At 39.0% G+C, this 72,089-nt stretch overlaps 3 protein-coding genes and 1 non-coding gene across 6 annotated transcripts; 1 reads left to right on the top strand and 3 right to left on the bottom strand.

Moving 5' to 3' along the window:
* Positions 1–9,010: 9,010 nt before the first annotated feature.
* LOC133817240 (transcription factor PIF4) lies at positions 9,011–13,193 on the bottom strand. Of its 3 annotated transcripts, none has more exons than XM_062249697.1 (9): positions 13,058–13,193; positions 12,409–12,498; positions 11,306–12,218; positions 11,139–11,237; positions 10,982–11,047; positions 10,445–10,510; positions 10,048–10,347; positions 9,816–9,942; positions 9,011–9,322 (listed from the first exon to the last, which is right to left on the bottom strand). In XM_062249697.1, the coding sequence occupies exons 2-9, from the start codon at positions 12,474–12,476 to the stop codon at positions 9,318–9,320; spliced, it is 1,644 nt and encodes a 547-aa protein (XP_062105681.1). In that variant the 5' UTR covers positions 12,477–12,498; positions 13,058–13,193; the 3' UTR covers positions 9,011–9,317. The 3 variants fall into 3 exon arrangements, with proteins under 3 accessions (XP_062105681.1, XP_062105682.1, XP_062105683.1); XM_062249698.1 differs by having other exon boundaries at positions 13,022–13,158; XM_062249699.1 differs by lacking the exon at positions 13,058–13,193 and adding an exon at positions 12,834–12,973.
* An 11,099-nt stretch (positions 13,194–24,292) lies between these two features.
* Positions 24,293–32,984, bottom strand: LOC133817242 (uncharacterized oxidoreductase At1g06690, chloroplastic). The gene is made up of 10 exons (XM_062249700.1): positions 32,632–32,984; positions 27,067–27,158; positions 26,934–26,974; positions 26,649–26,813; positions 26,523–26,545; positions 26,357–26,428; positions 25,998–26,165; positions 25,247–25,329; positions 25,105–25,167; positions 24,293–24,626 (listed from the first exon to the last, which is right to left on the bottom strand). Exons 1-10 carry the CDS (start codon positions 32,840–32,842, stop codon positions 24,441–24,443), a joined length of 1,104 nt encoding a protein of 367 aa, XP_062105684.1. The 5' UTR covers positions 32,843–32,984; the 3' UTR covers positions 24,293–24,440.
* A 12,134-nt stretch (positions 32,985–45,118) lies between these two features.
* On the bottom strand, positions 45,119–45,784 carry LOC133813903 (uncharacterized). Its single transcript, XM_062246935.1, has one exon. The coding sequence runs from the start codon at positions 45,782–45,784 to the stop codon at positions 45,119–45,121; it is 666 nt and encodes a 221-aa protein (XP_062102919.1).
* Positions 45,785–46,454: 670 nt separating this feature from the next.
* Positions 46,455–46,561, top strand: LOC133820288 (small nucleolar RNA R71). Its single transcript, XR_009886708.1, has one exon. It is a non-coding gene; the product is annotated as a small nucleolar RNA R71 (small nucleolar RNA).
* The last annotated feature ends 25,528 nt before the right edge of the window (positions 46,562–72,089 follow it).

The raw sequence follows: 72,089 nt of genomic DNA on the forward strand, positions 1-72,089 counted from the left end.
TAGAAAATCCAGAATAAAATATTATTCTATATTATTATTACAGAAAATGTATGTAAAGAGGAAAGAGACAAATGCAACGAGGCCGGTAATACTTAACTTCTGCAATCTTTGTCCCTAACTTTAGGCACTGTTTTTGTCCAATTTAGGCTTGGTGCTCAACTGGTTTTTTTTAACAGTTATCTTAGCTTGTCAGACATAGCAAATAATGCAGTTGGTAATGTATGTATTCGACCTATTTGTAGGAAATAAGCACCACTCTGCTCACGTGCATAATTTAAGACACAAAAATACAGAGGAGGGGAGAGAGAGAACACAATAATGATTTTAGCAAAGGTGTACTATATATATCAATAATAGGTTCAAGAATAAAGTTCCAAGTCACAAATGGTCTTGACTATATGTAACCTCTCAATTTCACATCTACAACACTCAAATTACACATTATAACTGTTGTCACTCAGTACAATTTGTTCGTATTTGATGTGTCTTTTATATATATTGTAGAAAGTTAGGAGAAGAAATGTTGTGCGTAATTTTAGTATGCATACAATCAAGGGGTCAATCAGAGAAATCATGACCATGGTTGCTCGTGACTATCATAAAGATCTCGTACATTATGCATATCAAGTTTTGTGTACACTAGTAGTAAGGACTCAAGGCTTTAGCTTAGACAGCCCTCGGAAGTGTCCACATGGAGTAGTGGGGTAGGGATTGAATCCTTGACCAGGAGATTAAGGAGAAGAGAACCACTTAAGATATTTCTTTTAAGTAAAAATATACGAGTAATGATATATGCACCCAAAATATATACTCAAATATTACACATACTGATGTGATAGTTTAACCTAGCCAATCACATTTATTAAAACTATGACTTATTGTTTTAAAAAGCAGTGACACGTCATTGTGTGCAATGTTTTGATGCATATTTTTGATGTACATATCAATACTCAAAATTTATAGGCGAAAAATTTACAACTAGATTAGTCAAAGTATTATTTTTAGAAAACCAATTTCTTATGATTTTGTATTTACACCACTTTTGCTGATATATACACCGAAATTATACACAAAAACATCACACCAACTCACGAGTCCGTTTCATTAAATCAATCAAATTTATTTCAGGCGTGATCCACTGTTTTAAAAAGCAGTGTCACGCTAGTTAGTATAATATTTTGGTACACATATCATTATTTATTAGGGAAATAGTAATAATATGTAGTGCACCAAAATATTATACCAACTGACATGACAGTTTCATTTAACCAATTAAATTTATTTCAAGCGGAACCTACAATTTTAATAAACAGTGTTACGTCAGTTACTGTAATGTATTGTTACACTTTGAATTGTAAGCTCATACTTTGAAGGAAACTCAAAATACAAATTTTGTGATTCTTCAAAGTCCCCAAAAATAAGAAAGGCTTGTGAATGTAGACCAATTAATTTTTTCAACCACATTAAAACTTGTGCTCTTCATTATTGTCGTTTTAACACAAATATTGTGGTTTTCCTAGTTTCCTTTGAAAACTGCGGTGGTCATTTTCTTTCAATGTCATATTAATCTTTACAACAGATATAAAGTACAATATATGTAAAACAACATTATAATTTTAATTGAAAATCTTGATATTTCTTAATTAATCTGTTTGTGTAGCATTAGTTGATTAATGGTTGTGATATTAATGATTTTGTACGACCAAGAGGCTGGTGATCAAGTTGTCTAGGTTTTATTTTGTCCTAGCTAGTTGGAAAGATGACATTGAACATAATGGCCACTCAGAACAAGACCATTACATGTTGGAGACAGCAAAGATTCCCCCTTTTCTGATAAAGTCGATTAATAATGAAATCTATTGCCCAAAGATAATATTATTAATAAATATATATAACCACATGCACAAAGCAACTTAATATATATTTATAAATATACATGTGAGAAAAATATTGTATAATTAATAATATATGGTGTGGTTAATAATCTTACGGTTGAAATAAGATCTAACAAATGAGATTTAAATGCACAAATTAGACTGTCTCGCATTGAATAGAAAATGATACTAACCAACATATAAGATTATGAGTTACTTCACTCATCACCAATTAATTTTAAGTATGTCACATAACCCTCACTTTGTATTTATATAACATTTATTTATCCATACTCTCTGGACCGTTCTCTTATTACTATCTAACCTTCATCTCTCTATCAAATCTTAATAATCATAATTAATTATATCTTTTCTATATAAAAAATGTGTAGATCGGAAATTTTTGGTTTTAACATTTTTTTATTTTTTTGATTAACTTTAACGAAATATTTTTATATTTAACAGTAAATTATAAACATGACTTAAACTTAAATAATTAAATAAATTAAAATATAATAATTTTGAGATATTTTACAATGATAATTATTTAAAAATAATAAAACAATATATTTTATAACTTAAATAAAATTTAATTAACTTAATATCATATAATATATAATTTTTTTTGTCACTGTCAAATTCTAAAACTAGAATAATAAAAATAAATAAATAAGTTAATTAATTAAAATATAATATTTTATGATAATTTAAATAAATAAATCATATTTATTTAAAAATAATAACAGCATCTATATTATTTTTTTTATCTTATAAATTTGTGCAAGATATATTAGAAATTAAAAATAATTGATGCATATATACTACTGATATTATGACTTTTTCTATTCTTATTTTATTTCTATTATTATTTTTTAAATATTATTGTATTTTATATATATGTCATGGAACTATGTAAATATTTATTCATGTTAATATTATGTTTAGATGTCATATATATATATATATTATTGATATAAATATTTATATATCTTATACAACTATAATTTATTTGATTATATATTAAAAATAATATTTACAATTTTAAAACTTACACGTTTGTTTCTACAAATTAAAATATATATAAATATGTATTGTGTGGTATGTTGACCCCATCCATTGCCAATCTATGCTTTTGGGTTGATTAATATCATATCATGTAGATGTAGATGTACACAATGTGGGTCAGATCATTACTGCTACCTATAGCTACATATATAGGCCACATCCAGTGTGTGATATACAAAGTTTTATGTAAGAAAGAAGGAACCAAAAGTCAGATTATTTTGACCAATAAATATCTTCCCTCAGATAAATAAACCACATCCTTCTGATTCTGAACCAAGACTTTTCTACCAAAATTAATTTATATATAAAATCGTCTCCTCTATAATATGATATTATGATTGATATATGAACACTATATATATGTCAATTTCACTGCTCACTGATCATGGATATTTTCATCACTATCGATATGATTTTCCTTTCTAACATTATTTGACCTGCACACGAGGATCATAAATTTATCACAGTACTTTGTAAGCCGATTTATATATATACTTTATACATAAAAGTGATTGGTTTTAATCAATACCTATTTAGTATTTCCAGTATATAAACTAGCTGCAGTTCAATTTTCTTTAGAGGAAGGTGTATAATATATTGATAAAAGATTTTTCATAAATTTTTAAAAAATTCTGAATAATTTATAAGATATGGAAATCAAAATTCAAACAGTTTGTTTCACGCATATATTTATATATATATATATATATATTGAAACAAATACGTATGCAACATACTATTTAAATTTTGATTTTGACATCTTAAATTATTCGAAATTTCTTAAAAATTTGAGGGAGATTCTTTGTAACTATATTATAAATACACCTTCATGTAAACAAAATTAAACTTACAATTTATTCATGTACAAAAATACTAAAAATAATTATAAGTAGTGATTAAAAACTTGTATGGAAGACTTCTCAATTGTTATTATCCATAAATGACTACTAACAATTATGATGATGTGACAACATAGTGACTTGATATTGCAAATCACTAACAAGTAAAGATTTTTTTCTATATTAATTTCGAATTTTCATATATAATGCTTAAATAAGATTTTTTAATTATTTAATTTAATAAATATATAATCGCCATGTAATCAGGTAGCTTTTCAAAAAATTTAAAAAAATCAAAATTTATTTTTAGAAATATTAATTAACAACTATAAATATGAACTATTAATTTTAATTTAATGATTAATATTAAAATAACGTGTAGTAAACATTAAAAGTGCCCGTATATATATATATATAAATAAATAGAGAGAGACGGGGGGGTAGGAATAAAAATATAAATTGTTAATGCATGCATGTTAGGAGAAATAATCACAAAATACCTTATGGTCCTTTATTGCACTGCGTTGAAAGATTTATGGGTTGCCTATTTAATTTTACACCAAATTAATTGGCTCTTTTTCTAACGAATCTGACACCATATTTGCAAATTGCACACACATGGATATCAAATTGCACTAATGGTTATGTTTGGTAAAATAGAAATATTATTTTTATTTTTGTTTCTTTATTTTTAAAAAATAAAATATGTTTGGTAACTATTTTTGTTTTTTAATTTTAAGAACAAAAAATAATAAATGCGTTTATAACTTTTATTTATATTTTTTGTTTAACAATATAAAATGAGTTGTTGATTTGAAAAATTGAAGAAAAAAAAAGAAAAATCGAAAACAGTTTAAAAAAATTTTAAAAGTGAAAATTTTTTATTTTCAAAATTTAATGAATTTTAATTAAAATTTTTAAAAATAATAAATAAAAAAAGAGTTACTAAATACTATTTTATGTTTAATTTTCAAAATTTTAATTAATTAAATAAAAAATTATTTTTTAAGTGATACCAAACAGTATATATAGTATATATAGGTGTAATGAAGTATTATTAATACGAATCGAGAAACTCATTATTGGGATTTAAAATTGAAAATGTGAAAAAGAAAAAGAAAGATTGTAATCGTTTAGGTCGATAGTCAAGCCCATAGATAAAGTGAGTAGTCATGAATGCTATATATCTCTTTATATAAAGAAAATGTGTAGATAATTTTAATTAAATATTCAAAAAATTTAACCGAATATATCTTTAAATTTATTAAATATAGGTATTTATCAATTATATTGATATAAATTTAAATATTATAAAATATTATTATTATAATAATATTTAATATAAGACAACAGTAATTATATTAATATAAATTCAAACTCAAATATTATAAAATATCATTATTATAATAATATATAATACAAAATTATATATTTAATAATTATATTAATATAAATTCAAATATTATAAATATTATTATGATTATAATATATAATCATAATTTTTTATTAATTATATTAATATATGAATTCAAATATTATAAAATATTATTATTATAATAATATTTAATAAAATACTAGATATTTAATACTTATATTAATATAAATTTAAATATTATAAAGTATCATTATAACAATAATATATAATTTTAATTTTTATTAAAAAATTATTATATTGGATATATATTTTAAAAAACCATAAACAATGTTTAATTTTTCTTTTAATATATTTATATCATTCTTTTATATATAATATTATTTATTTGAAATTTATATGATAATAATATAAATTTAATAAATAAAGACATGCATTGTACGTGTGTGTGTGTGTGTGTGTGTGTAGGGGAATTCTCTTATAGGGGATTCACTTTAAGCCCTACCGGTGGGGCTCCCAGTATTCTCGACCCGTGAACAATTTTCGGCGTGATTTTTTTTATGACCGTATATGTTGTAGCTATTTAGAGCATCCTGCAAATTTTCAGAAAATTTCGAATAGTTTATGATATCGAAAACTAAGTTCAAACATGTTGTTGCACGCGTAACTAATTTTTTTTATGCGTGTGGAAAGCAATATGTTTGAACCTAGTTTTCGATACTGTAAACTATTCGGAATTTTTTGAAAATTTGCAGATGCTCTAAATAGCTACAATATACACGGTCATAAAAAAAAATCACGCTGAAAACTATTCACGAGTCGAGAACACTGAAAGCCCCATCGATAGGCTTAACAGTGAATCATCTGGACGAGAATTCTCATATATATATATATATATATATGTTGTTGTGAATTAATACTACTACCGGCATGGCACATGGTCGGCCAAGAGAGAAACTTCCATTGCATGCATGGTAGGACCAGCTGTATATTAGCTGCAAGCAATGGCCATATCAAGAGTTACACACATATATATATATATATTATATATACTACATGATGAATATATAAGATCTCATTTTAATATTTTGTATATTGTAAATCAATTTAAATATTTACTGATTTTAGTTAATATTTTTTATTGAGAAAAATTTACAAATATGTTGTAAATCTAAAAAGAAATTTAACTGAAAGAATTGAAAACATATTTATAAACTTTTTGTCAATTTTTTTTTACTATAAATTTTTTAAGAATGTACAATTTTGAACTTATTTTATGATATACAATATATTAGAATAGTATTAAGTAAACAACATCACATTAAGCTGATTTTAAGATAAATAAAAAAGTAGTAAAGTAGAATAATCCTTAAAAAGAATATAACTCATTATATATATATAAAGTAATAAAACTCAAAGTTATTATAAAAGGTATTGCTTCAACCTTTTTCTTTTCTCTTTGAGGATTAAAAGTTTACTCATAATGAATCTAACATGCACTACAGAAGATCCTGCCTAGCTTTCTTAACATACATAAAAATTAATATATACAAATTTATATATATATTTATATGTGTGTGGTTGAAGATGAATAGAATTTAGTACTGTACTATATGACCTGAATGCCTAGACAGTGGATATTGGATATGATATGAGAGACAAAACAAAAAAAGGAATATTAACTTTTTATTTATGTCTAAAGAAAATTCCCACCAACTTGTGAAGATCAGATAAATCCCTTTGTGACAGTTATTGACATAATTTTATCATTATGTCATGACATTTATATTATTAAGTTGATAACCGATTACTATATACCTTAAGTCCATCGATCAATTTGGTTTCCCACTTGATGTGACTTCTTTAATTATTAATTATGCAATTTTTCTTTAGGTAAAAAAAGCAATCAGTTTACAAATTGTGGTCCAAGATAATTGGCACATGAAAGTGATTTAAAGAAACAAGTTATGCACATATTTTTCATACTTTTATTATTTATTATGAATGTTTTAGTTATGAACTAATGCACATTGATCTTATGTTCGATAAACCTAATTCATGTTTGTAATTAAATTAAATTAAAATTCTCAAAAAGTGTATTTGGTAAAAGATTTTGAAAGCAGTTGGAACTAGATCCAACGACTTATTTATATTTATTATTATTATTTAAAATAAATTATAGTTTATTACATTGTAAATAGCTCGATATATTCCTATATAATTCACACATTTTTTTTTTAAGATTTGTATTTGCACTACAAGCATTTCTAACATATAATAGCAACTCCAATAAAAAAATTCATTTTGATATTCAACCAACATCAAAATGATAAAATTTTAGGATCCTATTTTTTTCTATTTCAATCACGACACTAATAAAATATAATATATTCTTATTATTATATTGAATAAATATATTATATATTTAAAAAGTTGTATTAATAATATTATCATATTATAAATTAATTTTGTTGTTGTCTATAGTTGCACACTATATATGATATGGCACTAGGCAATCTTATATTTGTTGTGATGTTTACCGTTCGGTTTAAAATAAATTATAGTTTATTACATTGTAAATAGCTCGATATATTCCTATATAATTCACACATTTTTTTTTTAAGATTTGTATTTGCACTACAAGCATTTCTAACATATAATAGCAACTCCAATAAAAAAATTCATTTTGATATTCAACCAACATCAAAATGATAAAATTTTAGGATCCTATTTTTTTCTATTTCAATCACGACACTAATAAAATATAATATATTCTTATTATTATATTGAATAAATATATTATATATTTAAAAAGTTGTATTAATAATATTATCATATTATAAATTAATTTTGTTGTTGTCTATAGTTGCACACTATATATGATATGGCACTAGGCAATCTTATATTTGTTGTGATGTTTACCGTTCGGTTTCAAAGCAAATTTGGTGTTTCGTGGGTTGGAGTTGGCCTAGTAAACTATTTTTTTTTTTTTTTTTTTTTGACACACCTAGTAAACTATTTTTAATTAAGAAATTTACTTTTTCTTAAAATAAAAAAACTTATAAATCTAACTAAATCAAAATTGCAAAAAGGTTAAGAATTTCACTATAGTAAATTGGGAGATTAAACAACAAGTAAAAAGGCATGACTGTGTAATCCTAGCAAGCTAGCTATTGGTGTTGTGACAAATTTAATGTAGGTTTTGTAGATAAAAAGGTGTCTCAATTCCAATATATCAATATAGGTTGTAGATGGATTGCTTTTAATTTGATTCCAAAACCACTATACATTTAATTCATTGAAACTTGACTAAATAATAAAGCATCGAAAAGAGTGGTACACAAATTCCCCATGATGCTGAACTCTGAAAGCAACAACTAAAATGTACAGCACCACTATAGAAATACATGTCAACCTGGAAATAATTGTTCTAGTGAAACAAAACCATTTCATATGATGACAAAACAAATTTTTTTTTTAACTCTTAACTTGATTAATTGCATGAAAAGTTTTGTTGAATCTCACAAAGTAATTGGTAGTCTTTGACATTTTACTGCACAGTTATCTCTTCAGTGTCTATATCATTATCTAGCATAGTTCAAGTTTTGGCCTTACTTTGTCATTATTATTCATTGTATGTAGCAGAGCAGTACAGACAAATCCCTCATAATCTTAAGAAAGAAAGATTGAGACATTTTTTGCATCAAGCAATCACAGATTTCAACACTTGCACTTATTTTGAAATATTTAAATATATAATATTTATTAACTTTCTAGTATATTCACTTATTTCAGAGCCAAAAATATTGGATTCCAATAGTTACAATGGTAGTATGTATTCTTTCAGAAGAAGCAATAAATAAACCAGAACTTGATATGTTATATTTCATCTGATCATTGATTTATAGAGCAAGTTTAGTACTGAATGAGAGAGATTTCTTTGTTCTAATCACTCTTTAACAAGCTGTTTCAGAGACATATACATAGTTAAAAAAAAGGGGTAAAAAAGGATACCCTTTATCAGAAATATCAGGCTAATTATTGAGCAAGCAAGATCAGACCATTATACCCTTTGTAGTAATTTTTACCATCTTGCAAAGAATTCTAGCTAAATAGCTTTTTTGGGGGACCATAGGAATCGGATAAGCTTCTTGATAGACTCACTCATCAACCTATTAGCATCAGAACAAAAACAGTGCTGTCATTTCAAAACTATGTGATGATGACAATTACAGCTTAGCTATAAAAATTTAACTCAAAAGGAAATGAGAAAGGAGTCTTAAAACAAAAGAACAGTTTTTTACCAGTTCATACATATTAATTATCAAGAGAGAAATGATTATCTTATAGCTATAGGAGGAATAACTCATGTAAAGCAGATATACTTGGCTTTTTCTTAACAGATAAAGTTTAACCAAAATAGAGAAGCAGCACAAGGATTTTCTGGGGCCAAACTGATTTCAGGACCATGCTTTAAGCAAAAAGCAATGTAGATATGAAAACAACTGTTGGGATAATGTACTCGACAGCTATAGAATTCCACCAAGTAGGGACAGTGTCCTAACAATTCTTTAAATGGGAATTTCTTTAAATGAATTTTTGTAGGCAAAGTTGGCTGTGCAAACCTACTCAGATCATAACCAAAAAGTGATTGAATTTACTCACCCATCTTGCCAGTTAAAGCTCCATTAGTTGGAATTCCAGAATTTGAAGGTGCGGTGCTAATGCCCTGTTGTGCTATAGATTGACTCTGTTGTAATGCTTGTGGATTAAATCTGAACAAGTTCATAGGCTGCACAACCGAAATTTCCAATCTTTATTTTTAGACTATCAAGTATTTTCGAGCATAATAATGGAAATACATAACCAAAAGATGAAATTCTACAAGGAGACAAACCTGAGAAACTGTTTGCATAGGATGGAACCCCAAGTAACGTGCATATTGCTCTTGAAAAGAGGCGTTTTGCATCTGGTTCTGGTAATTTATGGGGTTAAAACCTGGGGTTTGGCACAAAACAGATTGGTCTGTAGTTGGAGGCCCAATCATGGATTGATCAACCACTGGGACCCTGGGCAAATGCATTGGGTTGTGAATGGAAGGCAAGGCAGGTGGAGCCATTCCCATGCCCAGCCGTGACATGTAGTGCTGTACTCCTGGAAACATCATTGGTGCCATCCCACTTCCCATCCACATTACCTTACGAAATCAAAACGAAAAAAGTTTCATTGATTTCGAGTTACAAAAAGTTTAATGAGGTCAGTCTCGGTTGTTAGAGCTTCTGTAATTTTCTTACTTGGAGTTGTAATTGAAGTGACTTCAAGTACTCAATTGCTTCATCCAACATTGATGCCTTATCTGTCTGCAAAAGAACAACCATATTTCATTCATTCAAACAGTATGGATATGATATCATGAATACAAAAACAATTATTGTTCGGATAAGGAATGGTTAAAAAAGATTATTTGATTCTATTTCTGTTTAATCAATACAGCTAAGATGTTAATCATTTTGTTGGCAGTTAATAAACTTTTATTACAAGAACCTTGGTTCGCATATTTGTCTGTAAATGGTTTGGCCATTAGCCGAGAAATTTCATTGCTATCCCTTTTAAATATCAGCATCAGAACTGTTGTAATCAATATGTTTAACTTGACCAAAAGGTTGACTAAAAAAATGATCTTTAATCATGTTACCATTAGCACTATCAATACTTTATATTGTTCAAATACCCACTATGAGTTATGAGCTCTTATTATGTATTTAAAATCAAGAACAAAACTTGGTAAGAAAAATTGGAAAGCAAGATATTAGACAAAGTAAGTATCAAACCTTGTTACTATGAGGTATGAGCTCTTGCAGTGCCTTCATCTTCTCATTTATTCGATCTCTTCGTCTCTACATGATTAAAAAACAATATACATAGTTAACAAACACATAACAATGAATCAAAAACACCAAAAACTTTGGAATCAAGTCAAAATCCCACCCTTTCTGAAAGATTATGAACTTCTGCAGCTCGGCTCTTTCGCGATGAACCAGATCGTTGGGATGACTTATTTGCAGCAGCAGATTCATGTTCAGCAACCTAAAACCATGTTACCAACATAAGACAGAAAATACATAGGTAGAAGAAGAAGAGAGAAGATTTTTTACATCACTTTGGCACTCTAGTTCCTCTGCATCTCTATTCTTTCTTTTGTTATTGTTATTGGCACCAGTTGTAGCTGTAGATTGCTTGCAAGTTCTTCCAAAACTGCTTCCAGACCCACCAGAAGATGAAGTAACAGTAGGCTCAAGAGTCTCAGTCTTTCCACTCTCACTCCGAGGCAAGATTTTCTGAACATCGTCCTTGAAAGCTCCCGCAGACAAACCAGTGGTCCCATCGCCATTGTTACTGGAAACCCAGCTCACATCAAGGTCAGCTGCAAGTTGGTTGCTTCCACAGTGGCTCAACCCGACTGTCATTACTGAACACTCTCTGACCTCTCCTTGGGTCCCGGTTTCTTTCACTGCCACATGTTGTTGTGGCCTCACATCACACTTCCCCACGGTAGAAAACTGAGAGAAATTGACCACTTTTCCTAAGGGTCCCAGGTTCTGTTTTTGATGGGTTGAATTGCTGTAATGGAGCCTTGGAGGAGGCATGTGATGATTTTCAGGACAAGGCACCGCACCATTGGAGGAGGGCTTGAGTTTGTGGTGTTGGGAGGTTGAGAGAGCATGAGTTGTATCAGAACCACCAAACTTTGATAACCTCTCTTCATCAATATGTCTGATAGATTTATCAATATCAATTGGATCACAGGAAGGTAATTCAGAGAAAAAATTGGAACAAAAATCTTTCTCAAAGGCATCTTCAAGAGGGTAATGAATCCAGGGCACTGCGTCATCTTCTTGAACCATATTGATTGAATTCCCATATGACCCACCAGTCCTTATAGCTTGTTGGTCATTTTTTTGAACTTGTCTGGATTCATTAGGTCCAAGACTCGCTTTTCTGTGTGTCTGGCTTTGTAAAACTACCTGCCCATTTCGCCATAGGAGCTCTACTAAGTCATGGTTAGCCCTGCAATTTTTTTTTTCACCACAAGAATCCACAGAAATTTCAGCAATGTTTATACATTTAAAGTCCAACTATTTTTCCTTCTATATTATTAAACTCTTTTGGTTTTCCTTTTTCTAGTTTCATTTTTCTTCTTCTTGAGAGATTCAGAAAAGTAACATATAAGTAATTTTGGAGAACAGAGAGTACAGACCCAGTAAGATTCTTTTGGCCATTCACAGGGAGATCGCCATCAAAATTCCAATCAGGAATGTTATTCATGACTGACCAGAAAACCAAGTGTCTGCAAAAGAAATATTAAAGAAGCTCAAAATATATTATAAATTATAAAAGTCCTAATCATAATTTATAAGCTTTGTCTTGTAAATAAACTAAGGCAAAGAACAGTGACTGACATCTCAACATATATAAAAAGAAAAAAAAAACAGCTTAAGCCATGAAAAGAATTGTTTAATTTAGTCAAACCAGTTACTTTACTATTTAACTTAAAGAAGTAATATAAAAATGTTCATATACCAATTATGGAACTGTGTTCAGAAAGGAAAAAAAAAACAGCTACAATGGAATAAGGCCACACAAGTTAGTCAGATTCTTATTAACAAATCAAACTAGACTCACTTGATGCTTTCTTCCAAAGAAGAAAAAGTTACAAAATAGACAATTTTTATGGATCCCAGATGAGAGAAAAAAACACAAAACCTCAGAAAAAAATATGCACTTTCAAGTGAAGTGAAACCAAACTGAGTTTATAATAAAGGCAAAAGAAAGGAAAAAGATGAAGAACAGGAAAGAAAATGAAGAGATACCAGTAGAGGTAAACTTAAGAAAAAAAAATAGAAAACCTCTTCTCAAGTCTTCCTATCCAAAAGGGTAGTTTGCAAAGAAGCAAAAATTTGATCTTTCTCTTTATATGGTATGATATCTTAAGACTTTAGTCTTTGTGGTTAGTATGAGTTTAAAAGGAGAGCGAATGAGAAACCGAGAATGGACCAGGGTATAGTCTTTAACACAAATTACAACGACAGAGACGTCACACAAACGAGCTCAATGAGTAAAGATTCGCTACTAACACTGTGCTCCGGTTCCCCTGGGGATAACCATTAAGGGTTGGCAACGTGGCAGAAGGAGATTGGATGAGGGTTTCAAAAGGGTGGGGTGTCGATGTAGGGGATTGTATTGGCTTGGCTGACTGGCTCTGGCTATACTTAGCAGCCTAGTCTTAAAAGGTATGGAAAATCTAGAGCTTGATCCGAAAATGTGTGAGGGTGGTGCCACGGGTGCAAAGAAGTTAGCCACTATTTCATTGAGCTAATGATGAGGGACAAGATTGTCAGACAAAAAAAAAAAAAAAATAAAATAAAACAATAAATAAAGAAAAAACCATTTTTGACAACTCACACTTGGGTAAGATTAAAATATACATATCTATAAAAAAATATTATCCAAGAGTGGATTATTGATCAATGATGTACATTATGCTATTTCATATGTTATATGTGTGAATCATTTTCATTTTTTGTGGTGGCACCGGAGAAAACCTATATTTTATCTTGTCATCTAAATATTTTCAAACAACATGTTAAACAACTATATTTAATCATATATATTCGTACTTGATCAATTTCGACACTAATAAATTAATTTTACTTGTGATAAAAAAGAAGATTAGATGACGTAGACAAATCCAATATGTCAATAAATAAATCATGAATTTATATTTTTGTTTAGATTTTGTATTTTGATTTATTATATGTCAATAAATAAATCATGAATTTATACTTTTGTTTAGATTTTGTATTTTGACTCATTATATGTCAATAAATAAATCATGAATTTATACTTTTTTAGATTTTCTATTTTTACTCATTACTTGTTTGGACTTTATGCTTTAATAAATTATTTTTTAGATCTTGTATTTTATAAAATAGTTCAAATAGATTCCTAAACTCGATTTTGATTAAAAAAATTTAAACTAAAATCACAAATAATTCATTAAACTAACAATTCAGAATAAAAATACAGTCATTTAGCCTAAGAACTGTATTGTTATATTTAAATTTTTGTTCATCAAAATCATATTTATGGGCATATTTGAACTATTTTACAAAATACAGAATCCAAAAAATAATTTATCAAAACACAGAGTCCAATACAAATAACGAATAAAAACACAAAATTTAAAAAAGAATAAAATCTTTGACCAAAATATGAGTAGTGTCGTTTACATCTATTACGCGTCCTTTGAATTTGATATTTAAGCATGTGACCTAATGGACTATCCTATACAACAATGGATTACATATCTCACTATCTACACATTATAAGGTATGGGTAGGATTTTGGCGTGTTAAGAAGAATTTTACCAAGAAAATTCCAGTAATACCCTTTTGATATAAAAACAATAACAAAATAGGTGTTTTATCCATTTAAAATTATTAGATTACTTGACTCTTACAATGTGTAGAAAGATAGTGTTGTTTTATATTGTTAATGGGGGACCTAAATGAATAGGTTGGTTCGTGCATAAGTTATTGTAGTGGAAAATGAATTCCTAAATGTACTATATATTATTGGGCTTATTACAACCCTAGCTCGACTATATCCACTTCTTGAGGTGAGTTGCGCCACTAATAAGTTAGGTGATTTGATTTGGAGTTATTAATTTCCTAGACTTGATAATTGAATAGTACATGTGGTGAAATTTAACTCAATACTCAATTTTCATTTATTAAATTATATGTCTAAATACTGTATTTATGTCATTGTCCAAATTATAAAACTATTTTGTTGATAGTTTTTGCTTACTATGCAGATAATGGGAGCCCAGACATCATAATTAGGCATTTTTTGATTCGTATCATATGTTTATTTAGCATTAACACGTACAATGTATCTATTTATATATATAATGTTTTTTCATCCATACGTTTTTTTAATTTTTGGTACATAGATAATTTGTAATTAATTTTTTGATACGACGATGTACATTATAGTTACCAAGAAATTATAGATAACTTAAGATGTTGAATATGGAATTTTAAATAATCTATTTCACACACGTATAAAAAAACAAACACGCGTGAAATAAACTATTTGAATTTTGATTTTAATATATTAAATTATTCAGAATTTTTTAGAAAATTATAAGATGCTTAACAACTACAATATACATTATAGAATAAATAGCATTTTTGCCCCCCGAACTATTACCACTGTCTGATTGTGCCCCCGAATGGTTCGCGTTATTAAAAATTCCCCCCGAACTATTTCTGTTACTGATTTGTGGGACTTCTGTTACTTTCTGTCCTATGTGGCTAACAGAGAGTAGATTTGGCATTTTGGGCACTAATATGGCAGTGTCAGGTCAGTGCCACGTGTTTAATTAAAATTTAAAAAAATTAATAATATTAAAACAATTAGTTAATTAGTTCAAAACTTAAAAAGACACTTAAAAAAAAACCCAGCCCGATAACACCCCCCCCCCCCCCTTCTCTCTCTCCAATCTTCTTTTTCCTTCATCTTCTTTTGTCACTTAGAACCCTAGCAGCCGCCATACCCACGTCCCACCCCAGCTCCATTTGAGACTTCGTGCCCAGCTGCAAGAACCCATCTGCACCTCCTCTTCAACCCATCTCCATGAACTCCGAGACCCCAGCTCCATCCACCTCCGTGCCCAGCTTCTCGCGCAGGTGCGTGAGCCCAGTCGAGGCACCCACGTGATTACAAGCGCTAGCATCCCCGAGCCCAGCTGCAAGAACCCATTCGTACCTCCTCTTCAACTAATCTCCATGAACTCCGAGACCCCCAGCTCCATCCGCCTTCGTGCCTAGTCTCTCGCGTAGGTGCGTGAGCCTAGTCGAGGCACCCACGTGATTCCAGGCGGACGCATCCCCGAGCCCAGCTGCAAGAACCCAGATGTGAAGCACACAATCGCAAGCCTCTGTGAACCCAGATTCGAAGCACCAAATCGCAAGCCTCTGTGAACCCAGATTCGAAGCACCCAATCGCAAGCCTCTGGGAACCCAGTCGACCACTTTGAACATTCTTTTTCTGCCCCTTCAGTTATGGAGTTTTAAAAATTGAAATGTTCTTGAGTTTAGATTTGAATTTTTTGTTTGAATATGAGCTTGAAGATGAATAATAGATTATTGGGTTTGCTGGATCTAAGTTATTTGCTTGTGTTCTGTATATTGAAAAACAATGTGGATTTTTATTTTGAATTTTTACTATTTGTTTAAATCAATTTGCAGCGATGTGGCTTGGTTATAAATTTCTCATATTGAATCATTTGATTTAGCTATGTCTGATTTGGTTTTTCAATTTTATTGATATATTTATAATAATTTTTGTGCTCCTGGTCTTGGATTGCAAAGAGAGGGTTTGTTTGTGAGTTAATTTTAGGACTTAGGTTTAAGTATAATTAAAGAGTTTAGTTTTAGTTTTGGCTGATTCAAATTCAATTTAATTTTCTCAAACAAATAAAATAAATAATTAATGTAATTAATTTTTTCATAAGAAAATTGATTTTCAATTAATTATTTAATTTAAATTATTTTTTTTAGAAAAATTGATTATTAAGTTTTAAACTAATTAACTAATTGTTTTAATATTATTAATTTTTAAATTAATTTTTTTAAAATTTAAATTAAACACGTGGCATTGACCAGACACTGCCATATCAGTGCCCAAAATGCCAAATCTACTATCCGTTAGCCACATAGGACAGAAAGTAACAGAAGTCCCACAAATCAGTAACGGAAATAGTTCGGGGGGAATTTTTAACAACGCAAACCATTCGGGGGGCACAATCAGACAGTGGTAATAATTTGAGGGGCAAAAATGCTATTTATTTTACATTATATATCTAACAAAAAAAAAAGAGACTTTATATTATACAAAATGAAAATAATATCACACTTGTTGACAGAGCATAATTTAGCACAGACAAAAATATGAACTTTTGGTTAAGTTTATTAATAAAATGATGAATGAGTATATATATAAATATATAAATAATACATATTTAATGATCAATATATATTAAAGATAAATACTTAAATTTTGGCAAAAATACATAAAATTGCTAAAATATTACTTTTATCAGTACCCCTTTGTTGGAGCTGCTAAGTGTTGACTCACCAAATATGTATCACTCCGTAATTTGTGTATTTTTGTTATCAAAATATGTATTTTTTAAATTTGAATTAGTTTAAAATATATTTTTAATTCATTTTTCTAATTTAAAATATTTAAAAAAAAATTATGAAATAGACCGGTTGTAGAGTGACAAATGTGTACTTAGTCAATATGTTTAACAACTCTAACAAACGAAGTACTTAAAAAAGCAATGTTTTAGCAACTTTATGTATTTTTGCCACAAAGAAAAAATGTTATGTATTTATCTTTAACATATATTGAACATTGAATACTTTTGTCGTATAAAAAAGATTAAGTATTTAACTGTAATATATAAGTGTGAAACATTAGATATTTATGCTGTAAATACCTCCATCTAATGTTTATTGAATTTTTTTTAATAAATTAAAAAACCTAAAATTTCAAAAAAATAATATATTTTTTCTTTTAGGTTTTTAATTAATTGAAATAATAAAAAATATTCTTCATTTTAGGTTTTTAATTAATAATTATTTTTTAATAATTTTAAATGCCTAAGAAAAAAAAGAGAAAAATATTAACGTTTTAGAAAATCAACTATATTAACAATAACAATGGAAGCACTGAAAAATAACTGGTTTTCTAAAACGATATTTTATTTGTTTAATAAATTATTATTTCAATTAATTAAAAAATAAAAAAATTAATAATTCAAGGAAAAAAAAAAGAAAAATATTAACGTTTCAGAAAATCAACTATATTGAAGATGGATGTACTAAAAATTAGTTGGTTTTCTAAAAAAATATTTAATTTGTTTAATAAGTTATTATTATTTCATACAATTAAAAAATGAAAGAAAGTAATAATTTTTTAATTAATTATATTATTTATTTTTTAAACTTGAATTTTAATTTTTGGAAAGTTTATGTTAAAATTTGATTTTTTTTTTTAAATTCCAGTGATATAATTTTTTTAATTTGAAATTATTCATTATATATTTTGTTCTTATTTTGAGTTAAAAAATAAATAAAATCAGTGATTAAGTTTTTTAAAATTATTATTTTTTTAATTAAGATTATCAAAGATTATTTTAAGTTTTTAAATAATAAATATAAAGGTGGAAAAAATAAAAATAAAAATATTTATTAATGAGCAAAGCGATAAAATGGGATGTAAATAGAAACACCCACCCATAACATATTTGTTAAAAAAAGTAGCGAGATTGTTCCAAAAAAGAAACAAATAGAGACTAGTAATGTATATCAATAATATTGAAAATAAATATGGCAAAAATTGTGAATAAACAAAATATTTATACTAATTTGTTTAATATAGATAATATTTTGGTAATATCCGAATATTATATTTGTAAAAGAAAAAAAAAGTATTGAGTTGAGATTGTTCCAAGAAAAGAAAGGAATAGACTAATAAAGAAATGGTCCATTCCATTTATAGATGTCACTTTTGTATCATTAAAACATTTTGGGAGGCACATAGATATGCATGAGCAAAACACGCAGTTTCAAGTGATGAAATCTATTGAAAGTCAAATAAATATAACAATAATGGACCACGTTTGGACCATTAATTAATTATATTCACTCAATGAGGAATCAATACTGTTTATAAAGTAATAAAAAAAGAAAGAAGAAAAACACGGTCTTATTTATTTATTTAAAAAAAGAAAAAAGAAATAATATTAAATTTTATAGAATTGGCATTAAATAAATGGTGGTGGAAGCCTCTCCAAAAATTTGGTTGGGAAAAGATGGTGGGAACTGGGAAGATGTGGGAAAAGATCTCCATTTATGGCCCAAATTTTTTAGCTATTATTTGTCTCATCATAAATATCATCATTGGACCAGAAAATGAAGAGTTTGATTCTAATTTTTTTTAATTTTAATATATATATATATATTAATCCCAAATTTTTATAGTAATCATGGATAACATTACTAGTAATATTCAATATTTTTTTAAAATTTTTTATATGGTCTTTATCATATAAGTTTTTTGGAATATTTTTTAAAGATGTATGGTTATATCTTGACCCTCTTTATAATGAAAGGTCAATTGGTAGAATATCCTTATGATTGTGTCGAATCCCTTCTTTGAAAAAGACCACAACATAAAGTTTTAGTGCTTAATTAAAAAAGGTTACTCTAATGTGACCAAGTTGATTATCTAATCAGGAGACGTAATCTAAAGCTTTTTGAAAATCATATTTAACAATAGTACTAATACCAAATTCTTATGCGATTTCATATCTTTATTTAACTATGATAATTTATTCAATGTAACAAAACGCTTTGTTACATATTTAATTGCAAAGTTTGATTTTGTGTTGAATAGACTCTTATTTCTATCATTTCATTTTAATATTGTAAATTTTTAAGTACTTATTATAAAGTTTGGTTGACTTATTATTTAAAAGCACTCCCAAGTAGCAGCACTAGCATAGCCGACTATATAGTTTCTTTTTATTGTTTTTTGAAGAAAAAAATAGTAATATGTAAAAAGTAAGATTGATTGGGAGTAATGAAAATAATGAAATAGAAATGAAATGTAATAAAATTTAATGTGAATAAAAAAATAGTAAAAATTATATCTATTTTTTATTTGTGTATTGGAATTTTTTTTTTTAATTTTTGAATAAAATAATCATTTCACAAAAATAATAGAAAATACATTCAAATACTCTATAAAGTAAACCTAACAAAAGAATGAAAAAAAAACTTTTCTATTTTATTACCCGGCCAAACATCACCTAATTTTTTTTATTATCCAATGTAAAAGTTTCTTTTTTTTTTATTGGAAAAAATTTCCACCATGATCAATTAACAGTATTATTTTGGTAAAAAAAAAGAAGATTACTCTTCTAAATGATTACAAGTAACAAAATTAAGGACCTAAAAAGCATTGCCACTTCAAGATGGACCAAACTTTTCAAGAAGTGCAATTTGCAGCAAATACTATAGCTAAGTTACATGAAGTGGCTATGAAATCATTTTAGATGTTTTTCTTAGGGCTAAGCATAAATTTTTACAATCCGCCCAACCCGAATAAACCGCCCAAACCAATCCGAAAAAACCGTCAAAAAACGCAACCCGAATAAACCGATCAAAATTTAAACCGCCAAATTGTTACATTAGGCGAATTGAAAATAATTATCAACCCGCCCAATATAACCCGACCCACCCAATGAAGAACTTATTATTAATTTATTATTTTTAATACATTTAAATAAATACATTAAATTTATATATATACTTAATTAAATTTATATTTGTAATTGGACTTTGACTATATTAATTTTCTTTTTCATTTTAATAATATATGTTTGTTACTTTGTTTAATACTTTTAATGTTGATGCAATTATTAATATATAAGAAATTTTTTCAAATAAATATATAAATTAATTAAGTTTTGTTTTATTTTTTTACTATAAATTAAAAATATTGTTTTAAGCTTAAAAAGATAAACTTCACACTATTAGTACTAGTATTTAAAAGAAAAAAAAACTACAAAAATGTAAAAAAAAAAAAATACCACTTCAGTTTGGGTGGGTTGACCCGACCAACCCGCCAAAAAAAAAATACCACTTCGGTTTGGGCGGGTTGACCCGACCAACCTGCTCAAACTATTGGACGGGTTAAATTTATTTTTTTCTTAATTGGGCAAGTTACGTGTTCACTTTTGCTAACTCGATTATGACATTAGACAAGTAAAAATGTTTTGTAACCCGACCAACCCGCCCAATAATCAGCCATTTTCTATCTATTTTTCATAGGAGAATTGGTAAGGAGTATTACGAGTGTCTAACACTATAAGAATGTGTCATACTGTTATTGATGAAATCTAATATTGAGTCTCACACATTTCACTTTAAATAAGAATTATAAAACAGGGTTAACCAACCATAAAGTAACCACTCACATTTTGTTTAACTCTTTAATTTGCTAAATAATTATACTCTGTTTTTAGTGATGAGTGACTGTAATGTAACAGAGCAACTCAACAACTTTTTCTCTAATGATTAATTTAGTCACTATTTTGATTTTACGTGTAGAGGCTACAAATAGGTACCGAGTGATTACCATGCGCAATCAATATTAATGTCAATTCAAGTAGCTCGTACGTCCTCATATATAGAGGTCCAAAAAACGAGAATTAATTAAAATAAGGCACATATATATATATATTGGTGTATGTAGCTGTTTGAAGATACTATATAATAAATATTTAGTTAAAAATAGGTGTTGTTAGCAGTATACTATAATGATTAATAAAAAAGAAATAAAAGAAAAAAGAGGGGCCTATAAGAAGATGGGTTGTCGAGTGTCCACCTAATTAAGACACACACAATAGTTAACATAATAAGGACTGCCTCTGCCTCAAGGTATTGAGGGTTTCCCTGTTTTCCCACTTCAATCAAATAAAAATCTTAATTTTGGTGGATAGTTTTATATACTTGTTTTGTTACAATAAATTTGGTATACTCTTAAAATTATTAATAAATAAATAAATAAGTAATAACTGCTGGTAGCTGTTTTTTTTTTTTTTTTTGATGTCAAGCCAAGACAAATTCAGTACACAAACTTTGAACATAATATTGAAAGTACAATACTTATTTGATAAGGATACTTGGTAACCGACCTCTTCATAAAAATCTGCTTTTTCTTTCTTTTGTAGTTTAGCTCACTACTTTTTGAGTAGTTAGAAATTGTAGAGTTGAGTTGAGTTAATGGTATTAGTAATGTTAATGATATTAGTTAACAAAAGAAAAAAAAATGAAAACAATAGGTACTACTCTTTTGAGCAAATCTTGGTCACGTAATGATAACTGTAATTTGGTATACATAATTAGATTGAACTATCGATAGGATTAGATTGGATTATTTTAGAAGTGTATTATATTGGTGTAGGCAAATACTAAATTTATAAGTAGAATAATTTATTGTAATTAATTAAAAACAATAAACCTTAGAATAAAATATATTTAAAAAGAACTAATTCTATACATTTTATTATTAAGAAAATAGAATTTTAAAATATATATTATTTGTATATATAATTAAAATCTATATATTATATCATTTGTTTTATATATATGAAAAAAAAATTCTTAGCACAACTATTATGATGCACTTTTTTGTGCACTAATATAATAGTGAATCTTACATTTTTACACATGAACCTTAGTTTTTTTTTTTTTAACTCCATACATTAAGCTATAAAAAGGTAAGTGGGTTAGTATAATCCTAAACTATGGGCTATTTTGGTGGACCCGACAATTATGTTTGGTCCTCCAAAACCCAATTATTGGCCAAACATGAGAAATATTAGTCCCAAGCAGTAGGGTGTACACGGGTCGGATTTTCGGGTTTTGGGCTCATCGGGTTCGGGTTTTGCGGGTTTCGGGTTAAGAAAAATGGTACCGAAACCGAACCGAAATTTTCGGGTTTTTTCCGGTTCGGGTTCACTCGAGTTCGGGTGTAATTTCAGGTTTGCTGGGCCATTTGTGATTTTGGGCCGAAAAGCCCAGATTTGCAAAAATGTCATTTTTTACACATTTTTTTTTCAAAAATGCCATTTTTTTCAAATATACCATTTTTTTTTTTCAGATTTCAGGTTTTATTTTGGGTTGGGCTGAGCCTATTGGGTTTTGGGCCGAAAAGCTAAATTTTGCAAAAATACCATTTTTTTACACTTTTTTTAAAAAATACCATTTTTTTTTTCGGATTTAGGGTTTGAACCCGAACCCGAGGCTAAAAAATTTTCAAACCCGAACCCGACCCCAATTTTTTTGGGTTCGGGTCGGATTTCACCCGATTTTGACAGGTTTTCCTAAAAAACGGGTTTTCGGGCTGCGGGTCGGGCGGGTTTTCAAGTTTTTCGGGTCAAATGTTCACCCCTACCAAGCAGGCTCGACTCTGGAAATAGGCGGGCCAGACTTGTATCTAGGGCCCCCACATAATGAGGCCCCAAATTTTTTAAAAATACAATTTTTTACATACACAAAGACCCAAAAAATTTTATAAACATCATTTTATCTATAATTGTTTTAAAAATATCATATTTTATATAGGATCCCATACCACTCAAGGACCTTGGTCCCAAGGGCCAAACACTTACATGTGTTCTTCTTTCAAAATCAAAAGTAGTTAAAAGTGAGGAGGAGGTTTAATAATTTGCTTGGACTTGAGATTTGACTTTTTTTTTTCACGACAAGTTATTTGTTTATAAACAGCAAGAGTTACATATATAACATCTATTTGCTTTAATACAATTTGAGGGGTAAAAGACCACTAGAACTAGGATATGGGTTCCATCTTAAAACTAATTAGTTTTAAGTGGAGTAACCCTTTCTGTTAAGGATATTATTGTTCTTATATATTTTCCATGTGAGATTTTTTTTCACATTTAATAGGCCTCTCACGTTTGAGCCTAAAGGTGTGAACATTATGAATGACCTTAGATACAACATGACCGAACGTGAATATTTGATAGAATGCCACAAGGCTGACTAAGCAAATTTGTAGGAATATAGGACATCACAAGGCTGGTCAAAAAATTTGTGGGTATACACACCGTCCGAAATAGGTTATAGAATCCAACACGAATCGACATACATTGAAGATGTCTCAAACCGAGGTCAAGAGTGCAGGAGTACAGTAAAAGTCAAAACTCAATTTGAGGGAGGAAATACTTCTATCTTAAAATCAATTAGTTTTAAGGGGAAATATCCTTTATTTTATAAGAATATTGTTGTGTATATTTTACACGTGGGACTTTTTTTCACATGGAAAATAATGGTACTTATCGTTTTGGAGTTAAATAAAAGGGACCAGAGTCGGCTGGGCTGTGACGCTGTCTCATAGCAGCAATCCCCACCACTTCTTACTCATGCAGCGTAACAAAAAGCATACCATGGCAAAGTTGACTGTAAATGAAACCAAAGGAATCAAAATCAAAGACCTTGAATATTAAATGTTGACTTATAATTACATATGTAATTTTTTTTGATGTATAATAGCTTAGCTCCTTCATTCTGTACTGAAGTTTTAATTCATGTATAGAAGAATGTGTGTGGTACATTATTTCATGATCTATAATTTCTCAACTGGGAAACCAATAACAGGTTTGATTTCTGAAGCTAAGGACCTCAGCTCGCTTATTTCGTCATTGGTCAGCTTCCATCCAAGGGCACCGGCAAATTCTGCAGCCTGTTCTGCATTTTTAGCTCCTGGGATTGGCACAACGTTTTCTTGGGCTATCAGCCAGTTAAGGACCACCTATATAGAGTAACATGTTTTCTTTAGATCCCAGCAGAACCAGTAGAAATCTCGAAAAAGATAATCTTTTTGCATGAAATCTTTTGACCCCTGATAGACTAGTAATATATAGTTGTTTTGCAAAATTGTCCATTCTAAAAGTGAAGTTTAGTAAAACACTAGTAGTCGTTCTCAGCCACAGCCGACCATGCTTAATACTATGCTTGACCATGCTAAACTCTTTCAATTACATGTCTGTTTATGATCAGGGGATTAATTATGAACAAGAAGTCACGAATTAGAGACAATAATAGCACCTTTTTGGGCACAAGATGAACATAAAACCTCTAGACTGAAAGTATATGTTAATTATGTTGCTAAGATTCAAGTACCATTTCTTTCACTATTAGTCATGTTTTCGCAGGTAGGAGTATAACCAGTTACTTTTGAATTCCCAGTAACAGTTGCAGTGTTAAGTTTAAAAAAAAAATTAACAAACCTGTGTGGGCGTTTTACCGTAGTTCTCTCCAATTTCTCGAATTCTGTTAATTAAAGGTTGAAGCTGCACAGAAGGTTTGCATTTCAGCAGTGAGGTTGGAACCAAAATGAAGCAGCCATTTGCATGACCAACATGCTTTTACCTTTGTTAAAAATTCAGGAGTGTAAATTTTCCCCCGAGGGCCATCTGGTGGATTTTCTGGTGTATACTTGCCTGTAAGAGCACCTGCATATGTAGAAAATATTAAGTGCCACCATCCATAACTTTTGTTTTTATTTGAACCAGACTAAGATATGTAACAGTTCAAGAAACTAGAATCCTCACAGCAGAAATTCATGATTGCCTAATGAATTGGGACTAAGGGCTTACACCTATTTACTTCATTTAAAGTGTTGATCAGCCTTTAGAGATTGCTGTGACAGATTTTCTATCAAGAACTTTGATATTGGGTTCTCCCACTGAACCCAATATTAAAATACTTGATATGTAGGCTCCAAGAGAAATTGGACCCTAAACCTCGTGAGAGCAAACTAAGTGACCTAAACCATTTGTCCTACCTCTCATTAGTATCAAAATCAGCTCACATTCTTCTGCCAAGACCTTGTAATATCCTTTTATTAGTTTCAGGTTCTAACTGCGTGGTAGGTTTATTTTAAATGAGGGCTCTTATGAAGAGAAAAGGATAGAAACATTGTGGAGTTCACCATGGAAATAAATTTACTACCAGATTGCTACTTGTTGCTTATTCGTTGTCTTGACAGTGGTACAACATCATACAAAACATGGGTGAATTCCAAAAAAATGATCACTTCACACACCCTGCACCCACAGGAGAAGCCGGAGCTAGTGAAGAAATGAGAATATGTTGCAAATGAGTTTGAATAGGACGTTACCTTGGGCAATTGGTGAATAGGCAATCAAACTGATTCCAAGTTCATCACAGGTAGCCTTCACACCATTTTCCTCTGGTATTCTGTAAATGAGGCTGTAATTCACTTGGTTTGAAGCCAGTGGGATACCTCTCTTTTTAAGCTTCTCATATGCATCACGCAGTCTCCTTTCTGGAAAGAGAAATTGTGTAATTTGTTTTTTAGAATACTGGCTCGTTTATAGCAACGTGGACAACAAAGTTTTTTTTTCCTTTCCTAAAACTACTGCAACTAAGTGTTACATATGCAACAATTGATAAAAAAAGGCATGTTTTCTACAATATCCCAACAGAACATAAAAGAGAAAAACAGGATAATATTACCGGTGTAGTTTGAAACACCAACAGCCTTCACCAACCCTTGCTCAACAGCATCTCCGAGACCATCAATATACCCTGAAATATAAGAAACCAAGTCTGATTTCTTAGAATTGTTTTTAATTTAGAGTTTCTGTGGACAAATAAAGAAAAGATTGGTGGTATGAAAAACCTTCATTTCCCCATACTCCAGGCCTGAAAACCATCAAAACAATTGCTCAGCTTATAATGAGGGAAATGGGGGAGAGATTTGCACACACAGAAAGCTCATTCTTGGCAATAAGCTAATAATACAGACCAATGAAGTTGATAGAGTTCAACTGAAGAAAGTTCAAGGCGATTGAGGGAATCCTTAAGAGCAATGAGCACGCTTTGACGACCGAACCTCCATGGCAGAGCTGCAAATTTGGTTGCAACTGCTACCTCCACATCTGGATCCTTTTGCTTCCTTTCCTTGATAAATCTATATCAAAGATGGTGGAAGTTTATCAGAACATTTAAAAATGAATAGTATACAGCAAGCTTTCTTTTTCTCTAGAAACTGAAAGAACAAATGAACCACCATCAACTTGGCAGAATGTACCTTCCTAATAGAGTTTCAGAACTTATGGCACCCAAAGCAAGCTGCAAAATTTAATATAGTACATGATTAGCTAGAAGACTTTGATGGCTCTTAATGCAGAGGCATATAGGAAATAAAAAGACCCTTCACTCACCCTTGAGCCATAAACTTCAGCTGTATCGAAGAAGGTTATGCCGCGGTCAATGCTGGTGTTGAAAGCAGCCTTGGCGGCCTTCATTTTCCTATCTGCAAGTGAAAGCACAAAACTTTCAGAATTTTTTTTTTATTTCCTTCAATTCGTTTTTTTATGCATTACAAAGGAGATGTATATACATACACAACTATCTCTATAAGTAAGGAAACTAAATATTATCAATTTACAATTACTAAAAACTATTCACCAACCACTAATTTCCTAAGAATCAGTAATAGATATTAGGAAATCTGTTTACACCTCCAATATAACTGTGCAGACACTCCCCCTCAAGTTGAACTATAGATGTCTATCATGTTCAACTTGTCCAATGAGGTGTTAAACACCTTTCCGGAAACAGCTTTTGTTAACACATCTGCCAACCGATTTTCAGACTAAACGAATGGGAAGTGTATAATTTTTCTATCAAGATTCTCTTTTATAAAATGACGATCAACTTCCACATGCTTGGTGCAATTGTGTTGTACAGGATTATGAGCAATTTCAATGGCTACTTTGTTGTCACAATACAAGTTCATTGGTTTTAGATGCATGATCCCTAGATCTTGTAGTACATTTTTTATCCACAATAACTCGCACACCCCATGAGCCATGCCTCAAAATTCTACTTCTGCACTAGATCTTGCCACAACTTTTTGCTTTTTGCTCTACAAATGTAAAATATCCAGAGGTAGATCTTCTAGTCGTTTGGTCTCCTGTCCAATCTGAATTTGTATATCCCTCAATATCAAGTTTTTCATTCTTCGAAAATAACAGTCCTTTACCTAGAGAGTTCTTCAAATATCTTAGGATTCGATATATAGCGTTCATATGTTCTTCAGTTGGTGCATGCATAAATTGGCTTACAACACTTACAGCATAGGCTATGTCTGGTGTGGTGTGTGACAAGTATATTAATCTTCCAACCAAACGTTGGTAACGACTTTTGTTGGCTGGGACTTGATCTACACACTCTCTGAGTTTATGGTTCATCTCTTTGGGAGAATCTGCAGGTTTGCAATCAAGCATTTTAGTTTCAGTTAGAAGATCAAGCACATACTTTCTTTGTGGCAATGAGATTCCATGTTGAGACCTTGCAACCTCAATCCCTAGGAAACGCTTTAGATGACCAAGATTCTTCATTTCAAACTTGGTGGACAAGTATTCTTCCAATGCAATTATTTCATTCAAGTCGTCTCCTATAATAATAATATCATCAGCATACACAATCAGAGCGGTTATTTGTCTTTCATTAGTTTTTATAAAAAGACTATGATCTGAATTACTCTGCCTATAACCAAACAAGTTCATAGTTTTTGAAAATCTTCCAAACCATGCTCTTGGTGACTGTTTTAGACCATACAAAGACTTTTTCAGCTTACAGACCATCTCAGATCTTGAAAGCTTTGTTCCTGGAGGCAAATCATATACACTTCTTCTTCTAGATCTCCATTTAAAAATGCATTTTTAACATCAAATTGTTACAGTGGCCAGTCTCGATTAGTTGCAATAGATAAGGGGATACGAATTGTGTTAATTTTTGCTACTGGTGCGAAGGTTTCTTGATAGTCTACCCCATATTTCTGCGTATATCCTTTTGCAACTAGTCGTGTTTTATATCTGTCTATGCTGCCATCTTCAAGTTTTAGTGTGAACACCCATTTACACCCGACTCTCTTTTTTCCTTTAGGCAAAGGTACAAGATCCCAAGTAGCATTTTTTTGTAAGGCCTCCATCTCTTCGTTTACAGCCTTTCTCCACTTTGGGTCAGTTAAAGCATCCTGCACACTATTAGGAATAGAAACAAAGGATAATTGATTAACAATAAATGCACATGATTTTGACAGCCTATGGTAAGATACATAGTTGCTAATGGGGTATTTGGAGGTAGACTTAAGATCAGGTTCATTTTGTTTCTTTGGGACTCCTTTATTTATTCTTTGTGGATATCTAGGAGATATGTCTTCTATAGTAATAGGAGGAATTATATTTGACTCATTTAGTAAAGGTTGAGAAGTTACCTGAGGGAGGATACTTTCGACTTCAGTTGATTATTCAGATGATGGTGTTAACAAGGGCAAATGAGAAATATCTACTATTTGATCAAGACTTTCAGTAATTATTTCTTGGTCTGTGCTAGAGTTCTGTCCTTGTATAGGATCTTCATTTCCTTCCTCTAATTCAACAAACTCATTGGTATTGTTTTGGATATTGTCAAAACTCTCTTCAATACCATTCTACCCCTGAAGAGGAGTTTGATAATTTCCCCCTGAATAATATGACTCCTTTTCATGAAAAGAAACATCAAGAGTGACATGTAATTTTTTGGTATGAGGATCATAACACCGATAGCCTTTCTGAAAATCTGAATAGCCCACAAAAACACATTTCTTGGCACATGGATCAAGTTTAGTTCGTTGAACTTTGGGAACATGAACGTACGTTGCACAACCAAAAACTCGTGGTTCAAGGTTCGGTGAGGGAGGAATGGAAAGCAGAGATTGCATCTTTTGGAGTGGAGTTTGAAAATTAATAACTCTGGATGGTGTTCGATTGATTAGATAACATGCAGATTTCATAGCCTCGCCCCAATAAAATCGCAGCATAGTCATGCCAAAAAGTGAGGCACGAACAACTTCCATGAGCTGTCGATTTTTTCTTTCTGCTAAACTATTTTGCTTTGGGGCATAGGTGCAAGATGTTTTGTGTCGAATCCCATAAATACGCAAAAACTTTCCTAGTGTTGGTATGACTGTGAATTAAGTTCCGTTATCAGTTTGAAAAACTCGAATATGTTTTTGATATTGAGAGGAAACCATACTATGAAACTCCTAAAATGCGTCACATACATCACTTTTATGTTTAAGAAGAGAAACCCAAGTCATACGAGTAAAATTCATCAATGAAAGTAACAAAATAACGAGTTTTAGAAATAGAGGGAATTTTTGAAGGACCCCAAACATCTGAATAGATGACCATAAAAGGTTCAGAACTCTTATTGAGACTTGGCAAATAGGATACACGATGAGTTTTAGCCAATTCACAAACTTCGCATTTAAAATTAGAAACACTTATATTTGAAAACAAATGGGGTTGCAATTTTTTAAGGTAACCAAAAGAAAGATGTCCTAATCTTCGATGCCACAACCAAATAGCTGTTTGAGATTTTCTGCTTCACCTGAATTTGTATTATTTGCCTTTGGATTGTCGTCGTCTATCATATCCAAATAGTAAAGTTTGCCCCGTTTAACACCATAACCCAGAATCTTCTGAGTTTGAATGTCCTCAAATACATAGTACAATGGCCAAAAAATCACTGTACATGATAGTTTAGAAGTAATTTGACTGACAGATAACAAATTATATTCTAAGGAAGGAACAACAAGTATAGTATCAAGAGTAAGTGTTTTGGATAAAGTAATAGGGCCCTCTCCAGTAACAGGTGAGGTACCACTATTTGCTGTGGATATGACAGTTTGAGGTGAAGAGAAAATGGATTGTAAATGACCAGAATCTATTGTCATATGATCAGATGCACCTGTATCAATAATCCAAATACTATTCTTATAGTGTGCATAAAAAACATATGCGTTATCGATAATACCTAGAAAGGTGACATGAGCAGAAGGTTTGTCTGTGGGAGTTTCTTCATCAGTGTTTGCAACTATGGCCTTTCCAGGAATTTGCTTCCTTGGTTTTTTTGTGAAATCCCATCACTCTGGGTACCCAATGATTTCGTAGCATCTTTGTTTTGAGTGGCCTGTTTCACCACAATGTGTGCAAGACAAATCACCAGATTTTCCTTGCGGATTGTTTCGAGGTTTGAAGGATCCAGATGATGGTCCAGGTCGAGGGCGATGAGCCACCATAGCAGAATTGTCTGAAATCAAACATGTGCCTCCCATTGTTTGTTTTTGTTGAGACTCGAACATATGCATAGCTACTTTCCAAATCAAGTTTTGGCTCTTTCCTTAGAATTTCTCCACAAACGTGATCAAATTCAGGATCAAGTCCACTCAGAAAAATGTGGACCCGAAGCCTAGCCATTGCAGAATGTAGGTGCACGATTCCTTCAACAATATTTTCTAATGTAATGGACCTGTGATCAATTTCCTAAAAAATAGCACAAAGTTCGTTATAGTATATGGATAGAGGTCGACCTTCTTGTTTGATGGAGAATGATTTTTGGTTCAATTCAAAGAGACATGTCTCATCAGATCCATCATAAAAAGTTTTGGATAGAGCAGCCCATATTTCAGTTGATGTCGAAAGCCGAATAAATCTTTGCATCAAGGGAGAGGACATGGAGTCGATAAGCCAACTCTTCACTTTGTTATTTTCGGTAATCCAAGTGCCGAGAGCGAGATCTCCAGATGTTGGTTTTTTCATTTCTCTGGTGAGATACCCGGCTTTGTTTCGAGCACTTATACGCATCTCCATAAGCTGTGACCAAAGTGGGTAATTCGTTTCATTTAGAGTGATTCTAGTGGGAAAGGTTGTCTTGTCTTGGTGAAGAACAATATATGGAGGTACAAGTGCAGTGGGTTCGATTGGTCTAGCAGCAGTAATTTCTCCGGAAGTAGCCATGAAGGAGAAGGAAAGGATTGATGATGATATTTGGGGAAGATGATTTGTTCAGGGTTGATAAAAAAATTCGTGGATTTAGAATCGACGTGGCTCTAGTACCATGAAAGCACAAAGCTTTCAGAACTCTTCTTTTATTTCCTTCAATTCGTTTTTTTATGCATTACAAAGGAGATGTATATATACACACAACTATCTCTATAAGTAAGGAAACTATATATTCTAATAATCAATTTACAATTACTAAACAATATTCACCAACCACTAATTTCCTAAGAATCAGTAATAGATATTAGGAAATCTGTTTACGCCTCCAATACAACTGTGCAGACAGCAAGCAAATGCTAGTAAGCTATTTTGTACTGCAGACACAGGAGACAGTCCTACTCCTACTGTGATGAGTAACTTCATAAAGTTAGTGTGGCACTTACTAATACATTTCAAGTGAGAGGTAGTTATGTTCCAAGCAAAATAAAAACTAATGTGGTACAAGAAAGTTGTTTATTAGCCTAGCTATAATGACATTAAATCACTTTACAAGAAAGTTGTTTCTTAGCCTGTAGCTATAATGACATTAAATCACTTTCCCCCAATACTATTATCCTTGTGTGATTATAAGATAAAATTATCCCAAGTGTTTTTCAAAGTTATCCCAAACTAGGAAATATAAATATTAATTATATTGTTGGATTGATAACAAAATTACATTATAAAAATTATCCAATCCTATCCAATCTAATCCCCCATCAATATTTAAACAATAATTCTATTACAATGCTTAAAGTTTCAGCAATTGCATAGCAAGTCTACAAACCAACCAAGAAAAATAAAAAAGCTTTAGCAGCTGTAAATGAGTTAAACCCTGGAAGAAATTAGTATAGTGGCTGGCAAAATTAAATTTCAATTCGAAAAGGGTTTGTAAATAAATAAATGAATAATTACCATCCCAGTCAAAGTTATTCCAATAGCTAGTGTCACCCCATGACCAAGCTCCAATCCCAAGCTTTGTGACCTTCAAATCCGAATTTCCCAACTTGACCTTATCTTCCTCTGTTTTCAATGTAGCAAAATCCTCAGAAGCAGCAGCTCTGATTCTCTGGACTCTCCCATGGCTGAATACTGAAAAGCACGCGTTGCTCACGTGCATAGCCATGGCTGAGTTCTCAACTGGGTTTCTACAAATCCCTTCTTAAAATGAACTCTGAACACAAAAATCTTCCAATTCCCTTTTTTCCCTACAAATCAAAGCTTCATTGCCATATTTAAAAAAAAAAAAAATCTTTATTCGTTAGACAAGAGCATGGTATTTGAGTGTACACGTCAAATGTATTTCTTCTAGGATAGTGGACTAGCGTAGTAAGATTGTGACACGTGCTGTTAGTGGGGGTTTTTTCGGGGGAAGTGAAACATGAGGCATGAATTGAATCTTCTCGAGTTTGGGCCAAGAACTTCAACTTGTTGAATGCAAAAAACAAAAGACTATGCGACAACTTAACACGCTTACACCATAATGAATTTGCAAAATGCGGTTGTTTTTAAAGAATTACAAAAATGCACTTTTTTTATTTTAATGATTTTGTTCAAGAAAATTACACCAAATATGAGATTTATTCTTTTTAAACTTTGAAAAATATGGCATTTCTTTTTTTCCTTAAGTTTTCAATGACATATTTTCTTTTGTGGGTTTATACTTTTTTTACACCCTGTGTTTTACCTCATTACTTGTTTGGACCCTGTGTTTTGACAACTTATTTTTTGGACCCTATATTTTGTAAAATGACTCAAATAAGTCCCTAAACTTTATTTTGATAAACAAAAAATTGAGTATAACAACACAGTTCTTAGACAGAATGACTGTATTTTTGTTCTGAGTTGTTAGTTTGATGAATTATTTGTAATTTGAGTTAAAAAAAACTTTGATCAAAATCGGGTTTAGGGGTCTATTTGAACTATTTTAGAAAACACAGGGTCCAAAAAGTAATTTGTCAAAACACAGGGTCCAAACAGGTAATGAGACAAAACACATGGTCTAAAAAGGTATAAACCCTTCTTTTGTTTACATTTTTATGGGAGTGTCTTTCCTATATATTTATAAAATTTTATTTGTATACCAAATTTTATCTTTTATATATTTTTAGTAGTTAGTTTTGATATTATTTTTATAATTTTAATCTATTTGTATTAGTTTCTATCATTCATATTTTATAAAATAGTTTTTTTACAAAAATCTGAGACATTCATCACCATATTTTTTATTCTCATTTCTTCTTCAATCAACATTTTATCCGCACTAACTGGTCACCACTATCAAAACAATTTTGATTTTTTTTTTGTGATAGTAATCCTGTGCCACTGTCAATTTTTTTTAGTGATGTGTGGTAACTAGTTATAACAACAAAAATCAGTTTTATTTTTTAAGTGGTGTTGTAGTAACTAGTTACAACTATAAAAATAATTTTGATTTTTTAAGTAATGTACCATTATCAAAATACCAATTGAATTGTAACTAGTTACTTAGTGAGATTTGGGAGAAAAAAACTAACATAAAAAAAAAAAAAACTAAATTGATCGTAAATGTAACTGGTTATAACTAAGTCTAAAAAATAAAATAGATATAAAAAAAACCAGTTGCGATGGTAACCGATTACTTTGTCAAACTTGGAAACAAATAGAACCACAAACAAAAAAGCTAAACTGGTCATAATCGTAATTAGTTATAGATTCAAATTAAAAAAAAAAAAAAGAATCAATCGCCATGATACCTGATTACTTAGTCAGGTGTGAAAACAAAATAAGATCTAAACAAACAAAATAAAATTAATTGTTATTGTAACTAGTTATAGCTAGATCTAAAAAAATCATATATGAATAAAAATAATCAGACGCCATTGTACCCGGTTACTTAAACAAACCTGGAAAAAAAATTGGGTTACAGTTGTATTTAGAAGGAAAAATAAATAAATATGAAGTGCAAAATCATATTTGAAATGACAAAACCAAATGTGAAAAAGAAGAAGAATAAAAAAGATAATAAAAATAAACTAGCTAAAAAAGAAGAAGAAGAACCAGAGGGGCGGAGGTACGTAACCGTTAAGGGCGGAGGTGCGTCATCGTCCTCGGGGGCAGGGGCGGAGGTAGCATTGCCGGCAGAGAGCTGAGATGAGAGAACCAAATGGGGGAGGAGAAAGGAAGAAATGAGAAAAGAGAGAGAGAGAGAGAGAGAGAGAGAGAGAGAGAGAGAGAGGAGGGAATGAGAGAGTTTTGTGTATTTATGATTATGGCAATCTATTTTTTATATTCTATGGCTTACCATATTTACATTTTTTTTCTTTCAAAACATACCATATTTTGTATAATTATTTTTTTCCCATAAATATAGAAACTATGTTTATTTTTCCCATATTTATGTAAACTTATCTTTTTGTTACTAATTACTAATCACATAAACAGGATGAGGTAATTGTAATGACCTGGTTAGCCAATACTGTTACACTGTGTATTTTAAATAGTGTTTAACTCGCTAAACGAGTTATTAGGACATAAATGTGCATCTAAATGTGATTAATGGTCTAGGGTTAACAATTTAAGTAAAAAAGAATGGATATTTCATTAAAATGTTAAACTGTACTTGGGATCCCATAATAAACATTTACAAAGTTGTTTACAGTTCCAAAATGGTCAACTCAAAAGTTACATTCCGCCGACCTAAGCGGCAAATATAGGGTTTAACCCTAGTTCCTCTGAAAGACCTTGGCCGTGGTGGCCAAGCGGACGCATATGTACACGTCGCCACCTAAGCTCTCCAACTCATGGTTAGTCCAGCTTTCCTTTTCCTTTACCTGCACCACATAAGACTCGTGAGCCAAAGCTCAGCAAGAAAACTTAATACAAGCGCATGACCAATATATATATATATTCAGATGTATATCTATCATGCCCAACAGTAATAACCTACTCATGCATGCATACAAGTACAAATAAATGATTATAGAATCATTCTGGGACCCGCAACCCTAATCAGATGACTATAGAGTCAACGGGGGGGGGGGGGGGACTTTGCCCTGAATAGATGATTCTGGAATCAACCTGGGGCCCTTTCCCCTAGCTATGTGACCATAGAGTCACCTGGGGCCCTTTGCCCTAGCTCTGAGTAACTAGCCATAGAGCTAGCCAAGCGCTTTTTTTCTAAGCGACCATAGGGTCGATCAACGTAATAATACGTCCTTTGATCGGGCCCTAGCCTTTTGATTAGTGTGATATTGACTCTCTTGAATAATAATTCAAGGCTTTCACAGGTATTCAGATATCCAAGTATAAATGCATATACAAGTATAGATATAGATACAGATAGGCATACTTCAGATAATTCAAGTATGCATACAAGATGATCATATATTTCAGCCAATTAAATACAAACACAGTAATAACTATGTTCCTTAACGGGGTCGAGCCCTAATTATACAGACAATGTAAACAATCAGTAACTAATCGTCCAGACACATGGCATTCAAGCATGCTTAATCAACGAGCATAAACATAGCCTTAATCACGTTCATTCTCAGGGACCCGAGCCCTATTCATAGTTATAATCAACAACCGGGCCAAGATCTAATCACACATACCACGTATTGGGTGCAGTTTTCCTACCTTTGGTCTGAGCACAAGTTATATATATATATACGACCCCTTGAGCACGATTTTTTCCCGAGCCTAGCGGTAACCTAGTTACAAACAGTGTTTCAACGAGTTTTGTTATCCTCGTTTCCTGCCGTGGGCCCGGGATCGCGATCCAGGCCCACTAGCTGGCCAATTAAGGAGTATGATGGATATCGATAGCCCAATTCTGGGTTAGGCTCGGAAGGCGTCCGGGGGAGTATTGTCTGGGACGGTCATCTAGGAGACGGTACAACTGGCTGGGGGTAACAATCGAGATCGTGCAAACGGTCTTGAAGCCTGGTAAACGATCCGGGCTCCTGGTGGATGATCCGGGCTTGCGATAAACGGAGAGGGACATAGGTAAACGAACCCGGGTCGGGTCCCCAAGGTTGGCAGGGAAAAGCATCCGTGACCCTGACTTCACCCCATGAAGTGTGGGAATTGTCCCCACGTTTCACCTGCGGAAAATGCCACCTCGGGATTGTACGCCGCTGGTTCAGACCTGTGCTGCCACTGCTCTGACCGATCTTGTCCCCTGAATCTGTCTCGTAACTCGAGATGCCTAGACCAAAAGCTCTAATTTGTCGGATGATAGATACGGTTTGGGCTGGCCCAGTGGGCTCGAGTTAACGTTTTTCTTGTGTTTTAATTCTTCTGTATTGGGCTTCCGGTAGAGAAGCCAGCAGTATTTATACCTTTATTGGGCCCGAGTCAGCCCGGCCCACACCCAGTGCACATGTGAACCTATAAATACATGTAACAGAGCACTGGAGAAGGGACTTTTTGGGAGCATGTATACAATTACTCTGCTAAAACTAAGAGAAAACTCCATTATTATAAATTCTCTAAGCTCTAATACAACGGTCTCGTGGACTAAGGTTCATTAACGCCCCAACCACGTAAAAATCTTGCTTACAACTTCTAAACCCTTTCTCTTTAATCTCTATTAACTTTTATTATTATAGTTTCTGAAAAACTCGGTAAACATTTTGGTGCTTTCATTGAGAGCCTGAGAAAGCTAGTGTTAACATCAAACCTCTACAACGATGGTGAATACAAGACACCACTTTCGACGCTACTAACCCAGAACAGGGCAATGGAGAGCCACTGCCCACCCAACCTCTTCCTCAAAGTCCACCTGAGGACACTCCTCATCAGACATCCCACCCTGACGAGTCACAGGACCACGAAGGTGGAAAAAAGTACGAGGAGGACTATTACGAGGAAGAGGAGGGGAATGAGGAGGAGTGCCACGAAGTAGCTAAGGATCCTGAGATCCCAGGAGTGGACCCTAACTAGGAGGATCTGGAGGTGACTAGACTGAGGCAGCAAGTCCTGGACTAAGAAGCCAGGATTGCTGAGCAGGCAGAGGCATCTCGGCTGATGCAAGAGTCCCTCTAAGCTGTGTAGGCTTTCATAGCTACGCAGGGTCCGGCATCCAATCCCCAAGCTGGCCCGCCTCTGGGAGCGCAACAGCCCGCTCCACAGGCCAGAACCGGAGCCCCTGAAGGTGTGAGGGCGACCCCTCCTCCAGGGCTTTTTAATTTTGAAAAGCAAGTTCAAAGATTATAAAAATAACTCTAAATCCTAGAATTATCAACACCCCAAACTTGACCTATTGCTCGTCCTCGAGTAATGATGACACAACAGTAAACACAATAAACAACACACAACACACCAATAACAGATGAGAGATTCAAAAGATTCAAAATGGCCTAGTGAACATGATGCTCTCAGAAAAATGGAATTAAGTGGAATAGAGAAATGTTTCTGCCTTAACCGTATATGCTGCCCTTTCAATTTTAGCTCACTGGATATCACTAATATCTCCTCAAAGTCACCTAATCAATAGTGCATACAATTTCATCCCACCAAAACCTTGAATTTCTCTACCACTACCCTTTGATTTTGACATTCATTATAGCTCCATATGTTGGATTAGTGCACTCCTCTCCACTAATGTAGTCTAAACTTATCCCCTTGATCAATAGGACTTTACTAAGCTTGTAATGTAAGGCTTGGGCTAAGGTATGGTAAAGGATGTCTTTTAACTAGCTTAAAACCTAACCACCTCACTTGTCAAAAACCGAGCCTCTCCCTCATGATTTATCTCTCTAGATTCACTTCCCTATAATTATTTATACTCACAAGGACATGTTATTGTACTGTAATTCTCTTGCTATTGTTTCTTGTGATCTTTTTTTTTTCTTTTGTTTTTTTTTTTTCTTTTCTGATATTTCATTTACTACCATTATATATATATATTTTTTTTAGAACTACACAAATTCACAACAAAAAGAGAAAACTATATGATAAATAGCAAGAGAATATGCTTGATATTATATAATTCCCCACCCCAAACTTACAACCCAACATTGTCCCCAATGTGGCTAAAATGGTAATCATGAATTAGCTCGCCACAAGCTACACTCACCACACTCACCCCTAACTTAGTGCAAAGAATCGGTTCTTGACAAGTGATAGCAATTAAGTTGGGACATGCATGGAAAGTGCATTATAGGGGTAATGGGTATGCAAGATTGGGTTGAACAACAAAAATAGGCTAATCGGCTCAAAAATTGGGTGACTAAGGGAAAATATTCGTATAAGGAAGGCTAGAAAGGCTCAAACGTCCAAAGATGGCCTAAATCATGTCTTAGGGATAAGTCTAGCTAGGATTTCGCCTCAAGGAAATGCACTAACCAATTCTAGATGCTAAAATTACATATGCAGCAGTTATTTGAAAAATTCAAAGTATGGTGGGAAAACAAAAGTATAAAACTATTGAGGAGAGACTAAAAGGAAACATCCATGATATCCAGCAACTAAACAAGCAAAAGCAACATATAAAACCAGGCAGCAACATGAATGGAACAAATGGAAAGTATCATCATCGAGCAGAACACTAGGCCATAGGAATATATTTTAAATCTCTCAATGACACACTAAAACATACAAACAACAACAAGACAACACAGAAACACAACACTAACAACAAAACCTACACAGAACATAAAACTAAAACAACATAACACAGAACAGAAACTAAAAAAAAATAGTTAATAGGAAAGGGAACCCCCTCTACTCGGAGTCCTCATCGGGAACCTCCGGATTGGGCGCAGGGGCTGAGTAGTCCGTCCATGGGTCGAGGAGTTGCTGTGGGAACTGTGGAACCGTCTTGGGAGTTAGCTTTTTGAATGTACGTTCCACGATGCCATCTCTTTGCTGCTCGTACTGCCAAAATGCTTGCATTCTGTCACATAGTTCGTTCTGCCGATGATGCATTTGTTGCTGCATCATCTCGTACTGAGTAAACCGCTCCATGAGGGCATTGTCGACAGGGGCAGCAGGGTCATGCACTGAGGAGAAGGCAGAGGCACGATGAGTCCTCGATGCTTGGGCCGGGCCAAAACTCACTGTTTCTCTAGGATGCAACAGCCCCTCTTCGGGCCATACCGGTACACCAGCATCTCGACATAAGGCAGTAATAGTGGCTGGTAAAAATAGCTTCCCTTTGCCCCGTTGTGCGCACTCAAAAATTCCCGCGCTAGGACTGTGCCAACATCCACGTGCAACCCCTTCCGAATGCAATATAACATGAAAGCTCGGGCTTTGCTGACAGTGGAATCGTGCGAAGTTGGGCATAAAGTGGTCTGCACAAATGAATAGAGACACTTCAGCTCGTGCTCTAAATCCGTCCGTCTAAGCCGCAGGTTGTCCTGCTCATCGACATCCCAGACATCACCTGGAGCGACATTTTCCATTACCTCAACCAACTCATCCCCCCGAATTTCTCCTCGGTTCTTGGAAAACACACAGGCCCCTGTCTCGAGCCCAAATAGATTATTAATCGCCTCGGCAGTAAATTGGACTTGCACTTCACGCACTATGACGACGGTGGGCCATTCCTGAGATAAAAAATTCGCGTAGAACTCGCGAACAACTTCAGTGAGAGCTGGTTCCGGTGTCATAACAATTTTAGCCCACCCCTTCTCAGTGATTGTTGCCTGCAACCATTCAGGTAACTCTTTGAGGCCCTCTGAATCTGCCACGAGTCCCCGTTCCATGTACAACTCGCGATGAACGACTTGATTGTTGTATTTGGCCTCTGCAACTGGGCAATAGAACTTGACCACTTCATTAAACTGCTGCCTTTTGCCTTTCTCTTTGCGAGCGACTGATTTTACTCTCGGCATTTGTGGATGGTGAAGGAGAATAGCTTCGGCTGGGGGCTGGGTAATGGGTACGCAATTGGTTCGGGCAGAGGGCATGAATATTGCTGGGTTGATGGTTGATTTCTGGGTAATGGTGGAAATGAAAGGCTATGTATGGTGGTTAGTCAGAGAATGGTTCGTATGTAGGGACGAGTAAACAAGGGAAATGGCTTACTTAGTGGTGGAGATTGTTTGAGTGCGGCAAGTGGCTCGGGTTCACGTCACTGGGCAGAGGCGGCGTACGACTGGGATCTTGCGGCTGTGAATGCGCGTGGTGTTTTCGCAGCAGCTGGCTCGGTGTTGGTGGTCGTGGAGTGTGGTGGTGCGGACGGTGTATGTGGCAGGTGGGTCGAGGGAACGGTGTATGTGGCAGGTGGGTCGAGGGATGTGGTCGGGGTTCTCGTGGTTGGTTCGGGTTGATGCGACGGAGTTGGATGTGGAGAGGGGCGGCTGCTATGTTTGGTGCTAAGGGGAGAAGATGCAGTAGGGTAGGTTGAGATGTAGTGGGCCACTGAGTGTTTCGGGGTCAAAGTGGTCCAGGGGCCCAGTTGACTTTTCTAAGTCAGCCCAAAACCCATTTCTTTGGTTTGGCCGAATTTAAAATGCATGGGGCCCTTTTTGACTTGACTAATTAATCCCCAAAAACATATTTTTCAAATGGATCTCTTTTTGTCTTAATTCTTTAATTCATTGACTTCCACGGGCCATTCCCAAAATTGCAAGAAGAGAAAGGGCTTAGGTAAGTGGTCCCACTAATTCTTTAAATAAGCCCAATGATTGAATACTTATCTCCCAATCATTGGCTCACTTAAAATGTTTCTTTCTTTTCGATCACGTGCCCCTTAATTCTCACAGAACCAATTACCCCAGCTTCGAGCCCGATACTTCTCGTTTTTGAACCCAGCTTTGTCAAATTACTGCCCAGCAATTGCTAACGGATTGCTATAGCAACTGGGCAATACTCCTACACCCCAAACTTAATGTCTTTCCCAGATTCCAAATTTTCCCAGATCCTGACTTCCTTCCAGAATTTTACTTTATTTATTTACAACTGTCTCTGTCACTCATGGGTTGCCCAAATGTGCCACAAGAAATGCATGGCAACCCATAGCCTTTCTCCTTCAAGCATCCTTCAGATTGACGGAGGTCTTTTCTCTGTCAACCTCCCCACCAAAATAATGTTTCAGCCGCTGTCCGTTAACTGTGAATTCTCTTCCCGATTTTTCATCTTTCACCAGGACAGCTCCAAATGGATACACTTCCATCACAGTAAATGGTCCAGACCAACGGGACTTAAGCTTTCCAGGAAATAGCTTCAGCCTGGAGTTAAACAGTAACACTTGCTGATTTTTCTCAAATACTCTTTCCTTGATCCTGCTGTCATGCCATTTTTTCGTCTTTTCCTTGTACAACTTTGCATTTTCATAAGCAAACAGCCGCATCTCGTCCAGTTCATTCAGCTGCAGCTTTCGTGCTTCTCCAGCAACTACAAGGTCCAAATTTAACTTCTTCAATGCCCAAAACGCCTTATGCTCTAATTCTACAGGAAGATGGCATGCCTTCCCATAAACTAGGCGTTAAGGAGACATGCCTAAAGGAGTTTTAAAAGCTGTACGGTAAGCCCAGAGTGCATCATCTAATCGTTGGGACCAATCCTTCCTGCTGGGGTTCACCACTTTTTCAAGAATTCCCTTAATTTCTCTGTTCGAAATCTCTGCTTGCCCGTTGGTCTGTGGGTGATATGCAGTGGCTATTTTATGCTTAACACTGTACTTAGCTAATAAGGCAGCCAAGACCTTGTTGACAAAGTGCGTCCCCTCATCACTGATTAGTGCTCTTGGCGTCCCAAATCGTGTAAAAACATTTTTATGCAGAAATTTCATTACCACTTTGGCATCATTCGTTGGACTAGCTACTGCCTCCACCCATTTCGATACATAGTCCACAGCCACTAAAATGTAGAGGTTCCCAAAAGATTGGGGGAAAGGCCCCATGAAGTCGATGCCCCACACGTCAAACAACTCCACCTCCAAAATGTAATTAAGTGGCATTTCATTCCTTGCTGAGATATTTCCCACTATTTGGCAGCGATCACATCTTTGAACAAAATCGTGGGCATCCTTAAATATAGAGGGCCAATAATAACCTGATTGAAACACTTTGGCAGCAGTGCGTTGTCCACCAAAATGACCACCATATAGAGCTGAATGACAGTGTTCCAAGATGCTGGAAACTTCGGTTTCTGGTACACATCTTCTCATTATATGATCTGGGCACTGTTTGTACAGGTACGGCTCATCCCAGAAATAAAATCTGATGTCATGTAAGAACTTTTTAAGCTGCTGTTTGGTGAAATCAGGTGGATGCACACCCCCAACTAAAAAGTTTACAACATCCGCATACCATGGTACCTGTTCTTGCTCCACAACCAGCAGCTGTTCATCAGGAAATGAGTCTTGAATTTGTAATTCTGCCTCTAAATTGCTGCTGTGAGTGTTAGTTTCTAGCCTTGATAAGTGGTCCGCCACTTGATTTTCCGTCCTTTTTCTGTCTCGGATTTCCAAATCGAACTCTTGCAGCAACAAAACCCAACGTATGAGCCTCGGTTTAGAATCCTTTTTGGCTATCAAATACTTGATCGCAGAGTGGTCCGTGTACACAATGACCTTAGTCCCCACAAGATAGGATCGAAATTTTTCAAAGGCAAAGATCACGGCCAGCAGCTCTTTTTCAGTTGTAGTGTAATTAATCTGGGCATCCACCAATGTTTTTCTTGCATAGTAAATAGAATGAAAAATTTTGTTCTTTCGCTGCCCAAGAACAGCTCCAATCGCGAAGTCACTGGCGTCACACATAAGTTCAAAAGGTAATGACCAGTCGGGTGCTGTGATCACTGGTGCTGTAACAAGGGCTGACTTCAATCTCAAAAATGCCTCTTGACATTCATCATTAAACTCAAGAGGTCTATTCTGCTCCAGCAAGCTGCATAAAGGTTTGGACACCTTAGAAAAATCCTTGATAAAACGCTTGTAAAAGCCAGCATGACCGAGGAAACTTCTAATGCCTTTTACTGTGGTAGGGGCTGGTAGTTTCTCAATAACTTCCAATTTAGCCTTGTCAACCTCTATCCCCTTTCTAGACACTTTATGCCCCAACACAATGCCTTCTTGCACCATGAAATGGCATTTTTCCTAGTTCAACACTAAATGAGTTTCTTCACACCTCTTTAAGACTTTTTCTAAATTCTCCAAGCAACCTTCAAATGAATCCCCATAGACAGAGAAATCGTCCATGAATATCTCCAAAATACTCTCAGCCATATCTGAAAAAATCGCCATCATGCACTACTGAAATGTGGCTGGTGCATTACACAACCCGAAGGGCATCCTCCTAAAAGCGAATGTGCCGTATGGGCAGGTGAACGTAGTCTTCTCTTGGTCTTCAGGCGTGATAGAAATCTGATTATACCCAGAATACCAGTCAAGAAAACAAAAGAACTCCTTTCCCGCCAAGCGGTCCAACATTTGATCGATAAAAGGCAAAGGAAAATGATCCTTTCTAGTGGCCTTGTTGAGTTTTCTGTAATCCATACAAACCCGCCATCCGGTGACTGTACGAGTGGGAATAAGCTCATTGTTGTCATTAGTAACTACTGTAACACCCCCCTTCTTCGGAACACATTGGACAGGACTAACCCAAGTGCTATCGGAAATCGGATAGATTATCCCATAGTCAAGCCACTTAATGACTTCTTTTCTCACCACGTCCTTCATTACTGGATTCAACCTCCTTTGCTGCTCCACAGAGTGAGTACAATCAGATTCCAGCAAGATCTTGTGCATACATAGCGCTGGACTGATCCCTTGAATATCAGCCATTGTCCATCCAATCGCCCTTTTATGCTGCTTTAGCAATTTCAGCAATGCCTCTTCAGCAACAGACTCCAGAGAGTTAGATATTATCACAGGCAAAGTATCATTTTCGCCCAAGTATACATACTTTAAATGGCTTGGCAACGGCTTTAACTCCAGCTGGGGTGGTTCTTCAACAGATGGTTTGGGGGCCTGAAAGTGCTTTTCTGGCAAATTTAGAGCTTCAAACACCTTACTATATTTCTTGGTTGGTTGGCAAGAATCTACCCATGTAATCATCTCCTCATCTTCACTGCTATACTCCTCCTCATCTCCAAAAATCTGGGTTCCCATAGCAGCTTTTTCCACCCTTTTAGTGAACTTCTCAGCTACCAAAGTATCAACAACGTCAACTCTAGAGCATTCTTCCACTTCATCCGGGAATTTCATAGCTTTAAACACACTAAAGGTGATTTGTTGGTCATTCACCCTCATGGTAAGTTCACCATTCTGCACGTCAATAAGAGTACGCCCTGTAGCAAGAAAAGGCCTACCCAAGATTATAGGTACCTCTCTATCCGCTTCATAGTCTAAAATGATGAAATCCGCCGGAAATATAAATTTATCCACTTGAACTAACACATCTTCAATCTTGCCCTCGGGGTGAGCCATAGATCTGTCTGCAAGTTGTAAAGTAACAGTAGTGGGTCATGCCTCACCAATGCCCAGCTTCTTGAAAATTGACATAGGCATAAGGTTGATACTAGCGCCTAAGTCGCATAATGCTCTTCCCACATCTCTACCCCCAATTGAGCACGGAATTGTAAAACTGCCAGGATCTTTTAATTTAGGGGGTATTTTACTTTTCAACATTGCGCTGCATCCTTCTGTAAGTGCTACAGTTTCAAACTCCCCCAAACGCCTTTTCTTCGTCAAAATATCCTTTAAGAACTTGACATAATTCGGCATTTGCTCCAATGCTTCGACCAAGGGGATATTAATATGCAGCTGTTTCAGTACATCCAAAAACTTTCTGAACTGACCATCCTGTTGTTGTTTGCGAAATCGCTGCGGAAATGGAAGGGGCGGTTTAGGACCAGAATTTACTGGAGCAGTTTGCTGACCCTTTGCTGTAGCAACTGGGCCAGTTTCAGCAATTTCCTGGGCAGTTTTGTTACTTGTTTCTCCTTCACTTTGGATTGAAGTGGGCTCTCCACTACCTTGTATTTCCTCAGAATTTCCCAGATTTTTACCATTCCGCAGCTGAATAGCTTTACGGTGTTCTTTCCCATCTCTCCTTGGGTTTTCTGTATCACTAGGCAAAGATCCTTGTGGCCTAGTTTTCATTTCATTGGCTAGCTGGCCGAGCTGCATCTCAAGATTACGAAGAGAAGCTGCTTGGCTCTATATTACTGCATCATTCTTAGCCATATACTCCCTCATTAGATTCTCCAAAGAGTTCGGCTGGGAGTTTTGAACATGTTGTGAAGGTCTTGGCTGCTGTGAAAAACCTGGTGGATATGCTTGTCTTCCTTGTGCTGGTGCTGTACTTGAACTTGCTCCTTGACCCCCCCATGACAGATTAGGATGATTCTTCCACGCTGGATTGTAAGTGTTCGAATATGGGTTGTTGTTGCGGTTGAAATTCTGATTTCCCACATAACAAAATGAGGCTGGATTTGAAGGGCAATTCTCAAAAGTATGCCCGTCCCCACAATACACGCATGACACTTCTGCACTTTGAATGGCAGCAGCTGGCTGAATACTTCCTCCCAAACTCATATTCTTCAAGATGTTGGTCATTGAGGCCATTTGAGCTGTTAGAGCCGTTAATGCATCTACCTCAAGAACTCCCGCCACCTTTCTACTTGTAGGAGCTCTAGTGTTTGACCATTGATAGTTATTGCTTGCAATCCTTTCCAAAATCTCAAATGCTTCGTTGTAAGACTTGGAAAGAATGGCTCCATTAGCTGAAGCGTCCAAGACCATTCGAGAGGCTGCATTGAGACCATTGTAGAATGTCTCCATTTGTATACAGTGTGGGATACCGTGGTGTGGGCACTTCCGCAAAAGCTCCTTAAATCTCTCCCATGCATCACTGGTTGATTCATCTTCAAGCTGCTGGAATAACATGATTTCACTTCGAAATTTTGCATTTCTGGTGGGAGGGAAATATTTGCGCAGAAACTTTTCAGCAAGATCATTCCAATTTGTGACGGAATCAGGAGGCAAAGTGTTGAGCCATGATCTAGCTCGGTCTCGTAATGAGAATGGAAATAGCTTCAGCCTCAATGCTTCTTCACTCACTCCTTGAAGCTTGAAAGAATCGCTCACCTCCAAAAATGAGCGAAGATGGAGATGAGGATCTTCCGTTGGAATCCCGCTGAACTGTCCCACGGTTTGGAGCATTTGAAACATGACCGGCTTGAGCTCGAATTGAGCTGCTTGTATTTCTGGCCTCACAATGCCTGGATTTAGCTCATTAAACATGGGGGCAGCGTATTCCCGTATTGCTCTGGCTCTGTCATCCGCCAAAACAATGGGATTAGTAACTTGCTGGCCATCCCCCTCATCATCAACACGTTCAGCCATAGTGCCTCGGCTTTTAGCCTTTTGATCCTTTCTCCTTTTTCTGAAAGTTCGTTCGATCTCGGGGTCAATAAGAGCAAGTTCACTGTCCTCTTGCTGGTTCATACACTGTAGGTACTTGAGATTGCACAACCCAAACCAACAAGGTTAAAAACAATGAAAATAAATTGTCAAATAGTTGATAAAACAGAATTTAATTTTAAAGTCCTCGGCAACGGCGCCAAAAACTTGTTGTGAATTTTCTAACGTTTAAAACATGTGCAAGTATACACAATCGGCAACAAGTAATACAGTGACAAAGCGTCAAGTTCGTATCCACAGGGACTTTTTAACTAAATTAATGTAAAATCAACCAAAAAACAACTTATAAAATAGTAACCAAAACAAAGGAAAGAGTGGGTAATTAACTCTGAAAATAATTGTAGACAAACAGAGGAATTAAACCAAAAATCAGAGATTAAAATGACAAAATACTGGGTGGTTTTCAGTTATAAGAAAAATGGGTTCGGGTGATTAATTCCCCTCGGTTCGTTCCAGTTGTTACAGCAATGGCTCAGCAATGGGTTAGCAATTATGACAGTGTTAACAAATTTCGTAAAACCCAGCAAGTTTTTCCCAAAACGTGCAATCTAATGTCTATACTCCCCTTTTATACATTCCTGCATGAAATCAGATTATAAACATTCAATTAAGCATCAAATCTTACGTTATGCAAGGTAGCAAAATATTCCTATTCTACTACTCACAATCACCTAAAACTAGATGAATCTCTTGCATCAATTGAATGGGTTCAGCTAGACTTCCCTTTTCCAAGTTAGATCTAGCTTAGTACATGCTAAAAATGGCCAATAATTAACATTCAATAACAGTAAAGCACATTCAATTGAACAAAGACATAATCACTTAGCCATTGCATTTGTATATTGAGTTCATACTTGAGGGTTCATAATCACCCAAACCCTTAAGAAATTAGTTCATAGTTGCAAACTTAAACATGAAAATAATACAGAAGTAATCCATGGAGTTTGCAGAAATTAGATGAAATTAATACAAAGAGAAAGAAATGGTGTAGGAAGAATGAGTTGTGAGCTCAAATCCTCCTTATGGCATCAGCCTTCTTTCTTCTCTTTTGGTCGTACTCTTCTCAAATCTTCTCCCTGAAACCTTCTCTGTACTTAGCCAGAAGTTCTCTGAATTTCTAAAAATGGTGAATATCCCCAAATAATACGGCTGCCTCCTTTAATTCTAGGGTACTTTCCTTTACCCTAATTGGACAATCCAGATCATTTGCCTACATGTACTTTGTCCCACATACTCAGCTGACTCAGTACTCAGTACACTTGCCACCTTTCTACTTCATTTAATCCAGCTGGAGTATTTTTTTCCACGAAGTCCTTTTTCTCTGGCTTCAGTTTAATTGCTAAGACTGACTGCTACAGCATTGTTGAGTTAGCATCCTCCCCTTTTCAGCAACATTTCCCTTTGATTCACAGTTCCCTCAGCTCCTGTTTTGTAAGCTTCCTTTCCTGATTAACACAACACAGTAATTTACATAAAAACACTGAAAAAATATTACAATACAAACCTAACTCTTACCCAAACTCACTACCTAGAATAACACACTAAAACTGACAAAATTACATGAAATAAGGGTTCATTACTCTTTTTAATTTTGAAAAGCAAGTTCAAAGATTATAAAAATAACTCTAAATCCTAGAGTTATCAAGGAGTGCCACGAAGTAGCTAAGGATCCTGAGATCCCAGGAGTGGACCCCAACTAGGAGGATCTGGAGGTGACTAGACTGAGGCAGCAAGTCCTGGACTAAGAAGCCAGGATTGCTGAGCAGGCAGAGGCATCTCGGCTGATGCAAGAGTCCCTCTAAGCTGTGTAGGCTTTCATAGCTACGCAGGGTCCGGCATCCAATCCCCAAGCTGGCCCGCCTCTGGGAGCGCAACAGCCCGCTCCACAGGCCAGAACCGGAGCCCCTGAAGGTGTGAGGGCGACCCCTCCTCCAGGGCAGGCTCCTGAGCCGGGCCCAGGAAACCCGGACCGAGAGAAAAATAAGGCTGGGGCAAACACCCAAAGGAAAAATCCCCCCGTTTAGAGAGTTGGGCCCCGTCCTCGGCCACTCTTTAGGAAAGAGAAGGTGCGCCCCGTCCCAGGACAGGGCCACCCGACCAATCCACAAGGGACGTGGGCGCCGGGTACTAGGCCCCGGTATGCCCCAGGGAAAGCCGGACGGGAGAGGTCTTTGCATCCCAGCACTTCGGTGAACAAAAATCGCCGGGAACGCCCGCACAACGAGGAGCACCACGCCCTTATTTCTGGGGACGACATGTCCCGAGTAGACCTACGCGATGGGCTGAATGCTCGGAAAGAGCGGGGTTGTAAGGATAAGATCTGCCCCCGAGGTGGCGACCTTAGGAACAACATCAACGACAGGAGGAACGAGAGAGTTCCCCTGGAGGATGGCGTGGCCAGGCAGCTCATGGAGCAGTTGACTGCCTTGAAAAAAGTTACGGACCGCTTGGTTCGCAAACAGGAAGGAGCGGACACCGACTCCAATGAGGAGGAAAAAGAGCCCTATGCGAGGCACATTCTGGACGCTGTGCTCCCCAAGGGGTTCAAGATGCCGAGTCTCACTGCTTATACCGGGAACACCGACCCCAGGGATCATCTGTCCCGGTACAACCGACTTATGACCGTGGCCCACGTTAGTGATGACGACAAGTGCCTCTATTTTTCAATCACTCTAAACGGTCCCGCCGAGGAGTGGTGGAAGAGACTCATGCCAGGATCCATCCAATCCTGGTCAGGGCTACAGTCGGTGTTTCACAAGCAGTTCGTGGCTGCCATGAGAATGGACATGCAAATCAGTGCCCTCACCAACCTTAAACAGCTCCCCGCGGAGACACTGAGGGCCTACATCCAACGTTTCATTGAAGAGGCCTCCAAGACCAAGGTGGAAGATGGGCAACACCTGGTGGCATTGCGATCTAGGATCCGGGCGGGGTCCCCCCTCTAGGATGACATGCAGCGTAGCAAGGCGGCTACCTTAGATGAATTCATAAGGAGGGCCCAGGGGTTCATCAATTGGGAGGAGGCTCAGATCCAGGCATTCGGGTGGCCGCCAGCGCCTCAACCCAAGGCCCAGACATTCACGGGGTACGGGGTACAGCTCCCGGCACAGCCCTACGTCACTCCCCCGATTGCCCCAGGTTCGGCAGCTTCGCCCGGGGTTACCTACACCACACCTACAGTGTATGGCCCTGCCTCTTTAGGATACGCCCCGGTCCAGTCCGCCCCTTCTTCCGGATATGGAGTCGCACAAGTCGGGTACAACGTTGCCCCCGTCGGGGCCCAGCAGTCCCAGGCAGAGGGAACCGAGGAAAGTGTAACCCCCTCCCGGGGGAAGAGGTCCGGCAAAGGCCAAAATCGGTCTGAGCCAGCTAAGAAAGGCAAGAGAGGCTATGTGCCCCAGTATTCAGAATACACCAATTTGGTGGACACCAAGGAGAACATCTTCCTGGCCACAGAAAGGGTAGTTCACTACCAGAAGCCTACCCCCATGTTCAAAGGAGGGAGGAATCCGAGAGACACCAACAAACTGTGCGCCTACCATAAGGATGTGGGCCACAAGACTGAAGACTGCCGACAGCTCAAGGATGAGATCGAGAATTTGATCAAGCTGGGGCATCTCCACCAGTGGGTCAGGATGCCCGTGGGAGTCCCGGGCCTGTCGGCAGTTCTCGGACAACCCGCGACTTCGGGTGCGCCTGGAGCATATCTGCCTTAGGGAGGATATGCACAGGGCCCGACGGCACAGACCCCTTAGGGGGTCCCCGTTGCACAAACACCCGGACTGGGAATGCCTTATCCATCCGGGACTGCACCCCCCTGCGTGGACGGACATGTGGCTACCATTTCGGACGGGCCTCACCTCGGAGGCCCGTCCAGGAATGATAAAAAATGCTACCTTAGCGAGCTCGACCACGATCAGGAGGTGTGCGCTCTGGTCTAGGCCCCGGCTTAGCGCCCGAAGCTGATGAACCTCCCTATCACCTTCATGGAGGACGATGCCTGTAACGTCCATTTCCCGCACCATGACCCTCTGGTCATAGACGCCCAGATCGCCAATAAGCTGGTGTCCCGGGTGCTGGTGGATGACAGAAGCTCCGTCAACATCTTGTTCAAGCCCACCTTTGCCGCGATTGGCGTGGCTGAAGCAGACCTGGCATCGTGCCCAACCCAGATCTATGGCTTCAACGGGGACGCGATACTCCCCATGGGAAAAATCCAGTTGTCCGTAACATTGGGGAACGAGTTGCAGCACTCGTTCAAGTTCTGTAAGTTCATAGTAGTGGATTGCCCCACTGCTTACAATGTTATTTTCGGCCGGCCCGCACAAGTCGAGTTCGGGGTGATCACATCCATATGTCATCTTTGCATGAAATTCCCTTACGACAACGGAGTGGGAACAATTTGGGGAGATCAGAAGAGCGCCCGAAAATGTTACCACGTGTCCGCCTGACCAATCTACATGGTTCAGGAGGAACCTTTCGAGGAAGTCATCGGCTCGGTTCCTCCTCTCCCGACTGGAAGAGTGGTTCGGGAGGAGGATGAGCTCGACCTGAGGATAGGAGATGACCACGTCCTGGAGCCGATGGACGAGATTGAGGAGGTGTGCATTAGTGACACCGATCCGACCAGGATAATCCAAATCAGGAAAAACCTACCGGCAGAGGTTCGAGCCACCATAATCGCCCAAGCAAAGGAGAACCAAGATATTCTAGCTTGGTCTCATTCAGATATGACGAGGATCGACCGTAACATCATTTTCCATGCATTGAATATCGACCCAGAAGCGACCCTGGTCCGGCAGAAACGAAGGCCCTTGGGAACAGAGAAGGCCGAGGCCCTCAAGCTGGAAGTAGAATAGCTGTCGTCGATTAACTTCATCCGCGAAGCTGGATACCCCGTGTGGCTGGCCAATCCCATTCTGGTACCAAAAGCAAATGGGACATGGAGGACATGCATCGATTTCATGGATCTCAACAAGGCTTGCCCTAAGGATTGCTTCCCGCTTCCCCTGATCGATCAGATGGTGGATGCGACATCCGGGTACGAGATCTTAAGCTTCATGGACGCTTACTCTGGCTACAATTAGATTTCTATGCATGTAGCAGACCAGGAGCATACCAGTTTCCAAACCGACAAGAGGATATACTGCTACATTGTAATGCCCTTCGGGCTCAAAAATGCCGGGGCCACCTATCAGAGGCTCGTCAACCGGATGTTCCGGGCCCAGCTGGGGCGAAACATGGAAGTCTACATTGACAACATGCTGGTCAAATCCAAGACCTCCGGGAAACATTCAGACGACTTGGCCCAGGCCTTCGCAGTCATTTGAAAGTATGGGATGAAGCTGAACCCTAAGAAATGCATGTTCGGTGTGGCCTCCGGGAAGTTCTTGGGGTTCAAAGTGAGCTTCCGGGGGATAGAAGCCAATCCAGATAAGATCAAGGCACTGATTGACATATCCTCTCCCCGGAAGCATAAAGACGTGCAAAGTCTGACTGGGTGGATAACTGCCCTAAGCCATTTCGTCTCTAAGACCACGGACAAGTGCATTCCATTCTTCAATGTTCTTTGAGGAAGCCAACGTTTCGAATGGTCAGTTGAGTGCGAAAAGGCTTTTCAAAAGCTGAAAGAGCACCTGGACCAAGCGCCGATATTGGCAAAATCGGTGGACAGAGAGCCTCTATATCTCTATTTGGCAGTGACCGAGCACGCGATCAATGCCGCACTAGTGTAGGAGGAGGAAAAAGCCCAGCTCCCGGTATACTACGTGAGTAAAAGGTTGTTGGGGGCTGAGTCACGGTATCCGCTGATTGAAAAGTTGACATTTTGTCTGCTGATGGTGTCTCGGAAACTCCGGCCTTACTTCCAGGCCCACACCATAAAAGTTATAACCAACCACCCCTTGTGGCAAGTGTTGCAGAAGCCCGAGTCGTTAGGGAGACTCTTAAAATGGGCCATGGAACTAAGTCATTTCGATATAGCCTACGTTCCTAGAGTCTCAATCAAGGGGCAAGCCCTAGCCGACTTCATCGTGGAATGTTCCGGGATCACCCCAGGGGACGATCCCGCGGACCCCACGACGCCCGTATGGAAGGTGTTCGTGGACTGGGCCTCGAATGAGAATGGAGTAGGGGACAGAATCATCCTAGTGTCGCCGTAAGGACACCAGTTGCAAAATGCCCTGCGTTTTCATTTCAAGGCATCGAACAACGAGGTCGAGCACGAAGCCATGCTAGCCGGGTTGCGTCTGGCCCGTGAAGTAGGGGCCACGAACCTGGAGATCTACAGCGATTCTCAGCTGGTTGTCAGGAAAGTCTCGGGAGAACATCAAACCAAAGGGGAGAGAATGGCGGTTTATGTCACTCAGACGAGAGAAATGCTGCAAGCATTCAAGAGGCACTCCATCCACTAGATCCCCAGAGAGAAAAATGTATTCGCAGACACACTAGCAAAATTAGCCACCGATGTCGAAGCGGAGCTGGCCAGACTGGTCCCCGTTAACCATCTCCCCATGCCAAGCATTCGAGTCTCTGCGATCATTGCCATTGACCACTCCACGTCCTGGATGGGACCCCTTGTCCACTATCTGACAACCGGTGGGGTACCAGCGGACAGGGCCGCCGCCAGGAAGCTTCAGTACCAGGTCCACAGATATGTCATGATGGACGAAAAACTCTACCGCAGGGGGTTGTCCATGCCATACCTCAGGTGCGTCTCCGGGATCGAACTGAGCGCAATCATGCATGAAGTGCACGAAGGCTTCTGCGGAGACCACACAGCCGGACTCAGTCTATCCAAAAAGATCCTGCGCCAAGGATATTTCTGGCCAACCATGAAGAAAGACTGTATTGACTACGTCCGCAAGTTTGAGCAGTGCCAAAGATACGCGAATGTCCCACGAGCCCCTCCAACAGAAATAACCTTGATGACCTGCCCCTGGCCTTTCGCGGTGTGGGGAATCAATTTGGTAGGATTGCTCCCGACCGGAAAGGGAGGGGTGAAATACGCCATCTTGGCCGTCGACTACTATACCAAGTGGGTTGAGGCGGAGCCCATGAATACAATCACCTCAAAGAAGGCCCTGAATTTTGTCATCAACAATATCGTGTGTCGGTACGGACTCCCCTATAAGATTGTATCCAATAACGGGAATCAGTTCGACAACATCCACTTCACAGATTTCTGTGAAAGACATGGTATCGTCAAAAGCTTTTCCGCGGTCGCCAGGCCCTAAGCAAACAGGCAGGCAGAGGCCGTCAACAAAATCTTGAAAGAGACGTTAAAGAAAATACTCCAAGCCTGCAAAAGCAAGTGGCCCGAAGAGTTGCCCCGCGTGTTGTGAGCTTACCGGACCACCGAAAGGACATCTACCGGGCACACTCCTTACTCCATGGTCTACGGATGCGAAGCCGTCATCCCTGTCGAGACGATTGTCCCGTCCCACCGAAGAGACACGTACGATCCCGCCCAGAACCACGCCTTACTCCAGGAGTCCTTAGATCTCATCGAGGAGATCCGGGAAAAGTCACAAGTGCAGCTGAAGATGTACCAAGGCAAGATCGCCCGACATTTCAACTCTAAAGTAAAAAGATGAAGGTTCGAAACTGGCGATCTGGTCCTGAGAAGAGTCTTCCCCGCTACCCAAGATCCGAGAGTAGGGGTTCTGGGCCCAAATTGGGAAGGACCTTATGAAGTCCAGCACGAAGTGTACCCCGGAACGTACCGTTTAAAGCAGCTCGATGGCACGGAAGTCCCAAGAGCTTGGAACGCGGAACATCTCCGTAAATACTATCAGTAGTCGGGAGAACATATTCCATTTTTATATTTTCGTTGTGAATAATGTATGCCTCAGGGCGATCCCTTGAATAATAAAAATGGCGTGTACAAAATGCCATAAAGAAATGTTATCAGACAATGAAAATTCTACTCAAGTGACCCCAGACAAGTCTCCGCTCACTTGGGGGGTGTCCCCGGTATGAACAAATACCAGGTGGGGAGCAAGGCTCAGGCTTAGTCCCGACTCAGACCAATAAGGTCTGGGGGGTACAAACCTCGAAGGACCAAGCCTCAGGCTGGTCCCGTCCCAGACGAATGATGTCCGGGGGTATAATAAAAAAGACCAAGCCTCAGCCCGGTCCCGCCCCGGACGAACGATGTCCGGGGGTATAATAAAAAGGACCAAGCCTCAGGCTGGTCCCGCCCTGGAGGAATGATGTCCGGGGGTATAATAAAAAGGACCAAGCCTCAGGCCGGTCCCGCACCGGACGAACGATGTCCGGGGCTTTAATAAAAAGGACCAAGCCTTAGGCTGGTTCTGCCCCGGACGAACGATGTCCAGGGGTATAATAAAAAGGACCAAGCCTTAGGCCGGTCCAGCCCTGGACGAACGATATCCGGGGGTATAATAAAAAAGACCAAGCCTCAGGCTGGTCCCGCCCCGGACGAATGATGTCTGGGGGTATAATAAAAAGGACCAAGCCTCAGGCTAGTCCCGCCCCGGACGAACGATGTCCGGGGGTATAATAAAAAGGACCAAGCCTCAGGCTGGTCTCGCCCCGGACGAACAATGTCCGGGGGTATAATAAATAGGACCAAGCTTCAGGCTAGTCCTGCCCCAGATGAACGCTGTTCGGAGGATAGAAATATCTGGTATGCCCCAGGGCAAGAACATAGATCGCGACTGTTATAGTGCGGGTCCCAGGTGTGTGCAAAAGTAGTGCGGCCCAGGCCGTGGGAACCTAGTTTAGGTTTCAAAATAAGCTAATCGAATAACCCCGATGGCCCAGGCCGTCAAATTTTCGAATTGAGGACTGGACGGGTAGAGTCGGTAATGACTATCAACTCCCTAATGGCCCAGGCCGTTGGGTCCAGCTTGGGGTGGAAACCTGTATCAGCAACTGGCCGATCCACGATCGGCTGAAGGGCACTGAAAGCCGCTAGGCGATCAGCGAATTCAACCTGACGACGAATCTTCAGGACTTGTAGACCTTGTCCCTCCTTTCCCGGCCACTCTCCCAGGTCCGAGAAATAAGTTTGGACCACTCGTCCCACAAGATGGCTTCCCTCTCCTCAGTAAGGCCGGATGGACGGGAAGGGCTGGTGTTGCTGGAAGGTCCTTCGTGGCAAGGCAGCTTTCCCTGAAAGACTCTCTAGGCGAACCAGCCCACCTCGTCCGGGCACTCTTGTTCTCAGTTTCTACCTCCGTCGCTCCTATCTCCGCGACCCTTTTCCCGGAACTCTGGCTTACCGTGGGTTCCAGCTCCAGATCGATCACCGGGGGGTGAACGGGAAGGTTGGGGATGGTGGCTAGGTCCACGACCTTAATCGGAATCGCAGCAAGTGCAACCTGGCTGGGTCGAGGATCCGACCCTAGCGTCTCCTTGCTATGGTGAAGCTCCGGGCCCGGCGCCTCGGATGTTTTCTTCACAGCTTTCCTTATCGTGACCTTGGCAGCCTAGACCTCGAGGACCTGCCTCATCTTGTCCACAGGGTCGGACATGTCAGAATCTTCTGAAACAAACACAAATAAAAATGAGTCAGTACAATTAACAAGCAAATAGAGAAATCAAGACTAAGAGTGACCCGGGACGAACCCTTTTCTAGGCCCCGGACATGACTTAATTCATCTAACGCAAAAGAATAGACTCGGCCCCCCATGTCATCTGGGTGTAGAAAATTCCCTTACTAGAGGAACCCGGACAGGTACATGAGAATTTCTGAGCCTACAAGAATGGGAGACGAAGGTCTCGTTTCCCCGTCAGCCCCGAATGCGGGGCCTCGTTGTGCTAGCCTAGCCCTAGCTAAGTCCCCAACTTGGGGAGCATAATTCAAAATCATAGGTGAGTTACCTCGCCTGGACACACTAGCCCTAGGAGCCCCCGTGTTCGGCAGTGCCTCGTCGAAGAGGGCTTCCATGTAACACCCTGGTTACCCCAGAACAGTTACGGTGAACGGTGGACCGGAAATTTGACTCGCTACCCGAGTCCTTTGGTAAAAAACGTGCTCTAAGTGTAATTAACAGGTTAAGGTATAAAACCAATAAAAAGGAAATGGATATTTTCATTACAAACTGCTCTGCAGAGCTAATCAAAACATTTACAAGTTGTTCTCAGTACAAAATGGTCATTACTGTTTTAAATTTACAATCCCGCCGACCTAAGCGGCAAAAATAGGGTAAACCCCCTAGTTCCTCTGAGAACTCCTTGGCCGTGGTGGTCAAGCGGCCGCATATGTACACATCACCACCTAAGCTCTCCACTCAAGGCTAGGTGAGCTTTTCTTTTCCTTTACCTGCACCACATAGCACCCATGAGCCAAATCCCAGCAAGAAAACATAACACTTTACATAAACATTATCGAATGATTATCATTATAATCACACTGAGCATAAAGATTTCAAACAAGTGAGTGAGCATCACATGAGGTCCTGATAAACCATACTGAGTGACTGACAATAAAGTCACTGTTTCAAGTGGGAGAGTGGCTGCTAGGTAAGCCACTAGCCTCCAAGCGCTTATTTCATTCATCGACCCTCGAGGTCGGTCTGGCATTAATGCTCTTTGAGTCATTCAATGCTGATAGTCGATTAGATCTAATCTTTGTTGGCTTGCGTTAACACGCTAAGGCCGTTCTGACTAATGAGTCAACGCAACGTGACCAGTGCCCAGTACCACTGCTGAACCTGACTAATAAGTCACAGCCTCACAGTTGATACTAGCACCTTTGCCAAATCTGACTAATGAGTCAGTACCATGCACAAGTGAGCAACATATGCTAAGCATTCTATATCAATCCATGTCCATATTTACACAACCAACATGCCTCATTCTGGTTCGAGCTAGAATGAATAAAAGAACGACCCCTGAGAACGATCAACCTTTTGGTCCTTTAGCAGTTACCTGGTCATAACCAATTATGGGATTCTATCAATAAAATGAATAATAAAATGTTCCCAAACCAAAACCTAACCTCCGGGACCTCAAACACTACTCAACCGGGTAGTAGGTTCAACCCCGAGGCCTTAGGCTTGCATCCCCGAGCCAGAAAACCATTTCTGGCCAAAAAGCCACTAAGGGCCGTGGCCCTCCTTGGCCATGCCGTGGCCCGCCCCTCAAACAGAGGCGCCCAAACTCAGCATCCCCCAAGGGCCGCGGCTCCCCCTGGCTATGCCGCGGCGCAACCTCCAGTTCAGCCAAAACCCCTGTTTTTCTTCCCTTGCGTTTTCTCTTGGAACCAACCCTTCAAACCCAGTTTAAACACCACCCAAACCTCCAATACAATCCCTAAACTTGTTCTATATCACACCCTTAGCAAAACCCAAGACAAACCCCAAATAAAACTCCCATCAATTCCAACAATCCACCATAAAAACACAAGCTGAAAACTAACACTAAAATAGAGTTTACTAGCAAACCAGTGGTTGAAATCTTACCTCAAACTCAGGTTGTGATGCTCGTCAATGGTGGAACACTCTCCCAAACTTCCAAGGTCTACTTCCCAAGCTTGAATCCTCAACAAGGTCACCAAAACTCACAAAGAAAATGGAAGAAGGAGAAGGTACGGGAAGCTCAAAGACTTACTCTGTTTCTCTCATCAACTTACAACACAAAGGAGTTTATATCTATCCTAGGGGTAAAAAGACCATTATACCCCTAGGTCACTTAAGGGTTTCTAAAGGCTTCCAAGGGCTTAATTGTCCTTTCCAACCTATCTCGTTAATCATAATTAACGCTTCCCAATTCCCGCTAATCTCAATATTCTCAAACACCAATAATTCACATCCCGTTACCCTTTAATGCCCGGTAGCACTCTAATCATTAAAAGCACCCCGAGACTCACCCCGAGCCCCGAGCTTAAGCCTGTTATGACCAAACCGATGTTTAACATACCATGATCGTCTCATGCCGAATGGCTCGAAAAAACCCACATCATAATGAGGTCTCAAAATATATCACCAACATGCATCCAAATAAACAATTTACCCTCAACGGGCCAAACCACCATCACACCCCTGTAAATAAAAATATGGACTCACATGCATGCATTTCACATCGTATTATAATATAAATAGCATATACATGCATTTTATCAGTTAATAACATAATTAAGCAAGTATGGCCCTCCCGGCCTACTATTCACGCCGTTAAACACATCGGAGAATTGGGGGCATTACATTCCAGTGGGCTGCGAGTAGTTCGATCAATTGGAGGTTGTCGATGGTGACGTAACCCCCTACTTCCAGATCCTCTGCGCTCAGCTCGGAGTAGATTTTCTTTCGGTCCAAGATGAACTGGGTGAGGGGAGTCTGGGCAAAAGGTCCTGCCACCCGAGGTGATAAAGTGAGAATAAAAGAAAAAGAAGACAAAGACAATGTAAAGGATCGAGAAACCACTTACCCACTCGCTGGAAGTCCAGCATCAATGTGGGGTTCTTCTCTACGAGAAACCCAGACGTAATGAACCAGAAGTGTCAGACGTCCGGGGGATGCTTCCAGGCGCTAGTAGGAGCAGGGTAGTTCCCCCGCGGTTTGAGCCTGTAGAAGCCGTCCAGGGTCTTGTCCTTGGCGTTGACCTGCGACTCCATCTTTGCGGGGATCGGCTCCGTGATCTCCTTCGCGGCGCAGAAGACGCACCATCCCGCAAGCAATCAGTATGCTTGGGGCAGAAGCTGGAAAGGCGCGATCCCCATGAATGTTAGGAACTGCACGAAATAATCATGAAGCGGGAGCGTAGCTCCTGCACTGATTTGGCCTACGCTTCAGGCCCCGAACCCGTTCACAGAGGTGTGGACCCTCTCCTCTTTCCTGGCCAAACGGTTATGGAAGAGTCCGGGAGTTGACTCCATGCCAAACACTTTTCCAAGGCATACAACATCTGGTAGTTCCGGAACAAGTTTGGTATCGCATCCATCTCCCATCAGTTGCCTTTGAGGGTCCCGGACCCGGGAAGAAGGACAGGGGCTTTGTTGACTTCCTCCTTCGAATGAAGGGTGACGCCCGATGTCATGGCTTGTGATCTGGGAGCAAAGCAAAAACAAACCAAGCAGTCAATACCAAAACCCAAGAAAGTTGGTTAAGGTACGGGGGGTCTCCTACGAACTGCTTGGAGTCCCCTCCGGATCAGGTCCGGGGTCACTAGGGAACCGCAAGACCTTGATCGGGAATGAAAAGTAGGCTACTCCTAAGTCAATTCGGGAAGCATCCGGACCCGGAAGGGCCCAGAGCGGCCCAGACTAGGCAATCTTTCCCTAGAACTAATTCTAAGCACAAACAAGTTCTAACAGCCTAAGCAGATAAGCAAAATGGCAGGAAATCTATGTTTGTATATCTATATAGGCAAAAGGCAAAGGAACTTACTATGAGTTGTTGGTCGCGAAAAATGGTGGTTGTCCGGTGATAAGGACGGCAAAATCTCAATCTTGTACTGATTAAGGCGGTTCAGCAACTCGTCAAGAGGACAGGCTAATGACGTAGGCTCGGGCAAGGGTGCAGATGCCAGAACCATTGGAAAAAGGCAACGACGCAGAATAAGCAGACGGTGGAAGATCTCGTCGGCAAGGCCGGACATAAACAAATCCTTCAGGTTCTTAGACTGGCTCGAGAGTGTAAATGTTTCAAATAAATGCCTGAGGGGTATTTATAAGGACCCAAATGCTGATCTATGATCCAGCGGATAAGATCGATCCCCCATCGGACGGTCCAGGATCATGCAGAGGCATTAATGAATCCACTCGAGTGCCGGATCCGCTCCCTTTTGATCCAACGTCCCAGAGAAGGAGACGTTTCAAAGTCGCCCCATCCTACGGTCCACCTCAGCGCAGAAGCATTAAAGGAAAGCCCCCATGCGGATGGGACGCTTCGAAATCCGAGCCGACGCAATAGCCTAGGCCTAGCGACCCTTGAGGTGGTTTATGACCTTTCAAGGTCAAGTGCCATTGGTGCAGCGGTTGCTAGGCGACATGTGTACCCCTCGTCGCGAACCGGGACATCGGTAAACAAACCCAGATATTGGGAAATGGTCCGGGCCCCGAAGTCGCCCGACACGCGAGGCCCCTTGCTGTGGACCAACTATTATAAGAAGGAACTGGGGAGATAGCCGGGAGTATCTGGGACCAAGGCAAGCCTCCACCGCGTAGGCCCAGATGAAGGCTTGGGGGGTAAATGTTATCCCCGTTTCCTGCCATGGGCCCGGGACCGCGATCCAGGCCCACTAGCTGGCCAATTACGGTTGGGCTCAGTCCGGGCCCATGGCAAGTAGTATGATGGATATCAACAGCCCAATTCTGGGTTAGGCCCGGAAGGCGTCCGGGGGAGTATTGTCCGGGACGGTCATCCGGGAGACGGTACAACTAGTTGGGGGTAACAGTCAGGATCGGGCGCATGGTCCCGAAGCCTGGTAAACGATCCTGGCTTGCGGTAAACAGAGAAGGACATAGGTAAACGAACCCGGGTTAGGTCCCCAAGGTTGGCAGGGAAAAGAATCCATGACCCTGACTTCACCCCATGAAGCGTGGGAATTGTCCCCACGTTTCACCTGCGGAAAATGCCATCTCAGGATTGTACGCCGCTGGTTTAGAACTGTGCCGCCACTGCTCTGACCGATCTTGTCCCCTGAATCTGTCTCGTAACTCAAGATGCCCAAACCAAAAGCTCTAATTTGTCGGATGATAGATACGGTTTGGGCTGGCCCAGTGGGCTCGAGTTAACGTTTTTCTTGTGTTTTAATTCTTCTGTATTGGGCTTCTGGTAGAGAAGCCAGCAATATTTATACATTTATTGGGCCCGAGTCAGCCCGGCCCACGCCCAGAGCACCTGTGAACCTATAAATACATGTAACAGAGCACTGGAGAAGGGACTTTTTGGAAGCATGTATACCGTTACTCTGCTAAAACTAAGAGAAAACTCCATTATTATAGATTCTCTAAGCTCTAATACAACAGTCTCGTGGACTAAGGCTCATTAACGACCCAACCACATAAAAATATTGCTTACAATTTCTAAACCCTTCCTCTTTAATCTCTCTTAACATTTATTATTATAGTTTTCGAAAAACTCGGTAAACAAGTTTAAATTCCAAAATCTAATCCCGTGCTCTCGGAACCTCCATTCCCACTAAACAGGGTGGTGGAATCGTCCTTCGAGCCCTCGAGCCAAAACCCCAAAAAGTACAAAAATTCATGCCTTGAAAAATAGTACAGCGCTACGGCACTGCCTACCAGGCATGCCAAAGTCAGAAACCCCAATCTGACGACTCGACCCACGCTGTAACACCATTAACTGGGCGCTATAGCGTTATAGACAAAGACCCAATGGCGCTGTAGTGCCACCTACTGGGCGCTGTAGTGCCAAAGACATAGAACCCAATTTCTGGGTTTTTCTCTTCGTGTTTTCCAAGTCTCAAACCTCAAAAATCAATTCCCAACCCGTCCCAATCCCAAAAATAGACTACAAACAACTATAATACCTCAAACAACTCAAAAACACAATACTCCAACAAAATTCACCACTAATACTCAAAATCACTACTTGAGTTTTTTGAAACTCAAGAACATTAAGAACATCAGCAGAAAATATCAAAAAATCAGAGAGAATTAAGGTTGAAATCATTACCTTTATGGCTGAGATAACTTCCTAGCTTTACGCTAACAATTCCCTAGCTCAAAACCATAAAAAATCAAAGCTTTTCAATGGAAATTTTCAAGAGTTTGAGAGGGAGAGAACTAGCCGAGAGAGAGAAAGATAGAGCTCTGTTTTGTGGCTGTGTTGAGGTTTCCTTTGGCTGAAGAAAAGTGACTAAGTCACTAACTTTTCACCAAAATGACTCTTTTGCCCTTAAGCTTCTAATTAGCCACTTAATTCCCTTAAGGCCAATTTGGTCTTTTACCACCACAATTCACAATTTCTTTAAATAAGTCACAACTATCTCCAAATAAAATCCCCATCACCCAAAATTCCCGGTCATGTGCTAAATTATCAAATTACCCTTAGGCTCACCCCGAGCTCAGTATTTGACCCTGTTATGACCAAACCACTACTTTGCTCGTTAGGATCGTCTCGTGCCGAATAATCCAAATATATCCACATAATAATGTGGTCTCATCATATATCATAAATACATAACTATATATTCAAATATACCCCTAACATGTCAAAATTACAAAAATGTCCTTTTAATAAGAAACAACCCACACACATATTTAATACACTTAAATATGAAATATTAGTCATATAATAATATAACTCACATAATCATGCATATTATCACATAATAATACTGTTATCCAAAAAATTAGCATTTATGACGTGGCAAGTGATCCCTGGACACGTGGCTGACACCTGGAAAAGCTCTGGTAGAGTATCAACCAGAAGACACATTAGAAGTAGTAAGCAGCCCAGTCTTACCTGCGACCAGTCTGGTCGATGGTTCCGCATACAAAGCAACATTAATGAGAAGATCTTTGTAAATCCCGAATTTAACTCACACAATCTCCTGAGTATCCGACTATTCAGGAGAGAATATTTGTAACAATCTTTTGTAATCCCCCTTGAGCCTATAAATAGCAAAAGATAGCTCAAGGAAGGGACTTTTTGGCTTTGGAATTATTTGAGACTAGAATAATTCTCCTTGGAATATTGTATTGTTCTTCAGAGGTTAGTGAAACTCATTGAACTCTTGTTCTTTGATCACTCCTTTGGTTCTATATCAATAACAGTCTAAGTGGACGTAGGTCATTACCATACCCTGGGGCCGAACCACTATAAAAACGTCGTGTTGTTATTACTTTTTGTCATTACGTTATTCTCTACACATTCATTCATATCAAGCATATTCTGACTCCGTGTCAGTTGGCCAAATCCTGGGTCAACATTCTGGTGCTTTCATTGAGAGCTTGATTTATCATTGCTGAGAAAACTAATGGCGAAAACTGGAAGGAAAGCCGGACAGGCGGCCGCTGCTGCGCCATCAAATCCACCTCCTCCTCCCCCTGCAAGCGTGGCGGAGGATGAGCCACATCTGGACTTTGAGGAGGAAGAAATGGATGATGCAACGCTGAAGAGTACCCTGGGCGCGTTGCAGGAAGAGCTGGCTAATCTGAGAGCCAGTCAAGAGACTGCTGCCAGAGTTGTGGCGCGGCAGCAGTAGGAGATTGAACGACAGCGCGCGGAACTAAGCGAAAGGCAGGCAAAGATGGACCGCCACCAGAGTGAAGCCATGGCAGCCCTCGAGGTGGCCTTGCAGCTGGCAAGGAATCAGGCCGCACCTGTTTCGCAACCTGGCAATGGGCCACCCCAGAGGTGTCCTAATCCAAGCCCACCGATCCAGCCTTCAAGTCCACAAAGGCCCGAGCAGCCTCAAGCGCCCCATGATGACGTCCCGCTGGACCCTGAAGCGCAGCCACCATCCCAGGTTGGTCGCGGAAATCCCCCACAACAAAGGCAGAATAGGGCTGAGCACCAGCCTCGTAGTCCTAGACGCCGTAGGGGTGATGGGCCAAACCTACCGAACAGAGGTCAGTATCCCCCTAATAATAGGAGGGACTCAGAGTTAGGCTCTGCGGTCCGGGGTCCCCCACAGCACGATGATGCACGGGGACACCACGACCAGCGCAGGCCGCCCTCTAACATTCGGGACATTTCAGCCAGGAACGGAAATCGAGGGAACAGTCGATCCCACCATAGCCAGTCGAGGTTCAGAGATGGCCATGGATATAATGAGGCTGACTCAGGCAAGGGGAACGCTGGCCGAAGGAATGAAGAAAGAGGTAAAGGCAGAAGTCAGGTACCTCAAGATGACCAACCCAATAGATGGGATGCTGAGGGGCAGCCCAAACAAAAATAATGTCTTCAACCGGCTCAGGGGTAGCGAGCAGCGGAGAAGAGACGAGGATTTGCGTGACGTACTCAACGATCGCCGTGAGCGGCATGGCGAGAACGTCCCCCCAGCAACAGAGGCCACAACGATTCCTGCCGCTGTACAGGCCCAGATAGACGCCCTACCCCAGGCAGTGCAACAGCTGGTCGGGGGAAGGACATTTTACATCGACCACGATAGGAGGAAAGGCACTCCTTTCGTATAGAGGATAGCTAATGCCGAAACTCCAAGCAAGTTCAAAATGCCTACATTCCCAAACTTTGACGGGTATGGAGACTTAGTGTCTCATGTCAACAAGTTTGAAATTCAAATGGACATTCAGAAAGTGTCCAAAGATGCTCGGTGCAGGATCTTCCCTGCAACACTTTCTGAAGCTGCGCAGGAATGGTTTTTTAAGTTCCCTCCAGCAACCATAGTTTCTTGGGAAATGTTCGTAAGGGAGTTTTACGGACAGTTCTATGCAGGTCGTGTGCATCCAACCGAAGCAAACCAGCTGGTTGAAATTCGCCAGCAGGATGGGGAGTCAGTAAAGGACTACATCCAGCGCTTTATGCGAGCGGCGGCTGGAGCAAAAATGGTGGGGGACGAAGGCAAAATAATGGCCATTACCGCAGGGGTAAAATGTCGTTCTCCCCTCTGGAAAAGTCTCTGAAAGGAAGGAGTGAGAACTACCCAAGAATTTTTGGACCGGGCTGATCGCTACATCAAGCTCGAAGAAGCCATTGCTGATGATGGAAAGCCCTCTAGCAAGGGTAAGAAGGCTTTCGAACCTGCCAAAGCCGCCAATGGTTCCAAACCTAATGGCAACGGCAAAGGCAACGGAAACGGCAATGGCAAGAATGGTGGAAAACGGCCGTATAACGAGCCTTCCACCTCTGACAATAAATGAGCCAAGGGTAATCGTTATGAACCTCAGTTCACTAACTACACTGCCGACGTTGAGTCTCGGGGAGAGGTTTATCAAGCCACAAGTTCTAGTGTGCCTTACAAAAAACCTGGCCCCATTCGGAAGGATATTTCGAAGAGAGACACTACCAAGTTATGTCGTTATCATAACGACTAAGGACATGACACCAATGAATGCAACCAGTTAAAAGATGAAATCGAGTTCCTTATTAGACAAGGACACTTGAGAAGGTACATATGGGCCTTGGGAAATTCCCAACGAGAAGCTCCGGGTGGCAACGAGCAAGCGCCCACGCGCCAACGCTCGCCACCCTTACAGCCTGCCCGCGTGACTGGAACACTCTTAACCATCTGTGGAGGCCCGCACCTCACGAGAAATAGCGGAAAGGCCAGGGAACGATATCCTCGGACTCTGCGCCATGACCAGGACATCGAGATGATGACTGTGGAGGACCGTGCACCAAAAAAGGCTCGGTCAGAGGAAGGTGAGATAACCTTCTCTGATGGAGACGCCCAACACGTCCGGTTCCCACATTCCGATCCGCTGGTCGTGGACATCCAGATGGCCAACATGATGGTGAAGAGAGTATTGGTCGATACAGGAAGTTCAGTGAATATCCTGCATAAATCAACACTGGAACGCATGAAATTGTCCGTTAAGGACTTGGAGCCCTGCAACCAAACGATATACGACTTCTCTAGAGAAGGACTCGCCCCCGCCGGATTGATCAAGCTCCCAGTAACGACGGGTACAGCGCCTGCAACAAGGACATTACTCGCCACTTTTGTAGTGGTCGATTGTCCCTCGGCGTACAATGCCGTTATTGGAAGGCCCATAATGGTTGATCTGCGGGCCGTCATCTCTATGTGGCACTTGGCCATGAAGTTCCCAACAGACGTGGGGGTAGGACGCGTGTTAGGAAACAGAGGGAAGCCAGGGAGTGCTACAACGCCTCAATCACAAAGGCAAAGAATGGAACGCCGAAGAGCACTACCTCAGATAGGTTGCAGATGGCACTAGATACACAAGCCCAATCTGGTGATGAAGTCACCAAATAGGGTGTTGCCCAAAGTGAGGATAAAGACTTGGATCCTCGCTTTGGGGATTTTGAAGAGAATGTTGGACCTGTCGAGGACCTGGAAGAGGTCCAACTCGACAAAGAAGACCCGACCAGAGTCGTAAAGGTTGGGAGAAACTTAGAGCCTACCACGAAGCACGCACTGGTGGAATTTTTGCGAAAGAACCAGGGGGTTTTCGCTTGGTCGCATAAAGACATGGCTGGGATAGATCCTGCAGTAATCAGCCATGTCCTGAATATAGACAAGACCTTTCCACCCGTTCAACAAAAGAGAAGGCTGCTCGATAAAGATAGATCAAAAGCCTTAAAAGAAGAAGTCGAAAGACTAAAGGAGAATGGGTTCATCAGGGTGGCATTTTATCCATCGTGGGTCTCCAATCCAGTGCTGGTTCTCAAGCCTAACGGAAAATGGCGGACCTGCGTGGATTTTACGAACCTCAATAAAGCCTGCCCAAAAGACTGCTTCCCACTCCCAAGAATCGACCAGCTGGTCGATGCAACTGCAGGGCACGAGATCCTCTCGTTCATGGATGCATATTCAGGCTACAACCAGATTAGCATGCACCCCCCCGACGAGGATCACACTAGCTTTCGGACCGATACAGGCTTATACTGTTACAAAGTAATGCCCTTCGGATTGAAAAACGCAGGTGCGACTTACCAATGGCTAGTCAACCACATGTTTAAGGAGCTAATCAGAGTAAACATGGAGGTATACGTGGACGACATGCTGGTAAAGTCTAAGAAGGCAGAAGGACATGTGAGGGATTTACAAGAGTGCTTTAGCGTATTGAACAAATACCAGATGAAGTTAAACCCCCTCAAATGTTCCTTCGGAGTTGGATCAGAGAAGTTTTTGGGGTTCATTGTAAATTCAAGAGGAATCGAGGCCAACCCTGACAAGATAAAAGCCCTAATCGACATGAAGTCTCCAGAAAGGATCAAGGATGTACAAAGTTTAACCGGAAGAATCGCAGCCCTAAGTAGATTCATTTCAAAATCAACTACTTAGAGGAAATAAGAAGTTTGAATGGACGGGAGACTGCGAGCAAGCATTCCAGGCCTTGAAAGCCCATATGGCACAGCCTCTCATCTTATCAAAGCCAATTGAAGGAGAAACTTTGTTTATTTACCTGGCAATTACTGAAGTTGCTGCTAGCGCGGTACTAGTGCGAGAGGAGGAAGGCGTACAAAAGGCAGTCTACTATGTCAGCAAAAGGCTGATCGGGGCAGAATTGAGATATCCACCAATCGAGAGGTTAGCATATTGCTTAATCCTGGCCTCTAGGAAGCTACGCCCCTACTTTCAAGTTCATCCTATTACAGTTCTAACTGACCAGCCCCTTCGGCAAGTCCTCCAAAAACCAGAAGTGACTGGACGATTATTAAAATGGGCAGTCGAATTGGGGCAGTTCGATATAACTTATTCACCGCGAGCAGCAGTCAAGGGACAAGTCTTGGCCGACCTTATTGTAGAGTTCACCGAACTCCCAGACAGCGAGCAGTGCGAACAGCCTGAAGTGCCAGAGCCTCAAGACAAAGCTCCTTAATGGAAGTTATTCATGGATGGGTCCTCCAATGAAGCCCACGCTGGAGCGGGAGTGATATTGATAACGCCGGAAGGGCATCTATTTCACTGCGCCATCAGGTTCGACTTCACCGTGTCAAATAATGAAGCAGAATACGAAGCACTCCTCGCTGGATTGAGAATGGCAAAGGATATGAGCATAAAGATGCTTGATGTCTACAGTGACTCACAGCTGGTGGTGAATCAGGTCCTAGGAGAATATCAAGCGCGAGGCTTGAAAATGATGGCTTACTTAAATAAAACAAAAGACCTGCTAGCCCAGTTCACTAAATACACCCTCCAGCAAATCCCGCGAGATCAGAATTCAAACGCAGATGCCTTAGCCAAACTCGCGAGCGCGAAGGATGCTGACACTTTGAACATTGTGCCAGTAGAGAGACTGAGTGAGCCAAGCATTCAAACAATCGAATCCAGTATGGAGATGCGGATGGAAGATATATGGATGGCACCTTATTTGGAGTATCTGACAAATGGTACGCTACCAACAGATAGGAACAAAGCCAAAACTCTACAAAGGCGAGCCGCTAGGTACAGACTGGTCGATGGTGTTATGTACCGAAGAGGATATTCAATGCCACTACTCAGATACATTACACCAGAAAAGGCTAAGGAACTCATGAAAGAGGTGCATGAAGGCTTCTGTGGGGATCACGCTGGGGGGAAAAGTTTGGCAAAGAAGATTCTAAGGCAAGGTTACTTCTGGCCAACTATGAACGAGGATTCGATGGAGTTTGTGCGAAGATGCGATAAATGTCAAAGGTTCTCCAAGATTCCACGAGCAGCTCCAAACGAATTAAAACAGATGCAAAGTCCGTGGCCTTTTGCAGTATGGAGGATAGATTTGATTGGATCCTTACCTACAGGGAAAGGCGGAGTAAAGTACGCAGTCGTAGCAGTCGATTACATCACCAAATGGGCCGAAGCTGAACCGCTCGCTACCATCACGACCAAGAAAGTCCTTGACTTTGTTATCAAAAACATTGTCTGTTGATATGGTTTGCCTAGAAAGATAGTTTCAGACAACGGAACCCAGTTTGACAGCGATTTATTCACCGATTTCTGCGAAAGACATGGAGTCATTAAAAGCTTTTCTTCAGTTGCACACCCCAGGCAAATGGGCAGGTCGAAGCCGTGAATAAGACTCTTAAAGACACCCTGAAGAAGAGGTTGGAAGAAGCTAAGGGAGCATGGTCAGAGCAATTTCCTGAAGTCCTCTGGTCGTATAGAACGTCTCACCGAACAACGACAGGACATACCCCATTTTCCTTGGCCTACGGATATGAGGCAATGTTGCCTGTCGAATTAGATCCCCCCTCACATCGACGTCTAACATACGACCAGGACCAGAACAGTCAACTAATGATGGAATCCCTAGACTCGATTGACGAGATACGGGAGAAGGCCCAACTCCGAGTTGCTGCATACCACAAAAAGTCGCTCGGTACTTTAACTCCAAAGTTAAAGAAAGAAAATTCAACGTCGGAGACTTGGTGCTACGACGAGTTTTCTTAAATACCCGCGACCCTACTGCTGGAGTGCTCGGACCTAATTCGGAAGGACCTTACCAAATTGAAGAAGTCCTTCATCCGGGCACCTACACACTTGCACGCTTAAACGGAGATCTCGTTCCACGTTACTGGAATGGAGAACACCTGCGCAAGTATTATCAGTGAACAGTCCTTTTTAAAGGACTAGCTTGTATTAAATTTTTCTTTTTTACAAGTTTAGCAAAGAGGGTTAGCCACGCTATATGGCTAATCGCTCGTATATGTAAGATTCTATTTCAGAATCACTCGTAAAGACATGTTTAGTCCATTTTTAATACGAGATTATAAGGGACTGTGCGCAGCCAGTCATTCTTGCCAACCTTTGTGAATTTATATTTGCAAGTATTTCTTCATTACGTGTGTTGTTTTGCTGTATTACAAGTATTATTTTTACACACGAACAAGAATGTTCGAACAGGTCATGGTTAAGGCAAGTGACCAAGGACCTAAAGCTCCTCGATCACTTGGGGGGCATATAAGGCACATCGATAGCAAAGCATACCATGAGGTATGTAAACACATGAACAAAATGAGTGAAAGCATGCTAAGGTACTTAGAGTATTTTTCAAAATTTATAACTAAGGTACTTAGAGTATTTTTCAAAATTTATATTTTGTTAAATCATGCCAAAGTAATATGCTAAGTTCGGTCATACGAACACATGTTATAATAAATGAAAATGTTATAGCATCAGGCAATCTTTTACACCGCAAGCATCACGGCTTGGATGTAATTGTTCAAGTAAAAGAGAAAATATTTACTGCCCGTGCAGCAAAGTTTAAAATAAAAATATTGTCTTTACATCACGACCCGTGGGTTGTGTAATCAAAAAGAAAGAAAAAATAGTGGAAAAGCTCAAGAGGCATTTGGGGCCGGAGGGTCATTAGCGACATTCTGGTTGACAACATCCTCAACAACCCCTCCTTCTTCTTCAGCACCAGCCAGGCTTGGGGAAGCAGGGATCCTCGCTCTTGCCTCCTCTTCAGCCAGTTGAGCAGTGCAGCTCGCCAGCTCGGCAGCCCTTATGTCCTCTGACAGATAGCTGAAGTCGGCTCCCTGGTTGTGTTTTCAGAAGTTGTAGAAACATCGGAGCGTCGTCCTCTTATACCTTTCCAGATTTTTGGAGTTGTCGAGCTCCAGCTACTTTACTTTGCCCTCAAGAGTGGCGATGGCCTCGTCCTTGGGCTTAAGCACCTCTTCCAATCTCCTAACTTCGCGAAGATGGGTGCGGCTGGCATCTTGATAGTCCTGCCTTGACTTTATCGCAGCTTCCTTTACAGCTTCAGCCTCCGACAACTTTGTCACCGTAGCGTCCCTCTGTTGGACCATCACCTCCAACTCCTTGGAGTGCCTGGCCTCTGGAGCCAAGAGCTTCTCGGCTGCCTTCACTTGGTACCCCTCAATGGCCTTTGCCCTAGCCTGCTCGATGGTGGCTTGGGTGCGGGTGCGAGAAGTGGTGGCAGACAGCAAAGCCTGAAGAGAAAGGATAAGAGTTAGAACCTGTGGAAAAGACTAAAAGACTAAGGCCAAAAGAATTAAAGAAGTACTTACGCTGGCTATTTCGTTCAAGGTCCTGTTCAGGATCAGGTGGACCGTCATATTTTCTGCCTCAACCATTGCATCCTTGACGCGGTCATTTTTCCCGATGAGCGTGATGCGGTCTTTTGCTACTCGTACGGCACGGCTCGAGAGTTTGGCCCCAAGGGTCTCTTCCCGCCTATCTTGTTCCCTGCTGGGTGCAGCCGGAGGAGGGTTCTTTGGAGCCAGAGGAGGGATCTTTGGGGCAGGAGGAGTCTCCTTCTCGACAGGGGTCGGAGGATGAATGGAAGCTTGCCCAGCAGGCACGTCCCTGGGAGGGTCTTCTTGTCGACTCTTCTTGGCCGGTCTCTGGCTTGTTTCGCCAGTTTGTCTCCGCGACGACTTCCTTCGGAGCTAAGGAACTTCTTCTTCCTCCTCAGCATTGTATAGATCGAAGACATTGGGAGTGGCCATATCTGCACACAAGAAAAAACATGCAA

Source organism: Humulus lupulus, chromosome 2 (assembly GCF_963169125.1).
Source record: "Humulus lupulus chromosome 2, drHumLupu1.1, whole genome shotgun sequence".
NCBI lineage: Eukaryota > Viridiplantae > Streptophyta > Magnoliopsida > Rosales > Cannabaceae > Humulus > Humulus lupulus.

What these genes read in the sequence shown, in the direction of transcription:
- LOC133817240 (XM_062249697.1), bottom strand. Translation starts at nt 12,476, where the DNA reads ATGAATAACATTCCTGATTGGAATTTTGATGGCGATCTCCCTGTGAAT. An exon ending in CACTTCAATTACAACTCCAA is followed by an intron (nt 10,348 to 10,444) that starts GTAAGAAAATTA and finishes TGATTTCGTAAG; the next exon opens with GTAATGTGGATGGGAAGTGG. An exon ending in CTATGCAAACAGTTTCTCAG is followed by an intron (nt 9,943 to 10,047) that starts GTTTGTCTCCTT and finishes TCGGTTGTGCAG; the next exon opens with CCTATGAACTTGTTCAGATT.
- LOC133817242 (XM_062249700.1), bottom strand. Translation starts at nt 32,842, where the DNA reads ATGGCTATGCACGTGAGCAACGCGTGCTTTTCAGTATTCAGCCATGGG. An exon ending in TGGAGTATGGGGAAATGAAG is followed by an intron (nt 26,429 to 26,522) that starts GTTTTTCATACC and finishes CTTATATTTCAG; the next exon opens with GGTATATTGATGGTCTCGGA. An exon ending in CTCCTGAATTTTTAACAAAG is followed by an intron (nt 25,168 to 25,246) that starts GTAAAAGCATGT and finishes CCTTCTGTGCAG; the next exon opens with CTTCAACCTTTAATTAACAG.
- LOC133813903 (XM_062246935.1), bottom strand. Translation starts at nt 45,784, where the DNA reads ATGCAGCTCGGCCAGCTAGCCAATGAAATGAAAACTAGGCCACAAGGA.